Below are 57005 nucleotides of genomic sequence, written 5' to 3'. Positions count from 1 at the left end.
GCGGAGCACACTTTAAGCACCCCTACTTGGGCGTGTGGCACGAGCACGACTTCGGAGCCCAGCCCATGTGTATGCACTGCACCAACAGTTGTGAAGCATTCATGCTGCTTTATAGCTGGCCAGTCACTGACATGGTCCCCACCTGAGCGCCACTGCTCGAAGGAGTCGGAGAGGACTTCCACCTCTAGTTCAACGGATGAACACTAATCATATTCGTACCAGAAATATACAAAAGTAGATTGTTCACACAGACAGGCATTTTGATAGCGGGGAGCCTCAACGAACAAGGCTGCAAATACACCGATGTAACAAGGCCAGGACCTCGCTCCCCACGAAAATGCGGGAGGCCCGCAGTCGAGAAGGTGGGGGAAAAGCGGCCCAGGAGGGCACAGTTCGCATTCCCAATTGCAGCACACCTGTGCCTAGCATTGGCGATTCCCACGAACTGGATAAGAATGACAACGGCATGATAAGACATGAGTATGCAGCTCGTGCTTCATCGAGAAAACCCGGCGCAGGTGTACTTTCCTACCTAACGTTAGAAAAAATCATTGCACACCATTCGTCGTGTTTAAGGCGGCACATATCGTAAATAATCTCAAAACAGGTAGAATCATGCTCCTACCTTCGAATTTCAATAACTACGATGGCGAGCTCCCGAGCGCCGCGCGCACCGCGCCGCCTGGACTCCCCAGCGCCGTTTCTGCGTTGCCCTTCGCGTAAATACAATATTTCTGCTTACCAAGAACTATACAAGATTCACGGGACCAAGGTGAACCATTCGTCGTATTTAAGGCGGCCCACCGAACCGAACCGAACCGAACCAAACCGAACCGAACTGAACCGAACCGAACCGAACCGAACCGAACCGAACCGAACCGAACCGAACCGAACCTTCCCACCCTATATCCCCTTCATCCCAGCGTCCCATTGGCGTCCATGTTCCATGCCATATATAGGTGCCGTATAGTGAGCCTTTATTTAGCCGCCATGTTCACATTTTGCTTTACATTCCCCACCCAGTACAGTTTTCTCCTGCCTGTAAACCATGCTCGTCGACTTTCCCGCGCGGCCTGAACAGGATATATAGTTATACACATGCATGTCACGCTGAACATGCGGGGTAAACCGGTGTTTCCGTCATGCACCGCGATAGTTTCACACATGGAGGTCCCAGCACGAACGTGTGCGAGTGCGACGCATGGGTCACATGCAGTAAACAAAAAGCAGCTGGGATAAGTAGAAACAGCTGATATGGGACAGTGAATTGGTAATTTCTTCTGACGTAAGATGTTGCAGTTGTATTTGGGTGCTTCGAGAAGAAATCTGGTAGGACGATTGCATGCGGAGATCAACTAAGCTTCAAAGTAAAAAGGAGCTAAAGGATAGTTTTCTACGTGAACTTTCTGAGTTATTCTGCTCCTGAATTAGCCCTCAGTCTTTTCTAATAAATGACCCAATTACGTACGTTTATAAGATACTAATACTTTTCTACTAAAATCGTTTATTTTCCCAGCTAAATTACGTCATAGCGTCCCTCATGCACACTAGTACAACAAAACCAAATACTATGGATCTCGTACTTGAAAGCCGATAGGTAGCTTGAGTTTACAGCGCAGCGCCAGTCCCAGTCGCGCTTCCGGGTGGAGCGCCCCGAATAAGGCGGCGTGGGACGGGCGACATATCAACGTGAATAAGGCAAATTGAGGCGGTTTTCCCGTCTGTGAGAGGCGCACTTGCAGTCCTATATGTAACGATAACGCAGCTAGAAAGCTGAAACTGGAGAGTTCGTACATCCCTGACTAAATACAGGGAAAGGTCGGAACGATTTATGTACGGCTTTGTCCGCCTCGGCCTGTCAAAGCTCCCGGCTGTGCGACTTCACACAATCCACCCGTATCCGTGACAGTAAGTAAGCAGAGATTGATGGTCATTTTCCAGGATAATTTAGAGCCTGTACACCTCAGGGGCCTGATTGAGGTGTATTGGTTATGAATTTGTTCAGGATAATTTAGAGCCTCTACACCTCAGAGGCCTGATTGAGATGTGTATTCGGTATGATAAGGAATCATCAAAATTGGAAGGATATCGTGAGAGGGATGTGGTACTAAGAAGCTGGAAAGAGTGGTAAAAAATGAGTGATCAGAAAATCTTAGCTCCTTTTTTGGTGTGCTAAGTTTGTTCCTCATTCCTTTTTAATACCCCTTACTCTTATTCATATTTTTCACTTCTATAAGATTTCATGAAGATAGGGCTCAGAAAAGCACATTATTCAGTGTTATACTCTGGGAGTTGCCTGCATTTAGGTCAAGCTTATATCGGTTTGAATTGAGGTGAAATACACCATCATTAGTGATGAGACACTGGATTGTCCAGATTTGTGTGACCAGATTTGACAGCTTTTTATGGGACAAAGAATTATGAACATACAAATATTCCCTATTTCTAGCGCAGTACCTAACTCAAACTGACACTGCCCAGGAGAGCTTGGTTTGTATTTGCAAATATTATGTTACTTCATAACTAGATTCATTTATTGCTGCACCATGATAACATATTTCCTCATTTGTAGTCATTTATTTGTTTATGTGTGTTCATCTGGTTATTCATGGCATGCTCATATCTGCATACATGCACCATCACCATCTACATATAGCAACATTTCATCAGCAGGTATTATATGTGTTGCATGGAAATCAAGATGTTATGCATATTTATGGTGAATCATTGAGATCTCAGAATATGATTTTTTGTCTATTTTGTTATAGGAGACAAGCAGTCAGGAGCTGCTTAAGTTGATAAGCATCGACGTCATATGCTAGTTGAAGCATGGTGTGCAGCGTGTGGTAGCTGCTGGTATTAAAACATTTTGGTATCAAATTTCATATTTCTTTATTTTGATATATCTGTGGCATAGTTGGTAGTCGGCCATAACAATTCCAGTTAGATCTGTATTCTGAACAAAATCTAAACCACAGATTCTTGGTCCAACAGGATATCAGGGTGATCTGTATTAAACTGTGTCAAAGTCAACCCAGGTCATCCTTTATAAGTGCTCTGAGATTTAGCCTCAACTCTGCTGAGCTGGCATATGGCCAATGTGTGCCACAAACCTTCTGACACCACTCTTGATAGCTCAAAACCTGGAGTAGCCCACTGGAGAGCTGCAGCAGTGCACCACGACCTCACTGAAGGCAAGCAGTCAGCATGTGACATGGCTGCCCAACAGGAGGGGGCAGCGATGGCACTGGTGCAGACGTTGACCTCTGCCAGCCCGATGCCGGCGGTGCCCGCGCCCGCGCCGGCGCCCGCCTGCGCCGCCGCGCCCGCCTCGCCGCCGGCCGCGCAGCAGGACGACGAGCCCGTCATCGACATCGTCATCAACAACGTGGTCTCCAGCTTCAGTGTCAGCTGCCACCTGGACCTGAAGCACATCGCGCTCAACGGACACAACGTGGAGTACCGCCGCGAGAACGGGGTGCGTGTAGCGGGAGCGCGCCGCTGGGCCCGCGGCGGGGCTGAAATGGGCTGTGCCTGTCTCACTGAAAATGCTTGTGGGAGGCAGGCTTTGGCAGATGTACCTTGTGATGTTTCAGTTTCGTTGTGATTTGTGACTGGGTTGTTGTAAGTCTTGACCAACAGGTGGTGGAGTTTTACAGTTGTTCATTGCGTGTGGTGTTCGTTCCTGTTGTGGTATCCGGTTAATCTTTGCCCTTCACTTTCAGCATGATGTCCTTGCCATCGGTTGCATTGGTGTCTTGTTGAATAGTGTTGTCTTGTCTGATTGCATTATGTGTTGTCAATTAGCCCTTTGCTTCCCAAAAGCAGGATGGAAATAAGGGTTATCAATATGACAGCACTTAGGTACTATGTAGGTATAACTATAGTGTATCATGAAAGTTGATCACCCCATTTGTTCACCATTAAGCCCTAATATCATCTAATGATACGAAAATCTGCTTGCCTCCACCCGACGTCCCATCAGTCCACCCCATCTTTCGTCAGTCGACCTCTGCCCCTTGGGTGGCCGACCCCCACCCTCCAACGTGAACAGTACCCTCCGCAGGTGAACTCCATCCCGGTCTTGGCCAGCACCCAGCCTCCCCTTAGAACCCCCTGTGGCCGATAGTACTGAACGCACCTCGGTACCCAACCCGTGCCCCTGGCACTGGTACCCGACCCCTCCGACATCCAAACTCATTGGCAGCCCACCTCGTCAGTGGCCGATCCACTGATCGGAAGCCACTCCCCTCCCCCGCGTTAGCTGAGCCCCCAGGTTGTCGCCCTCCCTCTGACTGGTGTGCCGACCCGCCTGCTCCCAGATGGTGACGATGAAGCTGCGCCGGCCTTACACTACCGCTTCCATGTGGTCGTCCGGCAAGATCACCTGCACCGGCTCGACGTCGGAGGCGGAGGCCAAGGTAGCCGCCCGCCGCGTGGCGCGCTACCTCCAGAAGCAGCTGGACTACCAGGTGCGCTTCCGCAACTTCCGCGTGGTCAACGTGCTGGGCACGTGCACCATGCCCTTCTCGATCAAGATCGCCGACTTTTCGCAGAAGTACCCGCGCATCGCTTGGTGAGTTGACGGCTGGCCGCCGGCTAGGCTGCGGGGGTGTCGCGTGCTGCAGTCGGGCTCGGTTGTCTGCTCGGGGCCCGCAGAGGATCGGTGCTGGTTGATAACAGCTGTCGGCGCGTCTGAAAGTGTCGGCTGTCGTCGCCACAGGCCGGCAGAAGTACCGTGACATCATCTGATAACTATTGGTGACTGATTTCTGCCGACCGGAGCTCCGGGGCGCGCTGCGTTGTTGGGATTGGAGGCTGACGGCACAACGGCGCTGGATGTGCATGGTCCCACCCCATCGGTGATCAGTACATGTTGCCAACGTTCCCAGGTTCAGTCGAGTGGGTGTCGGGGATGTAAATGAAAATGCATGCCGTCAGACCTGTGGGGGCTCCCCTGGGCGGCCACCTCAGGCCATCGCCCGTCACTCAGCTGAACCTTGAACCCTCGCGCATCCCGGCAGCGACTTTGTCCGATGTGTATTGCCTCAGCCTGCTTGACATCCGCGGACGAATGTTGACATCCTTGCGGCCCAGCCGGGGAAATGTGGGAGTACTGCGCTGCGCCGGGCGGTGTCGCTTGTGTCGGCTCGCGGCGTGCCGGTGTTGTCATCCGCTCTCGGACTGTCAGCGGCGCTACTGTCAGTGGCGCCCGGGCGGCCCAGCCGACGGCGGCCGGCGCTGCGCCGGGCGGTGTCGCTTGTGTCGGCTCGCGGCGTGCCGGTGTTGTCATCCGCTCTCGGACTGTCAGCGGCGGTACTGTCAGTGGCGCCGGGGGCGGTCCAGCCGACGGTGGCCGGCTCACCCGTGCAGTGGGTCGACTCATGCATTATATATGACTGGGCGAAGCCTCGTAATGGCCGACTCGTCGCACCATCCATTCTCGGTCTGCTCCCCGGCCAACAAGCGGGGAGAAGTGTCATCAGCGCAGCTGGACGCTTGGCTATGCGCCTGTTGCAGTGGTGCCTGACCACGTTGGTGTGGCTCGGGTCGCTGTGCCAGGGCCGTGGACTTGTAGCGTGATGAATGTTGATTATCAGGCCGGCCGCGCGGCGATATCAACCTGCCGATACACCGGCCATTGATTTTGAGCGTTGTCGTGAAGTCTGCACCGTCGTGTGGCTCCGGATCACTGACGCTTCCGCCGGCTCGGGCGGTGGAGAGCCGGCTGGCAACGGCGGCCGGCCGGCTGGCCCGCGGCCGCAGCCGCCCCCGTCCTGGCGGCGGGCGTGTTCCGCCAGTGTCCCTGGTCCAGGGTTGGTTTCATTAGTGTTCCCGGTTCAGGGTTGGTTTCATCAGTGTTCCCGGCCCAGGGTCGTGTTTCATCAGTGTTCTCGGTCCAGGGTCGTGTTTCACCAGTGTTCCCGGTCCAGTGTCGTGTTTCATCAGTGTCCCCGGTCCAGCGTCGTGTTTCATCTGTGTTCCCGGTCCAGGGTCGTGTTTCGGTGGGGTCCCGGTTCAGGGTCATGTTGCGTACATATCTCTGTAGGGTCCAGGTCGCGTTTCTACTGGTAGACTGGTGAACTGTTTCTGCCGTCGCCGGCCCGGCCATCTTCCCGCTGGTGTACGAGTTCCGCAAGGACAAGTCACCGTAGTTGGCTCGTGGTTCTAGTTCGGGTCGTGTCTCCGGTCCAGGGTCGTGTTTCACCAGTGTCCCCGATCCAGGGTCGTGTTTCGCCAGTGTGCCCGGTCCAGGGTCGTGCTTTATCAGGGTCCCCGGTCCAGGGTCGTGTTTCGCCAGTGTCCCCGGTCCAGGGTCGTGTTTCGCCAGTGTGCCCGGCCTAGGGTCGTGTTTTATCAGGGTCCCCGGTCCAGGGTCGTGTTCCGCCAGTGTTCACGTTCTAGGGCACGTGCCGGGTCTCGTCTGGCGGTGACACCCCTGTGGCGACCGACCGGTGTTGGCTGTGCACCGGGGCATGACCCACCCCCTGATCTGACCTGACTTGACCTGACCTGACCTGTGCGTTTGCGGCAGTTACGAGCCGGAGCTGCACCCTGGCGTGACGTACCGTGTCAACCACCTCAAGGCGACGCTGAAGGTCTTCTCGACGGGCAGCATCACTGTCACAGGTCAGTGGCCGGGCCGACGGCGGCAGACTGGACGCTCCTGAAGCGGTGCAGAGATGCGCAGGTGTTGTGGTCTGGTGGACTGTATCATCTCAATCTGCCACGGGAATTCATCGGGTACCGGTCTCAGGAAGCAGTAGTGCAGTACAGCGGGCTGAGTCGCAATTCGCGCAGCTGGTGTATGAGAAGTGTGTTTGACACGAGCACTCATTTGGCTACGTTCGGACACCCATTTTGTTTCTGTGAACGACATGTTTCTCCGTCCAGTTTGTATTCGCGTATTGCGCACTGAACTGATCGTTGTCTACAAACGTCATTATGATAATGATATGTTTTTTGCTTTTATGACATAACTGTCATTTCAAACGTCTTTATTCATGAAAGTTATTGACTGCTGGGGGGATCATCCCGTTTCCTGACAAACAGCTGGTGCCCGCTCAGTCTCTTGCCTTTACATCCCGCTGCAGCCCGTCGTGAGGCTGTGTGCGTGTCGCTGTAGGCTGATTAGTTTCGTCCTCCAGCGTCTCGTCGCGTGACGGTCGTCATGTGCCGTAACGACGCCCGGCACGTAACCTCCTACCTGCCCCCCCTCCCCACCTGTCGTAGCCCCGCTCCACGTGCGAGCTCCTCGTCCTCTGTCTGCCTCCACCCTTCCACCCCACCCCCACCCCGTATGATGTATCGCCCCAAAGCTACAGCGCCGCCCGTTGGCTCCCTTCTCCCCTCACACACCGGTGACCTCCGTGTGACCCCGGTCGCCGGCGTGCCCGCAGCGCCGTCCGTTAGCTCCCCTCCCCCCGCACACACCGGTGACCTCCGTGTAACCCGGTCGCCGGTGTGCCCGCAGCGCCGTCCGTTAGCTCCCGTCCCCCCGCACACACCGGTGACCTCCGTGTGACCCCGGTCGCCGGCGTGCCCGCGGCGCCGTCCGTTAGCTCCCCTCCCCCCGCACACACCGGTGACCTCCGTGTGACCCGGTCGCCGGTGTGCCCGCAGCGCCGTCCGTTAGCTCCCCTCCCCCCGCACACATCGGTGACCTCCGTGTGACCCCGGTCGCCGACGTGCCCGCAGCGCCGTCCGTGTCGGCCGTGCAGCAGGCGATCGAGCACATCTTTCCGCTGGTGTACGAGTTCCGCAAGGACAAGTCGCCGTCGGACGTGGCGGCGGCTGCGGCGCGCGCCCGCTCGCTGCGCGCCGACTCGGACCTGGACGGCGGCGGCTCCTCCAGCGACGAGGACGACGACTGACCGCCGGCCGGCCGGCCACCTAGCGCTTTCGTCGATCCAAAGAGGCGGCGGCGGACGGCCGGCGCCGCTCGCAGCGGCCCTAGTCAGAGGCGGCCGCCCGCCGCCGCCCGCCGCGCGCGCCCCAGAGGATGGCCCGTGCCAAGGAGCACCGCGCCGACGCCCGGCCGGCCTCCCGGACGAACTCCCGCCGAGCGAGCGCGCCCGCCGCGCCGGCCAGCCACGCGCCGGTCAGCGGCTCGCCGTCCGGCGGCGCGCTCAGTTTTTTACTTTGTGATAGGGAGAGTGCCCGGCCGGCGCCGCCGGAGTGAATGGCGGATATTGCGGCGCAGTGCGCCACAGGGTCAGTAGCGGCGCCCGCGCAGAGGCGCGGAGCTGCGCGTTGAACGTGCGTGGGCCGCAGCCGCGCTCACAGGCGTCATACTTACGTAATGCTGGCGCGCGCGCCCGGCGCGGGGGGCGGCTGCGTGACGGCCGTGAAAGGTCGCTGTCGGAGTCGCCTCGCGTTACCGTGATTGCCTGGAGGACACCGTCCCCGCTTCCTGCCGTCCACGTTGCGTACGGAGCGGCTGTGAGGTGGAGGCCGTGCCTTGTTAGCGGGCCGGGCTCCAATCCAGCGTGCGCGAGACACGTCGATGATTCCAGCCCCTTGCCGTCCACCGCCTCGCCCCTTCCCGCTCTCCGCAGCTCCGCTGATGACCTTTGTCGTGCCGAATCCGTTCCTGTCGAGGACGATACCTCCCGGACGGTACGGATAGCCTCCCGGACGATCCGGCCAGCCTCCCGGACGATCCGGCCCTGCCCTAACGGAGGCCGTGCGCCTCCCCTGGTCCACCCGCGTTGTGCGGCTCAGCCCCCTGCCTCGTCCTGACCTCATAGTCCAGCGTGCTGACCCGAGTGCCTCCGAGTGAGCCCGCCGAGAGTCCCGCCGCGTGGCGCGGGCGACTGTTGAAGCGCGTCGGACCGCCCGCCGGCACCGTCTCCGGCTGATGCTTCCAGTAGCGTGTACATATCGACTGCGCCGACAGTTTTGTTGCATTTGGCGGGGCCGGTGGCGCCTGTTTCTGTTGTGCGCACTGCGCGCACGCTTCCGCCGCCTGTGTTACGGCTGTGTCGGCCGACTGTTTCGTGGTTTGTTGATCTCCCTCACTGTTCTGTGCGCGCCTGGGCGTCCGTCAAATTCCGCTGCCGTGCTCTACGTGATCGTCGGCCGTCGCTGTCTCGAATCGGACATCGTCCTCCTGCCTGGCTTCTGCCCCGGCCTCGGCTTTCTCCTGTCGCTCTCTAACCGCATGCACCTCGTTGACGCAAGGGAGGTCAGTGCTGTGTTGAAATATTAAGCTAATGTTTTGTACCAAGAAGCCAGTGTTTGGTCCTAGCTCACATGTATGGAACTCACCAGTGCGTTGTTCGTAAGACACGGTAATATTGCTGGCAATACACTGTACACGTTACCAATCTAACTCGCGTGTGTTTCGTGGTGCAGAACAATCGGGGCACGCGGCTCAGCGTGACGGCAAATGGTGTTTAGCGCACTGGTGCTCCCGGATAGAAGACAGCGCCAGCCAGTCCGGATTGCCCGAGCGGTTTATTCCCGCATGGCGTCGGCTGCCACATGCCGCGATGAGGCAAAGTAGAGTTTGCGTGGATCTGCGTTACATGGCGCCGTGCTTCCCTTGGAGACCACGGGCGGTTAGCGTGTGGTTTCTGAGCTCCCTTTCCCAACCATCCGAGCTGGCCAGTCTCTCGCGTGGAGGACACCGCGGAGGCGCAGCCGCCGCTCACCCGACCTGCGCCGTCTGTCCTCCGCCTCCGTGCTCGCGCGGGGTGGGCTCACGGGACTCGTGCGGCGTCCAGCGCGCCGACGGTGGCTCCACCGCCGCGCCACACGCGAGCCCTGAGGCCGCGGCAGCGCGGGGTGACCGCCGGCCGGTGATCAGCACGCGTCCACCCCACCGCGGTCACACGCGCCGCAGCTGCAGAGAGCCGAGGAGTCACGTGACGCCGTGAGCCGGGCGACAGCACGCCGAAAGGCACAGTGGACTGACGCTCCACGATCGCAGTTTTGTATTGGTTCTCCATACACACAGTACAAAGACAACACGCCGCAGGGCCTGCTCTTGCCCTCCACTTCCGTCTTCCCGCCTTCGCCCCCTCTCCCGATCACTTTGAACCTGGTCACCGCCCGCCACGTTTTCCCCTGCCGCCAGCCTTGTGGCCTCCCCTGCCGCCTCCCCTAGCACCGCCTCTGCCGCCTCCCGTACCGCTTCCCATACCACCTCCCCTGCCGCCCCCTCTGCCGCCTCCTCTGCCGCCTCCCCTCTTGCCTCCCCGCTGCCCGGCGCCTTCGCCGCCGCCCCGCCCGCCCGCGGCGCCCCTGCCGGCGCCGCCGGGGGCGCCGCCGCGGCCTCCCCTGCCGCGTCCCCGGCCGCGGCCGCCGCCCCGTTTCTCCGCTGCTCGCTCCCGGAGGCTCTCCGTCGCCCTGTGACAGAGGGCGGGGTCAGGAGACGCTCACGCTCTGCCCCTGCCTCGGGGCGGGTCGGGACAGCCGGACCACACGCGACAGCGGCCTCTGGAAGGCAGGCGCGGGTGCCCGCGTTCACACCGCCGTCCGCTGCGCTGGTGATGACGACCGGGGTGGGTCACGGCGGAGTCTCGGCATGCAAACTCAGCTAGATTATGTATGCGCATGGCTAAGCACGACAACGGATCCTGTAGCTGATAGCTGCGGAGAATAATGCCGTTGCCAGGTCGCCTAAGGACGGCTGCTAAATGGCACCAGTACGCGGTCAAATATTCGACAAAGCTTCAACGTTGACGCTTAAATACAAATTTGATGCTTAACACATTGATATTAGTGGTACGTAAACTGTCAAGAACATAGGTACGACGTCTTGAATAGGAAGCACGGTGGCGTTTAGCACATAACTGGCAAGCTGAGTATATTATGTAATAATGGAAACTTGAGACACGCAAATGTTTGGTTGGGGTTTGCCCGGCTCGAGCTACAAGTCTATTTTCCTCGATTTTTTCCAAAGTCATTATCATCCCATCCAAGAGATTTTCGCGGAGTTCTTGCACTGGGCTCCCTATCAATACGGGGCAGACAAAAAGACTAAAAAATAAAAGCGACTTACCCGACAAGAGTCTCCCCATCCCACCGTCAAATATTCCTAACATGAGATTTGCTGTAAAATTTTTGACACCTTTGTAATGAATCGCGTGAGACTTTGCAACATGACTTTGTACGACTTTGTAGAGATTGGCTACAAAAACTTAACAACTTTGTTTCTTTCGAACGAAATATGCTGTTCATATTGCTACGATTGAATGCATCCGCTACCGACTACGGCTCGGGCGTCAGGGACGAATATGAATGCTGTCAGCGACGCCAAAGTGGAAAGCCTCACCCTACCGCAGGTCAGCGATCTGACAAGACCTTTTAAACTGCCGTTCTGTGATTAGATTATGGCCTAATACACCGATCATGGAGGTCACGCTTAAGCTTGAAAGCGCCTGACTGTTTATCCCCTTAACCGACGTTTTAGACTTGAAATCTGAATTAAAATGAACCGTTTGTGCTATACCATGGTGCACCTCCCGGCGTCTGTACAGCCGACACTCGATCCTGCGCATTAATGACGTCACGTTTCCTTCACTGACGTCACGTTTCCTTCACGACGAAACCAACGATCAACTGCACGGATCCACCGCCGCCGTGGCCGCAACAGCGCTCACCTGTGCCGGTAGCCCTTGACCGCTCTCTGGCTGGTGTCGGTCAGCTCCGCCGTCAGGTTCAGACCCTTCTTGCCACCCTTCGCCTTCTTCTTCTTCACTGTAAGACGGGCGTGTCAAACAGCTTGGAACGCCATTCTCATGCGGCTTACTCTCAGGGGTTTGTTTTTATACCGTCAACCTCCGAATACCCATTACCGCTGGGGTTCAAAACAGGTGCAAGTCGGTGTCTTACTCGGGCGTCGCACTTCTGGCCAAATGCACGCTGTCTGCCTTTGAACCGCGCTTCCAGAGCGAACACCGATCTCACATCAACGTGATCGTAAACAGGGTACGATGACGGAGAAGATCATATGGCGTATTTCGGCCGCGCATGGTCGCGCAGCACCCAGGACGTTGTGTCATCGCTGTCGCCGTCACATGCGGCGGCCCGACCCGGCACTGCACCGCCACTGGCCGGTCCGGTGCACCGACACCTTCACGACATCTTGACGAGTCGACGACAGTGACCGGTCGCATACCGACACCGATATCAGGGTCACTAGCCTTCAGATGCTGGCCAGGTCACTGCCGCTAGGGGGCTGACCTCAGCCGCGGTTCGCCGACCCCAACCGGGGGCCACTGAACGTACCGCCGCGGGTCACTGACCTGGTACGGGGGTGGCGCCCGGACCGCCGGCGCGTCGGGACGCCCTCTTGGCCGCCTTGGCCTGCAGCAGGTACCGCTTCTGCAGTTCCTTCTCCACGCGCTGCTCGGCCGTCACCTCCTTCCTCTTTTTCTTCTTCTTGGCCTTGGCAGAGCCTTCGTCGCCGACTTCCAATTTGGCGGCCTCTGTGGCGAACAAAACACAGGTGAGAACAATTCCGCGCAGCTATCTGACGCAGTCGCTTAGCAACGCGTCAGCATACGCCGATGAGTCGAAAATCCTGAGCAACAGGCCACAGCAGTGCCGGGACCGGAAGAAGTGCGTTGCGTTGTGCGCAGTCGACGTGCTAGCTTTCCAAGTGTGCTTTACTAGTCAGGTTCTTACCTGCATACCTGCATACTCCCAAGGACATTGAAAACTCCTGCTTATCTGCAAACGCACAGCACGACGTGCCGACATCCACCGCGCACCTAACCAAACTATCAACACTGCGCTCCCGATAACGGAGCCGCGTCATGATCTACACACGCTCGTATGGAGCCATCAGAGCTCACGCCCGCAACCAGAGCCCAAGCCCGCAGCGTCCAGCGCACGCCGTCCCCCCCCCCCCCCCCATCGCAGCGCACGGCCGACGACACCTTCTACACAACATCAGTCACCTCCCTCCCCCCCCCCTGCCGTGACCCGACCCGACCCCGCCGGTTGCACGCGCGCGCGCGGCGGGCGGCGTGACCCACGCTTGGCCTTGGCGCGCTGCTGCTGCGACTGGAACCAGGTGCGCGGCCGCTCCTGCTGCGTGGTCAGCTGGCGCTCGGCCTTGGTCAGCTGAGCCTCGCTGTTGCGCAGCTCGCGCTCCTCGCGCTCGAGCCGGAACACCTCGTCCACCTGCGCCTCGAGCCGCTCGATCCGCAGCCGGTACCGGTCCGCTACCGCTGCCGGGCGGGCAGGGCAGTACTGGTCAGGGGAAACACTTACGGGTAAGGGGAACTCACAGGTCACAGGCGCTCACGGGTCAGGGGAGTTCACGGGTCAGAGAGACCCACGGGGTCAGGGGCGCTCACGGGTCAGGGAGCTTTAGGGTCAGGGGAACTCACGAGTCAGGGGAGCTCACGGGTCAGGGGCACTCACGGGTCGGGGGAACTCATGGTTTAGGGGAACTCATGGGTCAAAGGGACTCACGGGTCAGGGGAACGCACGGGTCAGGGCAACTCACAGGTCAGGGGCGCTCACGGGTCAGAGAGCGTTAGGGTCAGGGGAGCTCACGGGTCAGGGGAGTTCACGGGTCAGAGAGACCCACGGGGTCAGGGGCGCTCACGGGTCAGGGAGCTTTAGGGTCAGGGGAACTCACGGGTCAGGGGAGCTCACGGGTCAGGGGCACTCACGGGTCAGGGGAACTCATGGTTTAGGGGAACTCATGGGTCAAAGGGACTCACGGGTCAGGGGAACGCACGGGTCAGGGCAACTCACAGGTCAGGGGCGCTCACGGGTCAGAGAGCGTTAGGGTCAGGGGAGCTCACGGGTCAGGGGAGCTCACGGGTCAGGGGAGCTCACGGGTCAGGGGCGCTCAAGGGTCAGGGGCGCTCACGGGTCAGGGAAACTCACGGGTCAAGGGAGCTCACGGGTCAGGGGAACTCACGGGTCAGGGGAGCTCACGGGTCAGGGGCACTCACGGGTCAGAGGGACCCACGGGTCAGGGGAACGTATGGGTCAGGGGAACGCACAGGTCAGGGGAACTCACGGGTCAGGGACACTCACGGGTTAGGGAACGCACGGGTCAGGGGAAACACACATCACTCGGGGTTCACCACGGGATGAGCCGGTGTACGCGCATACGCCTCTGTGTCAGCGAAAGCGTGACCTCCGAAGTCACAGGCACACCACGAGCAAACACAAATAACTTTTCGCCGCGTAAATAGGAGCGGCACAACTACCAAGTATGCCCGCACATCCTACCCCCCCCCCCCCCTCCCCTCCATCACCACCCACACACATACCTCCTCCTGCCAACCAAGTTCCCAAGCATCCGCTACCAACGCTGACAGCTGCCCACGGACGTCCTCTCCGAAATGCAGCCGCTAGTGACAAAGACTCTCCAGAACGAACTTCAAACCATTTTCTGGATAAGGAAACAACTGCGATGAAAAAAGAAACACTCCCCGTATAGGTGTGGATTGCAAGGAATTGACCAAAAATGGATACCGCCCTCCCCCAACTCTGGCAGGAGTTCCATCGCGTCTGTATTTGAATGATCCTATCAGTAACGAAAGTAAAATATTCAATTGAATTGGATAAAGACAAGCTGTAGCATACTTAAGTACTACAGCAGGTCACACGCCTCATTGAACGAGGAAACTCTGACCACGCCACCCACAATGAGCGCGTCCAGCCCATCGGAGGGCCTCAAATGGGTGCGTGCGTCATCCACAATGAGCACGTCCGGCCCATCGGTGGGCCTCAAATGGGTGCGTGCGTGCCTGTTGGTATCTGATGGTCGAATTTTCCTGGCAAGCACAAGGTAATTTGCAAATGAACTAAATCAAATGGCTGAACAACGTCGAGCGAAAAAAACATTGCCGTTAAGAAGCACGCATCAAAACGTATACCGACCGCACAATTGTTGCATGGTAGTGTACTGCCAACATCAGGGTGTCTTACGGCGCCCAAGCGTACAAACGGCACCAAAAAAGTGGCCCGTCCTGTCGTGCTCGGTATCCTAGACTACGAATTACTCGCACAACAGCGGCTGCTCGGCGTGGCAGGTGACCGCTTCTCGATCCGGCGGCACCTCCAACGTAAAGTCGAGATCCTGCAGCAGTAGTCCAGTGGGTCGGTGCTCGGGTGGTCTCGATCCCCACGGCCCCCGCTCGTGACCGTCAAAACGGTCGCCCAAGTGGAGCCGGCGGATGCCGCTGGCTGTCGTGATCGTGCGAGCGGTCTTTGACACACTGGCGCCGCGGACAGGTTCACGTCCTCTCATCGGCGCGATCAGGTTAACCAACGAGGACGCACGCCCTCTGTTGCATCACCCGGCGCTGTGCGCTCCAGTGCAAACGCGTCCCAATCCAGCAGAAAAAAACACTGCAGCCGCGGTCGCCGAGCTTGAGGCATGCCAGGCGCCAGCACACGCCACAGAGTCGCGTCGGCTTCCAGCTCGCTGGGCCGGCGCCTGGACGACAGCCTCCGGCTGGTGTCGCGCGTCTCTGTGGTGTATCTGTCAGTGCCGAGGCGGCGGCGGAGACCGGCTGGCCGGCGCCGCCCCCACGTCGGTCGGGCCCGATCGATGCGGGGTCGGCCGCAGCAGCCGGGCCTGGGTCACGTGAGGCAGGCCGCCGTTGGGGCTCGAGGTCCACGAACCTACGAACCTATGAAAAAAGGTCTTGGACTCGGTGGCGTCCGCGACACAGTCAGGGAAGGCGAGCTCACGCCCCGTCGACGCCACAGCTGGTCAATCCTTAGGACCCGCAGTCGGTGGAGCCGGACTCTCGACGACCGGAGGCGCGCGGGCCGCACTGACGGCCTGTCCACCCGACCAACAGCCTGTCAGCCCGGCACCGGCGCTCCCGATCACGCAGCCGCTAGAGCCGGACTCACCGCAGGCCCGGCTCGGCTCACGGCCAGCTGACTGAGCCCACGGCCAGCCGAGCTGAGCCCACGGCCAACTGAGTTGAGCCCACAGCCGACTGAGCCCACGGCCAGCTGAGCTGAGCCCACGGTCAGCTGAGCTGAGCCCACGGCCAGCTGAGCTGAGCCACAGTCAGCTGAGCTGAGCCCACGGCCAGCTGAGCTGAGCCACGGTCAGCTGAGCTGAGCCCACAGCCAGCTGACTAAGCCCACGGCCGCCCGAGCCCGGTCCAAGGTCAGCCCAGCCCGCCGGGTGTCCAGGACTCTCCAGCCGCGTTCGATCGCAGGTGGGTGGTGCCGGACCACGCCCAAACGAGCTACGCCAACCCCTAACAACGTCCTTTTGAATGCATTGCATTGGTGACTGTTGATGTGACACCATAGTGTCAGGACTCCTAAAAGCACGGCCATTTTTTCTAAGAGAGCAATCATTCGACCTTATCTCAAGCGCGCAATCTTAATCTTGGAATAGCGTGCGGCCATCACGCCCAGCAACAGACGCCAGGCGCTAAGCCCCTACCCACAGCTGGAGGTCCTCGGGACGCGAGCTGGGTTACAACCGAAGCGGGAGGGGACGAGCCTGGCAGCACAGAACACGCCGGGCGGCGCTGCCGACCCTCTGTACCGACCCAGGTCAAATCAGGTCGGACAACCGCGCCGGCGGCGTCGACCGTGACGCGCCAGAGCCGCCGCGGCGTCGACACGCCAGAGAGCGGCGCGCGATGATCAGAGGGCGTACATCCTCCGCGGGAGGTGGGCGGAGTTGTATTCACTGCGCGCGGCAAAGCTGGGCTACGCCGGCCGGTCGCAAACCGTTGAACGCTGGACTGACAGGAGCGGTGTATCGAGAACCGCGCGTGCACCTGCACGACGCAGCACTCCGGAGGAAGACAGCCGGCATTCGCCGATCTGCTTGCAATTCAGTCTGCCGCAATGGGTACGATGTGCGACGCACGCAGCAATGAGTATATGCATACGAGATAATAACCGTGCATTCGCCTAGATGAGAAGGCGAGAGTACGCGAGCCACCAACTCAGATGCAAATGGCACAGTCACAGTCAGCATGATAATAGCTCGTGCGCAATCCGCGACAAGGAATACGAGACAGCCAAGCGTTTGGTCATTGTCAGACGGCTCTGTGCTTCCGATAAGGAGAAGCTGATGTCGATAAATCACTTAGCACACAGCCCTGGGTCGCCACAGATGAAAGCTATTTCTCAGGCACAACCCTTCAGTTAGAATTGGACCACCTCCCCATCTATCTTGAACCCACCACAGCTCGCCGCCCCGCGATGGCCGCACTCCAGCCGTCCGGCCGAGATGACAGCGGCAGGCAGCGCCTCCTCGGACGCCATCAGTGCCGGAGCGCCGCCGTCACCGGAGCCCGTCCGCTCGCAGCGTCGCGTGCTGCGGCACCCCTCGCCGGGTCCCAGCCTCGGCTAACGTGTCGCCTGCTCTTGACCGGGTGGCGAATACATACCGATAGTGAGTCACAACCTTGCACCCGCATCGACGGACGGCCAGGCTTGGACTGACACTTCACGACGCATTTCCGAGGCGGCCTTCGTGGCGGCGTGACGGGCACCGTCGTTGCGCGGCGCAGGACCGCGCCACAGCTGTCTGCTGAGACCCGCGTCTTGCGAGCACCGCCACTCTTCGCACTTCCCCCGCCCGCGCCGCAATCGTCCTTATGTCCACGCCCCGCTGAGCCCCCGCAAACCACACGCCAACAGTCCGCACCGCGAACGTCTGGACCGGCGCGCCTCAAATCTCATCAGCGGGCTCGCCGGTCGCCGGACGGAGGCCCTGCTCGGTGAGAGGCAGCGCCGTCTCCTCGCCGCCGCCGGCGTCAGTGCTTCTGCTCATCCTGCGCAGCAGGCCCCGAAGCGAGCTGAGCGACCAGCCGGACCGCGCGCGCGGCGGCGGCGGCGGCGACGGCGGCGCTTCTTCGCGCTGCCGCGCGTCGTCCATCATGGCCGCGTTGATGGCCGCCCAGTACCAGACGGCCTGGCCGAGCGTCACCTGCAGCGTCGAGGCGCGCTCCGCCGGCGTCGTGCCGTTGCCCGTCGCCGCCGCGCCGTTCGCCGCCGTCACCGCGCCGCTGCCCGCCGCGTCCTCCGCTGCCTTGCGCCGGCGGCGCGACTTGTTCGGCGGCGGCAGTGGCGGCGGCCCGAAGTCGGCGTAGAGGAACGCTACGACGAAGAACCAGTACCAGTAAAGCGGCAGCAGCCCGATGTTGATGAGCACGCCCGGCAGGGGCAACCGCACCCGGCGCGTTATGGCCAGCGCCACCGCGCCCAGCACGGCCGCAGAGACGGCGGCGAACAGCGTGCCGTACCAGATTAGCCAGGGCAGCAGCAGGCGGCGCCGGTGGTGGCCGACGCCGTACACCAGCAGCGCGTTGACCAGCAGGCCGGTGGCCAGCGCGGCCGTCGCGAACGCCAGCAGCGGCAGCCGGTGCCGCCGGTACAGGCGCAGGAGTGAGCCGGGCGGCGTCGGCGGCGCCACGACCCCCGGCACCGGGCTCAGCAGCTGCACCCAGCCGTTGATGATGGGGAAGACGAGCACCAGGTTCACGAGGAAGAAGAGCACGCCCAGGCCGCGCACGCCGGGCCGCAGCTCGAAGAACATGAAGCAGCAGCGCTTCATGGTCACCCAGTGACGTCAGCGGTGACGTCAGCGGTGACGTCAGCAGCGGGTCGTCGCGGCGTCGGTACCGATATGGTCAGCGTCGGTCACACCCACCCACTCGGCGATGTGGGTCCCAGCTGGCACAACCTGCTACAGCGCAGCCCAAACACCTCAGAACGACGGCCTTTTGGGCTCGGTGGCCTTAAAAGCCGCGTTCTATGACGTCACAAGCACTACCCTCCGTTTCATTAACGTCCAAGTCACACACGTCGCGCGCGTGATCAGGATTCCAGGCCTTTAGCCGCGACAAACACGGCGCGTGGCGCAAAACCCAACGGCAGCGAACGCTTAGCGATTCCGCGGAATTCGCCGCCAGCGCCCCGGGGCGTGCTCAAAGCCGGCAGAGATATCCTGACCAGCTCACTAGTAGAGCGCGTCGCAGATCCCGCGGTCACTGACAGCTCGTCATGTTCTGCACCCGACGCCGTCCGCCGTCACGTGGTCCGGACCGCTTGCCGTGCCGGGAGTTCCGGGTCGGGGTCAGCTGTACGGCGTCAGGTACCGCCCGCGGACACTTCGGTCAAGGTCACGCCTCGCTGGGGCCCGCCTGCGAGACAGCACAGGGACTGCCGACACTGGTGCTCGCCGGTGGTGGTGATCACATTTCAGATGCACCCGTCTTGAAGTCGATACGTCGACTGCCGACACTACCGGCCACTGCTGTCGGTGCTGAAGGCTCACGACTCACGACAGCCCGCCGTGAGGGCGACGCGTCCGCTGTCGGCGCCGGCCTCCGCTGTCGGTGCTGAAGGCTCACGACTCACGATAGCCCGCCGTGAGTGCGACGCGTCGGCTGTCGGCGCTGGCCACCGCTGTCGTTCGCCTGTGCTCGCTGTCGACTCGCTTGTGCTCGCTGGACGGGAGCTCCCGTCTTGCCGGGGCCTGTCTCGGAGACCGTACGTCGGCCGTCCGCACCCGGCCACCGGCGTCGACGCCGACCGACGCAGCTCGCCCGGGCTCCCTCGGCGGCCCACTGTCCGCCGCTCCCGACCCTCCGCAGACCACCGCAGCGGCGTCCGCCCCGGCGCGCGCGGCGACACGCGACTGCGGTCGTGTCGGCCGGCGCGGCGGTCAGTGCCGGCCGAGCGGGGCGCCGGTCGCGTGAACACTGACGGCCGGCCGGCGGTGGCGGCGACGGGGGTGGCAGCGCCGGCCGGCCGCACGGCTCGGACCGGGACCGATACCATCAGCGAGCCGCCGCCACGGCCAGTGGCAGCCTGACATGGCCCTGACAGCGGGACGCGCCCGGGTGGCGCTCGCCACGCGGAAGGAAGTGACACTGATGAGGTACCCAGGGTAGCGACGGAAAATGACACGGTTTGCTGGGGTTTTTGAGCATGCCCACTGCTTGGGTCGCATGGCATCCTCGGAAAATGCATCATATTCTGTGAATGTCCGATATGTCGCGCAAATGTACATATATAACCAGTGCATGTCTATAAGTATATGCGTACATATTATCAGTAAACCCAAGACCAGCCCAGAGATTCCGTGCAAGACCATAGGCATGTTTCAAGAGTATCACAACCAGCCACGGAGAGGCTTCCTGCGGCCAAACATGAGCGTTGTCTCAGACAACGCCAGCCCACATGTATATCGCGCGAACACGACACTCTCGGACTGCGCGGCATCTCACTCGACACAACCGGGTGCAATCAAAAGCACTCAGCGAATAACTCAGAAACATATATCTTAACGAAACGCGACAAGATAGAAAGCTGTGGGCGACGGCGCATCGCACAGCACTTTTGTTCTGGTCGTCCTTGAGGGCGATTACTGTCAGGACCCGTTTCTCGCGGCAAAAATATAATTTAAGGCGTTTTCGTTAAAAGTACGCGTGCACGGAGTATAACCGACGCCCTTTCGCCGGCTTATCTATGACTTAAGATAAGGATGACAATCAAAACCATTCCTGTTCTCGCCCCGAGCTGGCCCTAACCACACACAAGACGTGACTTAAGAACGATTCAAGCTGCTTTTTCTGAGAGAAACTGCTTGCAGGTGCTCGAGGGTGGTGCTAAAGCCGCCAGTGACGCGGCGCCGCAAAATAATATCGGCTTTTACACTTGCGGGACGTGTTATATCGCCGGTCTCGGGGCCCCTATTGGTGAGGTTTTGCCGGCCGTGGAAGATGACATGCCCAGGGGGGTAGCCATCAATGCCCACAGTCGAACACGCCGGCTGTCTCGGTCAGAAATCCAGGAGAAGGCGCCCAATCTGCCACAGCGTTGCTTAGCATGTGCTCTGAACGATGGCTATCACCAACGCCCACGCACCGACACGGCTGTCTTTTTACCGCATTGACCGAACCGTCCCAACAGGTCACGTACAGGATGTGAATGGTGCATCCTTGCTAGTACAGAACCGCTCCACTCCCTATCCCACCCAGAGCGTTCGCGTTCGTATCGCGTCCCACAGCATACCGCGGCGTGGATGCAATGTCGGGCGGCCTTCCTCGCGCGCCACAAGCGCTCACGACACACACCACGAGTTGTCTTGTCACACCTCGGTATGGACAGCAGACTGGGCGCGCGGAACCCACCGCGCACCGTCCCACCTTCCGAACACCGCCGCTCCAGCCGGCGACGCCGGCTCCCACAGTGGGCGGAGACGGTAGTCAGACGCCAGCGGTCTGATCCCGCTCTGTTCAGGTGCTCTGCTGACCCGACGGACGGGTCTACTGGCCCCACAGACGGGTTTACAGGCCCACAGACGGGTCTACTGGTCCAACAGACAGGCCTACTGGCCCCACAGACGGGTCTACTGGCCCCACAGACGTGTCTACTGGTCCAACGGACGGGACTACTGGTCACATAGACGAGCATACTGGTCTCACAGGCTCAGGATCACGGACTCAGATAGGCTCAGCTCATCTCAGTTCGGAAAGCTCAGATCAGCTCGTGAAGCTCAGATCGGCTCGGGAAGCTCATATCAGCTTGGAAAGCTCAGTTCGGGAAGCTCAGATCAGCTCAGGAAACTCGGCTCAGCTCGAAAACCTCAGATCAGCTCGAAAATCTCGGCTCGGTAAGCTTAGCTCCGGAGGCTCAGCTCCAGAAGCTCCGATCAGCTCGGGAAGCTCAGTTACGACATACACAGCCCTGGAAACTCAACTACATCCAACATAACCCTGACGCTCTTCTCCGCCCATCAAAGCCGTGGAAGCTTAACTACGTCCAACAGAACCCTGACGCTCTTCTCCGCCCATCAAAGCCGTGGAAGCTTAACTACGTCCAACAGAACCCTGACGCTCTTCTCCGCCCATCAAAGCCGTGGAAGCTTCACTACGTCCAACAGAATCCTGACGCTCCTCTCCGCACATCAAAGCCGTGAAAGCTTAACTACGTTCGGCAGAGCCGCGGAGCTCAAAAAAGAGAAGGCGGTGCGGCATGGCTCGCAGCAGCATTGTCAGCATGACGCCACCAGCTGCAGACCAGTGCCGCGTCCCTGTGTGGAGCTTTGTTTCTCCTGGGATGTTCCAAACAATGCTTGCTCCCTTTATGAGATTCAGCCTCAGCCCACTGCGGGAGACAAACCAGTTAACGTCTGGTTTTATGTCGGTTTGAGTAGGAAAATACTACCTAATGGCAATATTTTTAGTGTTACGTCTGGCCTCAGCCCTGAGTTTTTATGCGCCCCCAGTTTCCGTAAATTCCGCCGCACTCCGCTCCGGACCCCGGCACGTCTCGCCAATGGGCCGATCGCCGTCACGCGGTCCCTGGGAGGCGGGTGTCGCGCCAGAGCCGGCGTGTCTGGCGGACCCGACAGGGGTCACTCGCCAGGTCAGACGGGGTCACTCGACGGGTCAGACGGAGTCACTAGACAGGTCAGACGGGGGTCACTTGCCAGGTCAGACAGGGTCACTCGACAGGTCAGACGGGGGTCACTAGACAGGTCAGACGGGGTCACTCGATGGGTCAGACGGGGTCACTTGCCAGGTCAGACAGGGTCATTTTCCAGGTCAGACGGGGGTCACTCGGCGCCCGGGCAGTACGCCGGCGGCGCGATCGGCGGCCGGCGGCAGGCAGCGATCAATCGATACTGTGTTTATGGTGGCGTGATGTCACATACCGCCGGACCCAGAAGGCTTGTTTATAAGTGGAATGGTTGCATCTGGCGTGAGGCCGGATGAGATGAAACTAGAAATGATGCGAAGCTATGTTTGAAACATGACCGCAAGAAACGTTATAAGACGCGGTCTTCCAGTCATCACGTTCTCACGATTTGAGGATGTGGTTCAAAAACGAGTACATTAAAAGCTCTTCCCGCGTACGGCAAACGGTGTGCGCCCAGTTGTGCGTGACGTCACAAAGTGCTCATTGTACTTTAAACATACAGAACCATGGTGCGAAAACAGGCCGAAGACAATACAGCATCTGTGCGGAAGTATTAATTGTAGTTCAGAGTTGCAAACCACACTTGAAAAACTATCCCCTCCAGCCTCATCTCAAAAGTGGTATGTTCGCGACCGGTGTTGATGGTGACATGATCGATGAATCAAACGCCAGAGTATGACTTTCCCTTTTTGGACCCGTCCAGACTCACTCCGGCTCCGTGGACATCTGTAGCGCGTGCAGCGCTGCTGATCCGGCTCTCTACAGCTTTCCTCTCCCAGCGAGCGGGCACCAAACCGTCCCACCTCACGACACCCCGGCCACGGCAGCGCACCCCCGATGCCCGAGGCGCAGCACCGACGTCGACAGTGCTGACGTCGTGGCAGGGCCCGCCGGCGGCCGGCGGGTAGCCCGCGCTCGACCCGCACGCCGTCGCAGACCCGACCGGTCGTCGGTCGACGCGAGAGCCTGCCACTACCGCACAGAGATCAGCGGTGAAGCACCGGGACGGTGCGGCTGGTGTACCGGCGGCAGCACAATCGAGCGCAAAGCCGTGAGCTGATCGTGACCGTGGCCGCCTGGTCACCGTGGGCAAGCTCGGAGTGGTGCTTTTTTAACGGTCGCCGGATAGGTGACAGGGAGTGGTTCCGTCCTCACTCGCGGATACAGAGTCAACTGTTAACAGTGGCTGCGTGGCGTCCATACTGTAGTATGCAACACGAAGCTAGTGGAAATGGCGGCACATCATGGGCGGCCGAGAGTTAGCCGCAACTGTGACGTGAAATACGTGCTCACGTGAAGGGAGCCACACAAGAGGGGGGCAGTAAAAGGCCCAACACCCGACACTTTCAGCCCAATGACTGCTGTGTTCGTCATTCACGTTTGTTGACCAAAGGCGGTGGTCTCGTTTCGGTGGCATCCAAGCGTGCAAGAGCTGACTGTAAAAGCACCAGCTGACGGTAAAAGCACCGCCACGGCTGCAAGCTCAGCTCGAACGAGCCCCAACAGCCTGCAACGGCCAGCAATACACCCTGCCGCAATCAGCCGCAAACATCGCGCCGTATCTCCTTCCCGCGAGGAGCCGTGCCCCGTTACCGCGTAGCCCGGCGGCGGCAAGGCGTCTGGCCGCACAACTCACTCGGAGCACACCAGCGAGCGAGCCGGCGCCAGCGAGCGAGCCGGCGCCGCCGTCTCACTAGAGCGGCGGTCGCTACCGACAACTCACTCGGAGCACACCAGCGAGCGAGCCGGCGCCGCCGTCTCACTAGAGCGGCGGCTGCTCCCGATAGCTTACTCGGAGCACACCAGCGAGTGGGCCGGTGTCGCCGTCTCACCAGAACGGTGGCCGCTCCCGACAGCTCACTCGGAGCACACCAGCCAGTGAGCCGACGCCGCCGTCTCACCAGAGCGGCGGCTGCTCCCGACAGCTCACTCGGGGCACACCAGCGAGCGAGCCGGCGCCGCCGTCTCACTAGGGCGGCGATCGCTCCCGACAACTCACTCGGAGCACACCAGCGAGCGAGCCGGCGCCGCCGTCTCACCAGAACGGCGGCCGCTGCCGACGCGACTCGCGGGGAGCTCAGGAGGCCAGGTCATCGCTCACCCGTCCACCGTGAGCTTTGATGGCCGGTGGGGCGATGGGTGGAGTGGGGCGGACACATGTTATAACGCGGACGTGACAGCAGGCCTCCACCGGAATTTGAGTTCGCACTGCGGGCTTGTGGAACAACTAACATTTGGACCACATATGGCATCGTGGCTTGGTGGTCACACGTTATGAATCGAGGTGGCCGCAGCTTTTCTGAACCCGCGAAGTGGTGTAAGCGGAGGACTCTTGCGGTCGTTCAGCACGCGAAGCTGACCACCGGTCAGCCACAGCCTTCACCAAAGCGGCCAGCCGACCGGTTCGGGCAGCAGCCGGCGACGACAGCTGTGAGGCTGTCGGTTGTCGCGTCTGCACTCACCCGCCCGGCTGAAGGCGGAACTATGCGCAGACACGCCCATCTTGCCGGCGCCGACATGACTATGCGGCTATTGTGAAGTCTGTAGGTGCAGACCGTTTGCCCGTGAACGTGCATTTGATTGAGGCGTAGCCAGCAACGGAGAGAAGCTACCCAACGAAGCAGGACCAATCCCCCGACGCGACCCCCCTCGTGTTAATCAGTCGCATGCATCTCTGAGGCGGCTTCCACGAATGAATTCCGAGTCGCGTGCCGCGTTCTCGGGCGTCCCTCGCGACTCTTAATGACGCAACAGTGATCGTTCTGGGTCCAGTGGAGGCGAGTTCGGAGAACTGTCTCAGATAATACATCCAAATGCGCTATGACGTCACGGGCGACTCTGAGACCAGCTTAAGTGTCCCATTTCAGCGGAATGTGCCCACGTCATGAGCGTGGGCCACGCGCCTAGTGGCGATCCTCCACGGAGCGAGCCCATACCGAACAGCGGCATCGTCCGCTTTAAAGCCGTTACTCTGGACTTAATACACATTTTTCAACTCTGCCTGACGGCACTCCATCACATGAACCACTTCATGAGAGGCCGTCATGGTCATTTCAGTACAGCAAGAGCGGGCGTCGGACCACGCTAGAGGATTTTCGCCAGCTCGGAGTCCCGCAATTTTATGTGTGAAACATTTCAGGGGAACAGGGGCACAAGACAAAATGCAGCCTGAATATGAAACCTCAGGCACAAGGTACAGTCAAAAAAGAACATAAAACCAGAAATACGCTCATCACCGATTAAAAAATACATGTATCGGCAATGGCGAATGGAAAAAGGCCGCATAAAATACAGAGGCAAGACAGTGTAATGTGGAAGGGACGTTCTTCCCCCCAGAGCCGAAACTGCAGGGATCGCACCGGCTCCGCAGCACCCCAAGGGACCGAGGCAGCCGACATCGGACCGGCACCCTCAGCGTTCCAAAATTCATCCGGTTGGGTGTGCAGGCGGCAAATATAAATCCATTCCACCGGTCTACTGACTTCCCGGCGGCCTCCACACGCACAGATGAGCGGCTGCCAAGCCGGTGCCCTTCGACCACAAAAACCCGAAAAATCATCATCATCTGGCCTGCCCATTTCACTCCCCAAGCCCGAGGCGACTAGAGGCTGAGTTGAGCGCAGTCCAGCCCGTCGCTGATTGATCGATGACGAGCGAGTGGATGCGCAAACTAGCCAACCCCGGACCGGGGACACTATCGTATGAAAAAGAAAACCGACACCCCGCCGCCACTCAACTGGCCGAGCATCGCCACACCGGCGCCGCGCTCGCTCCCTCCCCAGCGCCGCCAGCGCCGCCCCTCGTCTCACCCTGCGGCACGGTGCGTATTTCGACAGGCCTCAGGCTGCGCCGGCTGATCTCGCGGATCATGGCGCGCTCCGTCTCGCCCGCCATGGAGACGGAGCGGCCGGCGCGGCCGGCGCGCGCCGTCCGGCCCACTCGGTGCACGTACTGCTGCGACGTGGCCGGCATCGTGAAGTTGATCACCTGGGGGCGGCGGCGCGGCGCGTCACCCGGCGTGAGGAGGCTGCGGCGGGCGACGGCTCGCGTGCATGAGGTGGAGTTGGTGACTCCGGCTCGCTCACAACGTGCGTCAAGGCAGCGTGCGCAAGGATCGGATCGTGATGAGTTTAGACTCGTCGCCTGGTATAAGTAGGCCTTTTTAGGTTTGATGGAATGTTTCGCAGAACTGGCTTACATTGCAGGGCCCGTGGGTTGCATTCCTTGATGAGCGAAGCTAGCTGCAAAGATCCCGACCACACCATATGAGAGCTATTTCAGTTGAACGAACCATTTTCGCCGGGGGGGGGGGGGGTAGCATGCACGCAAAGCTGCACCACAGCCGCGCGCACCAGCTTGGCCCCTTTATCACCGGCCGCCAGCAAAACGTCGAGGATGAGCCACAAAATCCGACGCCATTTCTGGCATGCTCACCCACAAAGCTGACCGTGATCAGATGCCGAACAAGCTGTCACCTGAGTGACAAAGACGCTCCATGTGTTCAAATCAATCTCGAGACCAGGAGTCCGGCAACAAAAATAGAATGACAGGCCGCCAAACGCACTGACCAGCCAGATGTCCGTAACACGAGACGCGCCGGCCGGCACATATCGGAGCTAACGGTGACCGCTGGCGCCGCGGCACCATGGCGCGTCTCACCGTCTTCACGTCGGGGATGTCGAGCCCGCGCGCGGCCACGTCCGTCGCCAGCAGCACGTCGATCTCCTGCTCCCGGAAGCGGCGCAGCGACTCGAGCCGCTGCGCCTGGCTCAGGTCCCCGTGCAGCTCCCCCACCTGGCACGCGGGGCACCGGTGTAACTTTTGCGTGAGGGCGCTGGCGGCGTGGAGCGTCAGCGTGCGTCTACAGGGCGCAGCAGCACCGTAAAGGCACGAAGTAGACATTTGCTGCCGGCGAAATCCATGCAGATAGAGCTGCTACAGCATCGGATGCCTGTCGCGCTGTCTCGCCATGGAAATATGAGCCCGCAGCGCGCGGCGGCCCTGAGCCAGCTTCATGAACGGATTCACCGGAGGCAGATTGAGGGTGGTCCAACCTGAAGCTAGCTCACTTAACTCGCTTTCAGTTGAATAAGTAAACACCACTCGATCATCGTAACCTCGCTGTGCTGGCAGATTTTGATTGGTTTGCTGATTTAGTTCACAACAACTGATCTCGGCTGGTTAAATGAAACTGACCGCCGCGCTGGTCCGACCTTTCACACGGTCAGCCCATCTACCCCCCCCCCCCCCCCGCCCCGTCCAGTCCTGATCCGGGCGCTCACCCCGACTCTTGCTGACCCCGACCCCGGTCCTGACCCGGTCCCTGACCCTGACCGGTCCGGTGCGCTCACCCGAACGCCGAGCAGACCGAGCACGATGTGAAGTCGGTGCGTCTGCCGCTTGGTCTGCACGAACACCATGACTCGGTCGTGGAAGGTGCGCAACAGCAGGCCGGCCAGCAGGGCTTCGCGGTCCCCCTGGCGGCCGGGGCGTATCCTGCCGGCAGCCGGCTGGGTCAGGCGCCGGGGGGGAGGGGGGGCAGCCGAGAGCCGATATTAATATTGGTGTCCTGCATATCATTATCGGTATCGGTCACATGCATCTCCTGCCAATGTTTCATAATCGCGACTGCAGCCACTCAATTTTGTGTCAATAGCATTCGTACTAACATAAGCATGAGCGCGTCACCTGCAGCCTACGAGTGCTCGGCTTCTTATTGTCACAGCATAAATGGAATCGCCCCATCACACAGCGTTGCTTTCGGGCCCAACAAGAATAAAAACAAGCTACTAAACACCACCACTGCTCGCAGCCATACCGCAAGCAGCAGAAGCTCCTCACCAAGGTGCAGAACACGACAACAGAGGGAGCACGCGCCACTCACCGGACAAACTCCTGCTTTAGGTTGGCCGCCACGTCCGTGTTCTCGTTGACGAACACCTTGACGGGGTCCTTGAGCGAGACGGCCGCCAGCTGCTTCACGTCGTCAGTCATGGTGGCAGAGAAGAGCATGGTCTGGCGCGTGGCCGCGCACTGCTTGATGATCTCTCCCATCTGCTCGGCGAAGTACTCGTCCAGCATCCTGCAGCAGACACGGAAATCGCGGTGCTTTCATCAGTGGGTGATAACGTTATTAGTGGGTGGTGGTACTGTTAGCGATGGTATCGGTGGGTGGTAGTAATATCAAAGATCGGAAGCATGACCAGCAATGGTGTTGTTAGTAGGTAGGAGTATCATCAGCGGTAGTGTTATGGTGAGGGTTCGTTACTATCTTGCGTCCGGCGGAGACTGGGAGGAGCAGTGTTGGAACGTGGACTGTCACAATGGCGCATACAGCAATAAAGGGGGTGGGGGATGTGACACTGTGGTGCCCTTACCAGCCAGCATGTTGTCCGGGGTTACAGAGTAATAGATCACTGTTCTCTGACTCTGTTCCAACAGGTCAGAGCACACGGCGTGCGCGGAGCACGCTGTTACGCGCCACAGTCGCCATCGCACCGCATTTGTCGCTGTCAGCTGGCGGTAAATGTCAGGTGCGAAGCTCACATCCGAACCGTGTAAGCCCTTCAGAACACACAGAACGTGCCGTGTTCAAGCCTCCAGTCACCACACGGGCCAAGTCGGCTCAACTCAGCACCTGGCCCCCGCACGTAGCGATTACCATACCCAGTCACGGTAGTACCGCATCGCACCATGCCCTGAGGTGACGCATCCGATCCTATTCAAACTGCAGAGCCAAAGCGCCACGCACCTGTCGGCCTCGTCCAGCACCAGGACCTCGACCGTGTCGAGGCAGAAGCTCTGCGTGTTCTGCAGGTGATCAATCAGCCGCCCGGGCGTGGCGATCACTATGTCCGGGTGCTGCCTCAGCTGCGCCTCCTGAGACGGGGCGCAAGGGCGTCAGGCCGCCTCGAGGTCAGACGGGGTGCAGAGGAGCGTCAGGCCCACTTGAGGTCAGGCGGGGTACAGAGGGGCGTCAGGCCGCCTTGAGGTCAGACGGGGCACAGAGGAGCGTCAGGCCCACTCGAGGTCAGGCAGGGCACAGAGGGGCGTCAGGCCCACTCGAGGTCAGGCAGGGCACAGAGGAGCGTCAGGCCGCCTCCAGGTCAGACAGGGCACAGAGGAGCGTCAGGCTGCCTAAATGTCAGACAGGGTACAGAGGGGCGTCAGGCCGCCTCGAGGTCAGACAGGGCACAGAGGAGCGTCAGGCTGCCTAAATGTCAGACAGGGTACAGAGGGGCGTCAGGTCGCCTCGAGGTCAGACAGGGCACAGAGGGGCGTCAGACCGCCCCGAGGTCAGACAGGGTGCAGAGGGGTGTCAGGCCGCCTCCAGGTCAGACAGGTCACAGACGGGCGTCAGACCGCCCCGAGGTCAGACAGGGTACAGAGGGGCGTCAGACCGCCCCGAGGTCAGACAGGGTACAGAGGGGTGTCAGGCCGCCTCCAGGTCAGACAGGTCACAGATGGGCGTCAGACTGCCCCGAGGTCAGACAGGGCACAGAGGGGCGTCAGACCGCCTAAATGTCAGACAGGGTGCAGAGGAGCGTCAGGCCGCCTCCAGGTCAGACAAGGCACAGACGGGCGTCAGGCCGCCTCGAAGTCAGACAGGGCACAGACGGGTGTCAGGCCGCCTCGAGGTCAGACAGGGCACAGAGGGGCATCAGGCTGCCTCAATGTCAGGCAGGGTACAGAGGAGCGTCAGGCCCACTCGAGGTCAGACAGGGTACAGAGGGGCGTCAGGCCGCCTCGAGGTCAGATAGGTCACAGAGGGGCGTCAGACCGCCTCAATGTCAGACAGGGTACAGAGGGGCGTCAGGCCGCCTCGAGGTCAGACAGGACATAGGAGGATGTCAGGCTGCCTCGGACCAGGCACGGCATGCAAGCTCCCGACCGTGGCGGACGCGTGACAGGGCATCGCTGAGAAGACACTACATGCATCCCAAAACAGTAGTCTGGTCATTTATGGGCAAAAATTAACTGCGCAATCATTGGTTATTTTCAGCGCCTCGGGGATAACTGTGAAGTCCAGAAAATAAATGATACCAAAGAAAAAATCCACCGTTAAAAATTTGCACAAGGGATATACATGCACGGTATAAAAAAAACGCAAAACACCTCACCGTAACCTCTCCTTTAGTTTTGTTCAAGAGCTCCAAGCACCGACAGACCTCGACCTCCAGCCTGTTATGAGCAATCAACCTTCAGTTTGATATCCATGCCACCACGTAACCGGCAGCTGGCCTCGGCCTGATAATTGACCACCGCTCTAACCACCCCTGCTCCCGGTCCCTGGCCTCCACCTGAAGTAGCTGCATGCCTCAGTTACTGACCACGGCCCCCGCCACTGACCTGGACCTTGATGTCCATACCGCCGGCGGCCAGCGCCACCTGCATGGTCGGCACGAACTGGGACAGCTGGCGCGTCACCTGGTACACCTGGACGCCCAGCTCGCGAGTGGGCACCAGCACCAGCACGCGGGTCACTGGGATCTGCCGGCGGGGGGGCGGCGTCAGGGTGGGGAAGGACCTGGTACACCTGGACGCTCAGCTCGCGCGTGGGCACCAGCACCAGCACGCGCGTCACCGGTATCTGCCGGCGGGGGGGGGGGGGCGGCGTCAGGACGGGCCGGGAGGATACGACGGCGGGCCGGTCCCACTGCTGTCCAGCGGCGGAGACGCCGCGGCAACGCCGCGCTGTTTGCTCCAGGGCGACATTCTGGCATGCGTGGTGCGTGGCAGACGACCGGGTGTCACGAACGAGGGGTGAGGGGTGAGCCGCAGTCAAGGCTGACGCTCTGCAGTGAGAGGCGGCGCGGCAGCACACATTCTCTAGACCGGAGCTGTGAGTCCGCGTGAGAACAACTCAAGGCGCGACAGATGTGCGTATGACTCATGGGAGCCTAATGTGTGGTCAGCAACCAATAAATACCTTAGCAACCATGAATATAGTGTACGACTTAAGACAGCACTGAAAAACCACCAGCTTCACATGCTCTTGGACCCTACAAAATGTATAACATGTGAATAGACACTTCAATTTAAACAAAGAAATAAAAGTAGATCATAATTATGCCTGCCTGATCTCTTGCAGCTGGGTACCAAGTCACCCAAGTTTACACCAAAGACTGTGCTGATTCCTGTTTAACATGGCATGACCAGTTTTGGTTTGACAACTGACTCCAACATGGGGCCTGGGCCGACCCACCTGTGCAGTTTGGCAAACGCGTCATTCTAGTGTGAGGCACCATCCAAAGTCCTGGGCTAACATGGTGTGTTTAACCATGACTTTCACAAGTATATGGCAAGTATCATACCTCACAAGTATCATGCCTCAAGCATCTGGCCTGACCTGGCCTGTTTGAGCTGCAACACCAACTCTCCCAGTGTGGGCGGCACGAGGTCCGACACGTCTGGGTTCGAACACGACCTGCTCTAGGACGGCCAGCGTAAGGTCCGTTCCACAGTGGCCAGCGACCAGCTAGAACTTGAAAAGTCTGTTCGACAGAGTTTGACGAGTCGTGATCAGTTTGAATTTGACCAGGAGTCCATACAGCACGGGGGGCATACAACTCAACCCGGCCACTTCCCGAACATCATTCAGAGCCTGACCTGTTTGGGCTTGAACACCAGCCGCTCCAGTATGGGCAGCATGAAGGCGGCCGTCTTGCCGGTGCCGGTGGCGGCACAGCCGCAGATGTCGCGTCCCAGCAGCGCCACTGGGATGGTGGCCGCCTGGATGGGCGTCGGGTGCACGTACTCCAGCGCCGTCACCGCCTGGGGGTGCCGCGTGAGGTCAGCACCAGGCGGCAGCGGGACCCGCAGGGGAATAACCCCGGTGGAAGCCCGCACGCGCCCGTGTACGTGTCGAGGTCTGTTAGTGCGACACAGGGCGTTGTAGCGAGTCGCATCGCACGTCGCACGCAAGCGCAGCATGTCGTGTTGCTCCAGTCTCCTGGCCGCGATCCACAGTGTCCTACCGCGACCGTCGTGACCGTCTCTCCTTCTCTTCGTTTCCGTATTTCGCCGCAGGCCACGACCCACAGGACAAATACCACAGAACTTCGCAGCACAACAGGACCGCGGCGAGCGACACGGGCGCTCCCTCCGTTCGTCGCAGCCACCGGCCGTCTCCCAGAGAGGCGCGGCCGGGGTCACCCCGACCGCCCCGACCGTGCCCTGAGCGACTCTGGCCGCACCTTGAGCAGCGGCCGCGACAGGTTCATCTCGTGGAAGGTGCTGACGGCGCCGAGCGTGTCACCGGTGACCTCGCTGAAGAAGCGGGCCGCCTCGGCGGCCTCGGCGGCCAGCTCCGTCTGTCGCCGGCCGAGCTTCTTCTCCTTGCGCCGCCGCTCGGCCTCCTTGACGCGGATGTTGTCTGTGGGGGGGGGGAGGGGGGGGGAGGGGGGGGGGGGGGTCAGGTGGGGTGAGTTTGGCAGGGGCAGGGGGTGCAACTAGAGGAGGCAACTATGTGATGTGTGATTGCTGCAAATACAAGAATTTATGGGATGATGGAAAACTCACAAAAAGATGTTTAACAACCAATTATACATATCACTAGTGCAAATGAAAAACTTCACTTGTTTACTTGTAAATTATCAATGCACTATTAAAAAGCATGGAGAGTTGAACCACAAGTCAACTTGTAAAACTGAAACACACATGGCAGCATGCTGATGAAATGACTAAAAGGAAGGAAAATAGTAATTTGTGGCACCTCCAAGCTCTTCCACATTATCCTCTTCTGAAGCAGATTCTTCTCCATCATCATCTGCATTTGTGTTGGCAGCTGAGTCACTTTCACCTTCTTCCATAGCTTCATCTTGATTCAATGATTCCTGAACACAAACCAGGAGGACTGTGACATTGTGCAAAATGCAGTCTATGATATTTTCAACTTGCCTTGACATGTGCATCCATTGACCTGCTCCTTTAAACAATTATGGATATAATTTCCTTATCTCTAGCAGTGTTTATATAGGTAAAGTAAGAGGAACATTTTCATGGATGTTATCCCCTTTGCCAGCACAAGCAAAACAGGATTATTTCAAACATATTGATACTGATACTTACCTCATGCTTACCCTTGTCAAGAACTTGGGCTATTTTCTGGTCTGTGTTGGAGAGACGTTTCTTTTTAAGGTACTTTTGAATGTCCTGCCATGGGTCCAGATTATACTCTTCAAAGGTCTCTCCAAACTCGAAGTCTTCCGCAAAGTATGGGTCATGCTGGGCATCCTGAAATTATGGTCACATACACATTCCTAACTAAAATGCATTATATCCATGCAATAAAACATGCACCATTTCTATCCACATCAAACCCTGAACAGGTGGTGTCTCATCCAAAACATCACAGTGCTATGCATGTGCATATCTAATACAAATGATGGCAGTCAAAGCATGGACAGGAAATATCATTGCAACACCAAGATCATAAACCTGCTTGTTATACAACAAATGATTTATAGATATTTGCAAATAATTCCATCCATCCACTCATTCAAAACACAAACTTCAATTAATCAGAAGTGCCAAACATTTGAATGACTGCAACAAGTTTCAAACATGTCCACCACCCGTTTTACATACCTTGTCATCTCCTGAGCTAGAAACTGAAACATTATCAAGTTCATCATCAGAATCTATGGTTCTCACAAAATCCATGATCTGTTTTTGAACACCGACAGGTCAAAGTCCCACTTCGAGAAGCTTTGCAGGTGCCACGTGTGTAGGAAACGGTTCCCTGGCGCAACTACGAGCTCCAAAACCACATTGCACCAAGAATACGCTGTGAAAAACGACTGGTAACCAATACTTGCACTGACGGATCAATGGCAACCACACGTCCCTATCGAAATCGGAACACTGCAGCGAAGCTCCCCACCGCTTCTCCTCTTCACGTGTTTCCCTGCGTAATTGCGTTCAGATATGGCGCAGTCACTACAATAAGACTGCGGATGATGAAGGAAGAGACCGCTCATTGCCTATTATAGATTCGGCATGTTTAAATGAAGCAAATGGGCTGTAATCTACAAAAACAGCATTGTTTAAACATCTATAGGACTGAAATGGTTGCATGCTTCCACAGAATAATAGTTACTGGTCTTTTATTTAAAAGATTATGCAAGTCGTATGCCCTTCCAAACAAGAAAAGGATAAATATTATTGAGGTTATCTTTGCTTTTCCCACAGCTACCTTGTCCTCAACAGATACCCCCAGAAGAGTTTTATATCTACATCTCAGTAGTTATAGAGCTAAAGGTGCTTTATCTTGGATGTTGGGGCTTAATGTTGCTGGGCCCGCCAGCCTAGAATAGCATCCCGCTGTCCTGGTCTGTGATGTTGTAGGACAATATTATGTTTTAAGAGTATCAATTTAATTGTTTCAGATGCCCTTTAGTACAAGTTGTATCTTAAGAGCTAACTAAAACTTACCATAAAGTTTCTACCGCTTCGTCGCCGATATTTTGGTTTTCTGACGTCACTATTAGATTACCCAGGCTCCGGCATAGCCAAAGGCTCTCATCATACAACGTTGATTATTGGTGCTGTTGTGTGGCGCGGGGCGCCGGAGTCTGCGGCATAGATTGCCATTTAATCATTTTTGTCAATGATGGCATTATCTTAAGCCTCTGTGACTTCTACGGGACGGAATGACCAGTCATTACAATGTGCCCAACTGGTAATAAAATTGTTCTTTACATTTGAGACTGGGCCTGGGGATAGATTCACTGATTTACTCGTCGTCCAAGTTCCATGTCGGAGGCTTTTAGTCGACTTGATGTGTCAGAAAGGCATTGGCCCAAAGATAATTGTGCATTATGTAGAGCTTTATTCAGTCTCTTCTTGTCATCAGCACTCTAATCACCTGAAACTTTGAGTGTTCCCCTTCCACTCTCTGTCCCCTGACCCTCTCCTGTAGGGTCACAGTATCACAGTCACCTGAAAGGACAGCCAATACATGATAGAACATGTATATAATAGGTTTCTTGTGACGAAGGATGCCACTTTGAAACCGTTGGTGCATATTTCCAGTAACCTTCTGATTTTTCAGGGCTGGGAAGGCCCCAGTTGGTCTTCACCTGGATGTGCTGAAAGGAGACAAGCTAGCCCAGAAGCTGATGGTGGATGAGAAGCGCTGCTACCTGTTTGGCCGGAACCCTCAGCTCAATGATTTCTGCATTGACCATGCCAGCTGCTCACGGGTCCATGCTGCCATGGTCTGGCACAAGCACCTAGATCGTGCCTTTCTTGTTGATCTAGGCAGCAGTGAGTATCTCCTGAAGTAAAATGGGGCAGTGATGTGCCAAAGGGGTTAGACTTCTGGACCATGGCTCCTCTTCCCTTCATGGAGTTTGCAGGGACTTCAGTGTCTTTGGGTTATTCAGGATACAGGACTTTCAGAAATAAATGTGGACCCCTGAGGCATCAAAATAGCATCCCCACCCCCAAGTCCCAGAAACTAAAGCATGGTCCCTTAGTTATGAAAAGGAGCAGGGAAGCAACAAGGTCCTGAGTTCCTTCTGACTCAATTTACCCTTGCTGTTTAATATCTGGGCTTTGCCACCAAATCTTGGCATGATTTGTATGGGGATTGTTAAGATTCCCTGACACCATAGTGCAAGGTTAAATTTTGGTGGTTGTTCATAGTTCATCCTGAGGATGTTCAGCTTTTTTGTGTTGTTTTTGTTTTACCTTCAGCCATGTGAGCATAGCAGACTTGGATAGTTGTGTGATATATTTAGGTAACAGGAAAGGCCGGACTATTTTTGAAGTGGAACTGCAACTGCAGTGAAGAAAATTGCTGCAAGCAAACAATGGTTTTAGCTTCTATGTTTGGGTGGTGTGAGTCGGGTGTTCTTACACTGACAAGTATTGATCTATGCGCCATATGACCATTGTAGTCAGTGTGCCCCAAAGCCCAAGTCATCATCAGATATCAGTCTACAATATACCAGGGAGCCCATGCTCAATGATATTATCAAGTAATCATTGCAATGTCTGCTTTTGTCAATACCAGTTATTTAAAATCACACAGAGTCATCAGATGCTGAAGCCAGCCATGGAAGCTTAAGGCCAAACTCGAAGCTATGGGCACAAAAGGCAGGTTCAAAGCTGAAGCCAGCTTCAAAGCCAGCTTCAAAGCCAGCTCCATGCCCATGAGCATCATGGACCCCAGAGGTTGCATGGACATCTATCAGATACCCATCATTTGTTTCTTGTTGATGTCAGTGATCCTCCTATGATGTGCCAGACACTGTACATGTTACCTCTCTGCTATCTATTGCTTTGTTGTGTTTTCTCACCCTCCCCATGTTTGACACCCCTGCGCCGTCTCCAGCCCATGGCACCTACATCGGCTCGATGCGCATTGAGTCCAACAAGCCGACGCAGCTTCCGATCGACTCCGCGTTCCACTTCGGCGCGTCGACACGCGTGTACATGCTGCGCGAGCGACCGCAGCAGGCCAGCAAGCCGGTGATGGAGGAGCTGGAGCTGGCCGGAGACGAGACGGACGGCGCGCTGCTCGGCCTGCCCGAGACCGAGACTGAGCTGGACGTGAGTGGACGTGCGAGACCGTGACAGATCTGGATGTGAGTGGACGTGCGAGACCGAGACAGAGCTGGATGTGAGTGGACGTGCGAGACCGAGACAGAGCTGGACGTGATTCCAGCCTCGGGACCGAGACCGAGCAGAGTTTGTTGAAGGGACGGACACGGAACTGGACGTGAGTCGGGTTCAGCTCGCGTGGGGAGAGCTGGACGCGTGGACTGGTGGTGGCACGGATACGGGGCTGGGTGTAAGGGTATGGTGGCTGTGCTTACATGGAGATGGATAGGTGGTGGTATCCATACAGAACTGGAAACGAATGTAGTGGTATGGTCAAAACGGGACGACGTGAGTTAACTTGCGGGACAGGCAAATCTGGTCATGAGTTGGGAGGCAGCCCGATCTAGACATGATTCATTGGTGGTACGGAGACAGCTCAGGTGTCGTTTAGTGGCGAGTTTCGGCCGAGACGTACTTCGTCTCGGTGCTGGCAAAGCTGACCGCCAGTTCAGTGACGATTCCGTGGTGTTGTGAGCGTGAGTCGGATCGACGTGGCGGCTGTACTTCAGCGTAGTGGCGGGACCGAGACGGGGTTGGGCGCGGCTGAACTGATGGGTTGGATGCTGGGCTGGACATTCAGTCATGAGATGCATAGCTCTAGCTGGGGTTGGGTGGTGGGGAGACGCGATACACCATTGGGCCGGGATTACATGGAGGTGCAGTTGTGTCATGCAATGAGATGAATGTTGATATTGGTCTGTCAATCTGGAAGCAGTTTAACAGGCTTGTAATATGTGGTAGTTTTGCATCCATACCCAAATTCTGTAAAATCATTGGGGCTGCCTTGGGTAATTAAATTTGTCCCTGACTTCCCATGTCGTCTGCCAAACTCTCACACTGCCACTTGCGTGATTGTGCTCCTGCTCTATACCTGACTTCCCTGGGCATGTTCGTCATATTGTCCCTGCCATCCATCTCTGCCCCTGCTTTCTGCCTGACTCCGCCCGTGTCGTCTGCGTGCCCCGCTCCTGCCATCTGTTTGGCCTCGCTCCTGCCATCTGCCTGACTCCACACCTGCCGTCTGCCTGACGCCGCCGCTGCCGCCGTCAGAACCTCACCGAGTTCAACACGGCGCACAACCGGCGCGTGACGATGTTGGGCATCGCTGATGACGACTTCAAGCCGACCATGCGCCGGCGCAACAAGCGCAGCGTCTCCTTCAACGAGGACGAGGAGGTGATCAACCCGGAGGACGTGGACCCGTCTGTGGGCCGCTTCAGGAACCTCGTCTCCACCACCGTCATACCGGTGAAGGTGAGCAGCTGGAGAGGGGTAGCTGAAGGGGATGGGACGCCATATATGCTGTGCATATATACGCGGGTGTGGGTGTGGGTGTGGGTGTGGGTGTGGGTGGGTGTGGGTGTGGGTGTGGGTGTGGGTGTGGGTGGGTGTGTGTGTGCGTGCGTGCATGCGTGCGTGTGTGTGTGTGATGAATTTATACGCTTATATCTGCGTCCGTTTTATGTCCGTATATATCCATATATTTGTGTCATAACCGTCTTTGGAGCGTGTGCGCAAACGTAGCTGATAATTTCATCGATATAATTGCGGTATAACTGCATTCAGATTGTGGATGACGAAACCATTCGTCCCCGGAGACGCTTTCTTGGTCTTGTACTGCTTTTCAGGAAAACGCTCGCCATTGACCGATGGCAACGTTAGTAAACTTTGTTGCCGAACTGCGGTGGAAATTCAAGTTTCATCGTAAGCTCTGAGAGCGAATTGTTTCTGCTGAATGCATTTCCTAGCCAAAACACCCGCTCCTGGTCACAAGTTAGCGGCGGCAGTGCCGCTGAAATGTCCAGCCGACTGAGATATGTCCATCTTAATAATTTCGAAACGCAGCTGTTCGACTCGTCCAGCGTCGCGGGGTTCTTCTTAACAATTGCGTAACTGATTATCAGCGTTTGCAGACATGTAGAGGCTGGGAAGGCATAGAGCCCCTAACTCGTCGCTTCCTCAAGCGTGGCGTTTTCGCTAATTGTGCCCAGGCCCGTGCAGTTTTTTGTCATCTATGTGCTGTGATGATGGCTCGCCGGCCCATTTATTACACTTCTGGCGCTTGCCGACTGTAGTGTCACGCGTCCGTGTCGTCGCCGGTGTTCCTTGTCCGTGTCCTAACCTCCGTCCCTTCCGCAGCGGGCTCGCATGGAGGGCGGCGCGGCGGCGCCGTCGGCTCCGGCGCGACACCAGCGCCGTCTGTCGGACGGCGGCGGCGGCGCCTCGCTGTACGGCGACCTGCCGCCGGCCGAGCAGGGCGCCACGTCGCCGCCGGCCGCGGCGCACGCCACTTTCAGTTTCAGCCTCGGCAGCAAGCTCGGCATCGGTGTCAACCCCGCTCCCGAGGTCGAGGAGCGCGTGGAGCCTGAGGTCAGCAGCGGGTCAGGGATGAGGGGAGCTAGTGTTACTGGGCTTGTGCCACATGGTCGTGCCGTTGGAGCGCGCGCAGTTGCAAAAGATCGGTCTCGTTAGGGACGGGGGACCGAAACGAGCCTGGGGACTTGGGGGGTTGGCACTGCAGGGTCCAACAGCATGGGCCCTCTGCCTACAGGCAGGGTTTGTAGGTAACAAATGACTAAGCAGTCTTCGCAGTTCCGTGCATAGTTTCGGACTACATGCTGTCTGTATTCAGTACCAGGACCGCTAAAGGCTGGAATCACGTGCTGCGACGTGAAGGCTTCTACCGTCCTCAAAGAGCTTTGGGTTCCTGTTCGGTCGTGGTGCGCACTGCTTGTCCGACGCCAGCACCGCCACGGCCGTCTTCGGGCCGCGGCTGACGCTCCGCGCCCCTGCCGCAGGTGCCTGTGGCTGCTGCCGCCGGCGCCACCATGGTCGGGCCCGTGGACAACCCGGCCGCCCACGAGCCGCGCAAGAAGAAGTACGCCAAGGAGATGTGGCCCGGCAAGAAGTCGGCGCCGGCGCTGCTGGTGTGAGCGGCGATGTCGGCGGCTGCCCGCGCAGGTGCCGCCCAGTGCTGGTGTCTCGCGCCGCGCCGGGGACGGGAACGCCCGTGTGACCCTGCTCCTGCTCGACCCGGCGGAGGCCGGCGGTCGAGCGCCGTGACGCTGCCGCGCCCCGACTCTACCGCCGCGCTGCGGCGCAGTGTCCGGTGAAGCACCGCGTGGCCGGGCGGGCGAGCGCCGAGCGGTCGGACGGGAGACTGACGGCAGCGCGGCGGTGTGGCGGCCGCCAGCCTGCTGCGGGCGCCGCCGGGCACCGTCGCGTCGGCACTCGCTGCCGCGGCGCTGCGGCGCAGACAGCCGGTCCCGGTGTGGCCGAACGAGAGGCGGGCTCCGCCACCTGCGAGCCGGGTACCCGTGCGGCGCCTGGGGAGTCCCGGCTTTGCCGTTCCCCGGGTCCCGACCGGACTGGACGGCGACGCTGTGCCGCTCCCTTGTCTGTGAGCGGGGTGCGCGGAGCCGGTCGAGGCGTCGCGACCACTGCCGATATCAGGGCGTGTGGTGGCTGTCAGCGTCGGTTGTCGGACGGGCCCCGCTGGAGGTCCGGTCGGACGTCTCTGAAGAACCGGACTGGTGGACGCTGTGACGTCATCACTGTGGGCGCGTCCGCCCGTCTTTTGACCGAGGCGACGCGCCAGAGCGGCGTAATCTCGCGATGGGGCATGTCAGGAATGTTGGGCGCGGCACGCGCACAACTACCGCGAGCGAGTCGACCGCGCGCGCCGAACCATGAGTGCCGGCGCTGGTCGAGTGCGAGAGAGGAGACCGAGCTGTCTGGTGGCATTGTGCGCTGCAGTATGACTGAGAATGGGAGAGATGCTGTGCTGCGGGTGTGTGAGGCTCGCATTCACACTGACGGGATTTGGCAGCCTTCACCGTCGCATTTGGTAACCTGTCGCTGGTTAGTCTGAGACTGAACGAGGCTTGCGTTTTTGCCGGATGATCCCCCCCCCCTCTTCCCTGGTTAGGAGGAAGAGGGATCCTTGGGTATATGCTCCCCCCCCCCGGATTATCGGTATAAACTTGTGTGTGCACTCTTTCTTTCTCGCTCACTCTGAGGGCTTTTGCATGCACGTTTCTACGCATTGGTTCTTTCTGAGGCTGATATCGCTATCTCAGACAGCTGGTAGTAACTAGCCTTAATAGCATGTTCATTGTCAGTGCTAGTCATTCTACGCAAATTTAACTCTTCCGCTAGAAAATAGCTGGGGGTGCGTTGTATGATGAGCGTGGTGTGAGAGTCGGTGTTTTCTTTCAGTGGGTTGTGTGATGTTTTTACCGCGTGGAGGCGGTGCGGCCGGCTTGCTGCGTTAGGAGAGTGCTGTTTCCGTGCCTGTGCCACGAGCTAACGTGACGGCGACTGCAAACTGCAAACGGCCGCTCTGTCGTTTCACCATGCGTTCAATATACAACGCCGGCTTCCGTACAGGTGTATGGGCTGTGTATGCCTGTAAGGCAGTGTGCTATTGTGGATGAGCATGATACATGATGGATGCCAAAGTTATCGGCTCGAAGGAGCGGTCCCAATGAGTGAATGGGCCACGAAGCTTCAATGAAAAACGGTTAGGCATCCCGTAGTTCCATCTATTGGCAGCATAATGAACCACAGCTTCCCACCGCTGCCGCTTGCCGGCGTGTGGCGTCTCGCGCCACCCGTACCGCGTAGGCACCGGTGCGGCACGGGCCGTCAGCTGTCGCTCTCGGGTCTACCGGCGCGTGACGCCTCAGTAGTTACCCGGTTTACATGGGCAGCCGAGGATAATTCGAATTAAGATCGGAACGGATCATGCGACGTTAACCCTCTCGGCGAGGGGCGTTTACATGGGCGAAACCGGCTTTACGTCGGATTAACGGTCGATAGTTCGATCCCGCTTAGTTCGAATCAAGGAACGGATTATGGGCGAAAACTGCGCTTTTGAGGCGAACTGAACAAAACAAGAAGAAAAAAGCCGGTACTCTGCGTATGGATGGCGAATGTCACGAGCCATGGTGGGCGCGAGACAGCTTTGAGGGCGAGGAGGAAGATGGACTCCGTTGGAAAAATGATCTGTGCGGGACTCTTAGGCTTTATAGCTACAGCACAAGCCATAGCACTTGAAACACAAGAGTTGCGCAGTCAGCACTGCCACATCTGTCACATAAGCTGTGTTATATGCAAATTTTTACTAGCGGGAAACTTTGGCTAGCAGGAAATCAGTATTTTCTTGTACTGGCCAACGACACTCACAAACTTACCACACTCATATCAGTATGCCACCCAGCATCATGTCATCTACTTTGCGCAGCCCAAGAAACACATTACCTACTCCCACACTAATGCATTTATGAGCAGCCTGCAACAGTGAGCTAAGCTACAGAAATGACTCATGAATGCTACATAGTTAGTGGCAAAAATTGTGTAACTATGTTGTCTTTCCCCATCCAATGCATCATCAGTACCTGAGGGCAGCATTGCCATTTAGACTTGGCATGGACTGGCAGGTCAGAATGCAGCTATTTGCTTTCTTGACATACTAGGGTTGAAATACTGCTTTGATATCCTTGCAGTCAACAGCATTGGCTGATATGGACTGATGGCTAGGTGGCACAAACAGCTGTGTTCGCACAGTCCAAAGATCATAACATGTGAACCAGCCCCAGAGCTGTCATGACAAACGCAATCTGGGCTCAAAATTCATAACAAATGATTAATTATAACAACAGCTCAATTATCCACCTCATGGTTTGCAAAGATACATGTCACAAAAAAGCACCAAGGTAACATATTTACTCACCAGTACAAAAACAGGTACTGATGTGCACCACAGATGTTCTCTGCACCTCATGTGGTATTATGTTAGGTTTACTTAGTTTATGCACTGTTTTCTTCCACATGAAATGCACAAACCTGGATTTGACAGAGTACTGATGACAGCTATTTTCATCCAGTGCTCACATTTGCTTTCTTGACATTTTGGAACCATCACTGGGCAATTTTGGCCCCATCATTAAAAATAGTTCACATTCTGCTCTGACTGCAATGATCTATTGCCTATATTTGTTGATCCTTTGCATCATGCAGGAATTATTGAGTTACCTATCTCACACACACTAAACCGACAAGCAACAAACAGCCTAATCGCATCAAAAACAAATATTCCAGCCCCCGCTTCCTCGCCATTTGGTCTACCAGTGTGATGTAGCTTCATATTTCCTTGACGAGCCAGTCACCAATATCCAGCACATCCCTCCTGCCAATAGGTGGTCAACCAAATGTTCGAGTCACAGGAGGAATGTCTGCAAAATCAATCCTGGGGCATTTATGTATTCACTTAATGCAAGAAACTATTGGTACTCCCTGCAAGAATTGTTGAACAGTTCAAGTACCTACCTCATGGCCTGCAGACACCCATCACAAAAAAGCACCAACGTGACATATTTAATCATCAGTACAAAAACAGGTGATGATATGCAACACAGACGTGTTCTCCATGCAGCATGTGCCATCACGTTAGGTGTTAGTTTATGCACTGTTTTCCTGCACATGGAACACACAAACTTGGATTTAGCAGAGTAATGATGACAAATATTTTCATCCAGTGTTCACATTTGCTTTCTTGCTGTTCTGACCCCATCATTGGGCAATTTCGGTCCTACCATTAAAAAAGTTCACATTCCGAGCTGACTGCAATGATCTATATTTGTTCATCCGTCATATCATGCAGCAATTTTTAAGCTACCTTTCTCACACAAATTTAACTGACAAGCAACCAGCATCCTAATTTAAGGAACATCTGCAAAAGCACTCCTGGGGCCTTTAGGTATTAACTTAATGAAAGAAACTTGGAGGCATTCTCTGCAAGAATTTTGAGCAGTCCAAAAATTAAAGTGAGAACAAGTCAAAGCTATATAAAATGACCATATTACCTCCATTTGGCTTTTGGAAGCATGGAGCCTGCCCCAGATGTAAATTAATCTAACCTTTAGACGGAAAGATAACACCAAGCACCGCCGACGCCTGCTGTCTGCATAGATCACGCGCCTAGCAAGGCTAAATTACGTGAGGATTTCTGTGCTGCTAGCCATTCAAGGCCCTCAATAATAAGGGTAGTTTTAGCAGCATGGTGTCAACTTCACCTTCTTTCTCTTTTCCTTTACCATCTTGGACTTGGACCGTCTCGAGCAATAGCTAAAAACCCGTGGAAAAGCGGCAACACCGAACGAAGCTGAAATGGCCATGAACAGAACTGCGTGCGCCAGGCATTTTTCTTTTTTTTTGTTTAGACAGCTGACGGCCGATAATTCGGACGAAATCCCTTCCTGAACGGATGATCCTCTCACGGGAAGGGATTTCCTCCGGCGCACGATTCGAATCAGCGGAACGGCGCGTGAGTGTATACATGGGCCGGATAGTTCGGATCGAGGACGGGTCCCGGCTCAATTCGAATCACAGCTGCCCATGTAAACAGGGTAAGTGTCGCGCCTGAAGACGCCTCAGCCGCCTCGGAGGGAGGGGGACGCCCGATGGCCAGATGGGCCGGCGCCGCGGGCGGACGGCGCGGTCCGTGCCAGCCGTGACAAGCTCTGAGCGGCCGTGACTAACGTCGGCTGTTGGTACATACGGCTGGTTTCGTCATGCCATGAGCCGCGCTGCTGCGGTTTTATGCAGCCGGGTAAACCGCTGACGCATGGTGCTAGTACACCATTGTGGAGCCATAAATGCTACCCCATAAAATAATTGGAAACGGTATAGCAAACGTGTTAGTCCGTTGGCCTGTGGTTAAGGTGATTAACACACCACAGCGCACCTCTGACAAGTTTCTCATCTGAATTATCTGCAGCTACACTTTATTTATGATTGGGAAGCAAATTTTATCTCGAAAGCAGCCGTGAAGGTAGCACGAAACGTGAAGGGCTGCCACCCACATTTTTTACGCTTGCTGCAGATCATGTGTCCAGACCGTGATCTCGGGTCCTTCCGCGACCCTCTGGTGCTCACCCACTCTGCCTACTGTCTGCTGTGTATTGACCGTAACCTCGCCTGCGTTGAAAGGCCACTAACCCGACCCAGCCGCGTTGTCGGTTGGTCGGGTCAGTTCAGGACGACCCCGCCCCTTCAGCCGGCCGTGCCAGGTCAGTTCGTGCGCGGCCAGGCACCGGTAGAAAGTGCCGGCTGTCCCCTGTCGAAAGCGCCGCCGGTCGGCCTCCACCACCGGGCTTACATCAGCCGATGCACGGCCGTCGATTAGCGCTCGGCCCTGCACGGCCCGGCCAGGAGGGAGGCTTGACGACACCTCCTGTCGCGGAGTGTCCTCACCGCACCCCCCGCCGGCTGGCTGAAGGACCGTCCGCTCGCCTGCGGTGTCTCCAGCCGAGGCGGGACGGTCAGCTGAAGCAGCTGGTCGTGGATCTTCCGTCTGAGTAGCACAGCGAGTGGGATGGTAGTTGCTGGTCATCTTTTCTGATGAACGTTAGGGTCAGACAGCAACGCTGATGTGGAAAGACGCGCTAAAGGTCAGTGTTTACCTTTCACAGGAGGTAAGGGGGTCGTGTCTCCCACGCTTCCGCTCGTGTACCCACATCTTAATGTTGAAATATGCCGGTCGATACGTCAGAGCCTCCCTCCTCGCACCTACCGTATGTCACGTGCGTGCATGGAAAGGTGGACATCGATAAGACAGTAGCCGTAGCCTTGTTGCTCGGAGAAAAACCCAGAGGAATGGAGATACAGATTCATTTTTCCTGGTTTTTCTGTGAGGAATAAGGTTATTACTGCTGTGTTATCGATGTGCAAGTTCCTCGCAAATGCACTTAACTTACGGAAGCGGAACATCACGAACTTCATGAAACATGAGTGATACAACGAAACCAGACCGCTAGGTAAGAAAAGTGGTGTCTTGGTATGTTTCAAGCAGTTTCTCCCTACCGGCTCGATTCGTGTCCGACCTTCAGCGGCGTCTCTGGTATTGCGTTGTGACAGACAGTGTCTTAGTGAGACAGCGTCTCTTACGCCCTGGCTCCGCACCCTGCGCAACACAGTAGCCGTACGTGCTCGACCGCCCCTCCCCCCCCCCCCCCCTCTCAGACGGCCAGGCTGCTCCCACCGATTTGAAGGTCGTCGCCGGTTACCTCACACCCATTGTCCGCGGCGACTCCCCAAGCCGCCGCCGCCCGTCGGAGCCGGCGTCGTGAGGCAGGTCCAATGGGACGTTACTCGGCACGGTGGCAAAACATTGTAACCAACTGCAGGTGCCCAACAGCGGCGTGTTTGCTCGGTTTTATGTGCAGGGTGAGCCCGGTTTTCTGGGGTCGAGAGGATGGTTATTACGGTAGAGTTGGCCGCGTCACCGCGTGCGGGCTCTGTGGGTCAGTGGGACCGGTGTCGCCGGCTGGGAGTGCTGTTCACCCTGACCCAGGTAGCCCGCGGCGACAAAAAGCAGCACCCCGACCTCGTTCCCCGCTCGGCACGTGACGACCTGGCCCGGTACTCACCGTCTCCCTGCCGAAGCAGGTGACTGAACCAGTGGCAAACAAACGACCTTAACTAGTGTAAGACCGTGTGGGACATCACAAGTGGTTAAAGCTTCTAAGCGATGCAATTTGCCGGCACAGTCACCAAAAAATAATGAGGTATGTGTTCGTAAACACTGTCCAACGTTCTGACACAGAACGTACACCAACTCCCCCGCGGCGTCGCGTCCGGCTTTAAAAGAATGAGCAAACAAAACCATAATATTACATTTGCCAGTGCACGCCTTAATATCGCGCTCCAGAACTACAAACTTAAAACGATGAAGCACTCGTGGAAGGCTGTGTTGTAAACGCGCATGGCAGACGGCACAACGGACATCACAAACGGTCACGTGATCAGGCGGCGAGACGACCACTGAGCGGCCCGAGCGCTCGTCACAAACGGTCACGTGATCAGGCAGCGAGACGACCACTGAGCGGCCCGAGCGCTCGTCACAAACGGTCACGTGATCAGGCGGCGAGACGACCACTGAGCGGCTCGAGCGCTCGTCACAGAAGCCCGTCCGTTATCAACTACTCATCAGAGATTGTGATCAGTACACCCTAAATGCGTAGACGAATACTCAAAGTTTCCATCGCTGTGAGCCAAGAGCGGCATTCGAAGATGACCCAGCAATGCCCGTCTACCCCAAATAAGGACTAAGGACTACTCGAGTGGCGACGTCCTGGGACCAGCCGTGTTATCGGAGGCAACATTCCATAGTACAATACATTATAATACCTTCACGACGCGTCATCTAATTTCGTAGCTGAAAGCCCTTTAGTTTCTAGTTTCTATTGGAACAAAAAGTGTCGAAGCATGTGGTGCGTAGAGCTATGATTATTAGTGTGGCAGAGGCGACTTTGTACTGCGTTTTGTCTGTTTTTATCTTTGTTTCTTTCAAATTTGCACGAGCTCAACTCTCAACTCGAGCTCATCGAACACAACATGAGGGCAAGGGTGAGTAGCAATGGCGTTCTAGGGATCGTAGTCACTCAGCTGCTGTCGCAAGATCGGCCCGTTTGATTGGACATTTCACGTAGATGGGTTTGCACACACAAAAGCTTATCACTGCTGTACACTTCAGTGGCGTAGCTGAGGAAACGCATCCCCGTCCCCCCCCCCCCCCCCCCCTCCCGCTGTTGGACGGTGCTGGACCATGCCCCCGCGCCTTCTGAAGGATCTCTAACTTGAAAACGTCATCCGAATCCAAAAACAGGGCCCCTATAGCGACAACGAGCGGACGCTTGGCTTACATGGCCCCCAGTGAGCTGATTTGGCCCTCTACTGACCGAAATCCTGGCTACGCCACACACTGGTACAATTATTGCAATGGAAATGCACGCGAGCACGGCGAACAGCACCAGCACATGCATCATATACGCTCGTGTTGTGCCGGTAAGTCGACATCATCCACGAAGTTGTCTCACAACCTGACACACAAGGCGGCACTAAATCATTCAGTCTGGCAGCATATTCCAGTCGGTCCTATACTGAAACTTGGCATGTCCTGCGGTGTCCCGCGCAGCGAGCCACCAGCGTGCGGACGATCAGCTGCTATCGCTCACAGCTCGGCCTAGTTCATCGGCGTTGCTCGCTCCTCTTATACCGCCGGCACCACGAGCTGCCATGTCCCAATCCTGGCCGGTTGTTAGAACATCGCTCAGCGGCAGCGGTGCCCATGTCCTTTAGTGTGGACTGGGCAAGACTGTCTGAAGCAGCAGTCCGTCACTGGCAGCGACACTAGCGGCCGTTCGGCGGCATAGCCTGTGTCCGACCTGCCGGCGACCACGGCGTCTAGCCGCCAGCGTCGCTGCGGCTCGGCCACAACCGGCGTCACCAACACCAGACCACAGCCAGCACCAGGGCCGGCACCAGCACCGGCATCGGCCCCAGCACCAGCGCCGGCACCAGCGCCGGCAGCAGTCGCTAAGCCTCAGCACCGGCGCCGGCTACCGGCGTTGGTAGTGGCCGTGGTGGGCGGCGCCAGTGCCCAGCGCCTCCAGCAGGTACTCGGAGTGGTAGCCGTGCTGGCCGATGAAGCGGGCCTGGTCGCGGTACGGCCGGTCGGGCGACAGCGGGTAGCGCCGCGGCTTGTACAGGAACTTGGAGCCGATCAGGGTGTGGATGCTGAGCGGCTTGGAGGGGTCAGGCGGCGCGCCCAGGTGCACCTGTGCCGCGGCAGCGGCCGCCAGGCACAGCAGACACACCTGCGGCGGAGAAGGGGGTCAGACACGCAGACACGGACGTCAGACACGGCAGACACACCTGCGGCGGAGAAGGGGGTCAGGTATGGGAGACACGGCCGTCAGGCACAACAGACACACCCGTGGTGGAGAAGGGGGTCAGACACGCAGACACGGACGTCAGACGCAGCAGACACACCTGCGGTGGAGATGGGGGTCAGACACGGTAGGCATGGGTGTCAGACACGGTAGATACGCTTGTGGTGGAGAAGGGGGTCAGATGTGGCAGGCACGGCCGTCAGGCATAACAGACACACCTGTGGCGGAGATGGGATCAGACACGGCAGACACAGCCGCCAGACACGGCAGGCACACGTGCGGCGAAGATGGGGTCAGATATGGCAGACACGGTCGTCAGACATGGGCATTAGGCAAGAGCGCCAGACGCGGTAGGCCCGGCAGACACGCCTGCAGTAAGCACAGAGATTTAGCCATGACAGACGCGGCTGACACGGGGGTTGCGCTGGTACGCACGTTCAAGGACCTCCGGCACAATTTTCGGCACACCTGGGCACATATTGTGAGCACAAGGCGATCCAGTCGGATGGCACAGCGGCCTGACACAGCGGTCGCCCCGCTAAGACTCTCGTATTGGCCGCTCCGACTCCGTGCCGCGCCGCTAAGACTCTCGTATTGGCCGCTCCGACTCCGTGCCGCGCCGCTCTCAACTACGCCCTTACCAAACACTGCCGGCTCGCTACCGATCGCACACGGCGACGACAATGTCGTGGAGATAACGCAATTTAATGGCGCTGCCAACCTACGCTTGACCTACAAGGCCAAGCGCACCACTGTTCCCACGCCAAAATCGGATGTCACAATGCGAGCCGAATGACTGAACGCGCACGAGCACCCTCGTAAACCGGTGGACTGTCCGAACCCAACAACAAATCCACTGCCGAGAACAAAGCCACGGCCTCCGTGCAAGTGGTGATATGTTTCTGTTCGCTTTTGCTGTCACCCACGTGTGCGCATGCGTGGCGTTGAAGGTCTTCTGAGTTGTACGCTGCGGGACACGTCTGCGGCTTGCGTTTGTACTCGACTGCCTGACGCGCGTTACTGGTGGGGTCTCTTCAGGCAAGGCGACGGAAGCAAGACGTTCCACCCTTCAAGTCTCCGAACGGTGATAGAAAAGCATACCATGTATCTGAGAAGCATCTTCTCTGAGGCCAGAGCCCGGACCTCAAGCCTGATTGCATCGTTCGCACCAGCGTGCGGTAGTCTCCAGCTGGCCAAGGGGTCGCTACTGAAATCCCCCCCCCCCCGACCCTCTCCAGGGGCAATCAACTCCACCCACTGACAGAAAAGCCCTAAGCCTCTTCAATCCGAGGCGGGGCGCGACGCACCTTACTGAGGGGATACGGTCGGCGGGGATGGGCCTACCCTCCCGCCAGAGGGTCAGCCACCCCCGCTGGGGTCATCACCCCGAGCGACGACCGAAGTGACGCATTCTTTGCTCAAGGTCGCCGCGCCTCGGCCGCCGGGACAGAGCGCAGGTAAACAAATTACCGCCCCACCCCCTCCCCCCCTCCATTCTTCCTCCCTCCCACACACACCACACCACACACATATACACTGTCTCCGGCGCCCGGCGGAGGCCGCCGCCAGGTATGCGTGCGTCCGCGCGCGCCACTCTCGCGCCGGCTGCGTCGTGACCGTCGCGCACGCCGCTGCTTGCCACACTGAACGCGCCGCGCCGTTGCACAACGCGGCGCGATAGCGGTCTCGGCCAGCGACGAGGCCGTATCGACGCCATCTCGGCCGGAGCGACGCGTCGGGACCGCCGCGACCCGGTTTGACAAAGAGGATGGTGTTGCTGGGAGGCTGGCCGAGAGAATTCGAAATGAGGCGCCGGCCGGGGAAGGCGGCTTTTGCACAGGCGTGCGGCATGGCGCGTGGAGGCGGGTGCCGCTTGTTATTCCTCGGCCAGCACGGCTTCTATGAATGGGGTTTTTTGCTGACGCTTTGCGTTAATATGAATGGTTAGTTGCGAAACCACTCGCCTTGCGCCACAGTGCGCCGCAGAAGGCCCTGTGTGCGAGACAGCGGCAAACCCCTTTGGCCATCTTCACGAGGCACACCGATAAGAGGACGAAAACCACCAGAACAAGGCTCGGATTGCCGCCGACAGCTCGCCGCCGCCCTGCTGAACAGCTCAGTCACGCTCGGGGGCCGCCGGCGCTGAATGGCCCACACTTCACGCCACGAGTCCGCCGGCCTTGTTCCGACGAGCTGCTCGCCACAGCAAGGTCGCTTCGCAACAGCAGGGGCGGCGTGACATTGCGAAAAGCGGCTGTTCCGTTTTCGCACGGTCGCGCGACGGCGCGGCCGGAGCCCGCGAGTGAAAGTGTCTGTGCTCAACAGATGAGCACCCGCGCGCCTGCGCTGGCCGAGGCCGAATCAGCGTACACGGGTGCCGACCGTGCCTCGTCGCCTGCTCGTCATAACAGTGGTCCCGGCGGCGGCGGCGGCGGCGGCGGCGGCGGCGGCGGCGCCGAGGGGATGGAGCGTTAATAACGCGCCCCTCCGGCGGCGGGGAGAACCGCGGGAAGGTCGGGTCAATTACCGCCGCAGCGTGACGGCAGCCAGACCGCTGGGAACGGCCGGCTCCCCGTGACATGCGCCGCGTCCTCGCTCTCGTCGAGCGGTGCGGTGCGGGGGCGCGAGACACGAGACGATCGCGGCGGTGGGCCGCCAGCCGGAACTCCGTCATTGTCTCAGCGGTGACCTTGACCTGGGAGTGCCACGCATGGGAAAATGGGGAGGACCTTCAGGCATCAGGCTTTACCACAGAAAGCTAACTGAACAAAGCCACGAGCCTCGGTCCACCGGGAATGTTTCAAACGTTGGAACCAGAGGTCTGCGTTATCAGAGGTCATCACGCCAGAGGTTACCACGCCTACAGAGGCGTGATGATTTTGTAACTGATTGACGGACCGAGCCCAGCCCCGAAAACTGAATCTCATTCTTAATTTGTCTTTCTCAGCGGATTTAGCCCACTTCATTTTGGTGAATGACATGTTTGTTTAATTTTTGGAGCATTTAGTGGTGTTTTAATTGAGTGTTGCCGCCGCCAGAGCCAGCAAATAATTCCTAGATAAGGTAGACTTTGCGAGATATTCCACAGCTTCCAAAAACTGCAACATACAAGAAAATAAGTATCGCCAGGGGTACAAAAGAAGCAACGAGGAACCCGGCCCTCCTCCCCCAAACGAACTCATTTTGACATTTCCGTACAGTGACCAGCAGCGCCACCTGACCAGAGAGCGTCGTCCTGGCACTAGGAAGCCAGGCCGTAGCACTGTAACGGCAGGAATAAGATCCCTTCCCCATCCTGTCTGGGGCAGAGGCCGGGGGCAAAGCCATCCACCGAGCTGGAGCTGCACCACTGGGAAGTGATGGTAATGCTGATGATTTGGGTTTTCGGGTGCGTCGAATGCAAGAGCTCATGCAGCGTCCCAATGGGAAGTTGAGTTCAGGGTACAGGGAACAAGCGCCGTCCAGCACGTAATCCAAGGTGTAATCGTGCCATCACATCCGTCGCGCTACAAGGGAGAGGCAATGTAACCAAATCGCATGGCACAAGATAATCACCGGAAAGCAAGAGGTGGGTGCGGACTCCCAGCACGATGGGCTATGCAGTGCACATCACAGTCACGAAACGAACCGGACCATGCACTCATTAAGCTTAGCATGCCCCATCTCACTCTCGCCGCTAACGCTGAGAGCGAGAGGGAGAGACTGAACGAGAGAAATGCAGAAGCAACGCTCAACAGCCGCGGAAGTTCGCAGCTGAATCTCGGTCAGCTGAAACCAAACAGGCCGCGGCGGCGGCGACGGCGATGACGGCGCAGTATCAGCCGCCGTGACCACAGCCGACCGCTCTGCGCCGGCGCGGCGCGCGCGGCGCCCTCCGCACGGGACCGTTCTCCGGTGAGCACGCTCTCCGGTGAGCGTGCTCACACAGCGGAGGAGCGGCATGAGGTAACGCTGGGTCAACACGGCCGCGTTCGGCCAGCGCCGGCGCTGAGGCGGTGGCCGCGTCGCAGCTTGCGCGCCGGCCTCACCCCCAGCCGCCGGCCCTCGCCCCCCCCCCCTCCCCCCCCCCCCCCGCCGCCGCGGTGGCGGCTGCGCTTGGGTAAGCGTTTGGTAACCATCGGATGCAGGACTGATTCGAGCGCGCGGTCTGCACGGGAACACCGTTTGGCAATCAGGTCACCCTGCCGCCGGCGCCGGCGCAATCACTGAACGCACTGGCCGTATGCGCTGGGCGGCGGTCGGCACTTGCTATATGTGAAGCAAGTCTGGCAACGTCTGTGTGCGGGTCTCCTTGCAGCTGGGACTAGCGCCAGACAGCAAATAGCGATGACGTCATGAGGTTGGTAACCGGGCGCTTGGGACACCGGGCTGGCGTTGCGAATGCTTCATTCGTTATTCATGGGCCATTATTGCATGGGGCACAGCTCGAAAGGGCGTTCTCGCCCCTGCGGTCACCTTTGTCAGCGAAGCCAACAATGCAACCTCACTGTTGCAGTCATCTCCCTCTGCAACAGTCTACAGCGAGCAGAAGCTCGTGATGTATGTACATTCATAAGCTGCTGTTTCCGTCCTTGGCACGTCTGACCGGGTGGGGAACAGAACTTGAAGGTGCTGCCGCCTTCTCCGGAGAGAATGCTGCCGAACGTCACCAGCACGGCCAGACCATGGGGCCAGGAGGTAACGCAATAGAAATTACCTCTAGGTTACCGCTAGAGATGACACGACCTCAGCTTCCAAGCCAAGACACCCTTTATTATGTGAGAAACCATGCTCCAGATATGAGAACAATTACTTCGAACTACAGCATATGTTAGTTGTTTCTAACGTGGCTATCTCCTGGGTAAGAAGGCAAAAAATTTCAGGTAAATCTTTGCCAAAGCCATTGCAAACCATATATCTCCCAAAACGGCATCATCCCTCTAGCATAATAAAATATTTCAATCATACATCATCTCTATAGCGGTGCTGCCCCGTGGCTTCATGACCTGCCCGCGCGCTCCTCGATGGCTGAACCGGGCAGCATGCTCCCCCGAGACGGTGGCCACATCACCGGCCCTCGTTCCCTCACCTCGCGCGGCTCCGCCTCGTTAGCGGCCGAGCACGCGCGAGCAGGGCGGCCCTGAATCAGTTTCAACACCGAGGGCAGCCCGCTGGGAGTTCACGACGGGCGGCGGCGCGTGCGAGCGTGCATCGTGAGCGAGCGTTTTCTCCCGGCTGGGGACCCCGCGAGCCGGGAACAAACAACCGCTCGCCGGCGCTGTGGCGCCACCCACTACGAGAGATCGGTGGGCGCGGCGTGGAGGTGGGTGTGGGGGATGCCAGCAGCGCGCGGGCGGACGACATGAGAACAGAAGGCTCTTCGCAGCTTGGAAGGGGGGGTTAACCACGCGCCGCACCCAGCAAGCTGTCAGGGACGACTCAGTCCGCTGGCAGCTGCCGGCGGAGGGCAGACCGTAGGGCAGACCGTAGGGCAGACCGTAGGGCAGACCGTAGGGCAGACCGTAGGGCAGACCGTAGGGCAGACCGTAGCGCGGTCAGCCGTCGGTTGCGCACTACCCGTCAAAAGCGAGAGAACGCGCGCGGTAGAAAAGCCTTCAGCGTATCGAGTGCAGCTGCACGTTGTTTGAGCTGAAACGACAGACAATCAGAGCCAACCGTCGCGCCCGAACCCACACTGGCCAATCACCACGCGTCTTCCAAGCTGGGATTCCACGCCCGGTGCCGACGGTAGCGTGCTCGCTCCGCAGCGCGGGGTCGGCGCGGTTGACTGTGATCTCACCAGTCTGAGGTCCATGGCTGACGGCTGTGAGAGCCGCTGGCGGGCGTCCACCGGTCCGGCAGGTAGCCCGCGGCACCAGTGAGGTCCGAGGCAGACGATCGGCGAGCTCCGCGCACCACTGTGGGCACAGGCAACGGAGCGGCGTCTGTTGCACGGCCGCGGGGTGCGAGCAAAGGTGGAGTGTATATGCGATCGGGCATTGGCAGTTCGTGGGGCGTGCTGCCCGGATGCAGGGCTTTGCTTAAAGGATTACGCATGAGCGGAACTTCCGTTAGGAGCCTTCACTGTTTGGGTAAATCTATCGTACAGTACGGAATACTGAGTGAGGACTGAGCAGAATGGGGAACGAGCTCGCCTGAGTGGAAATTTGGGGAGCATTTTGGCATAGGTGTTTGTGTGGATGTGAGTACGGGTAAGAGCTTCGGACATACCGACCTTATTTGACACATCTGTGGACGCCCTGACCTTTAAATGTTTGCTTGACCTCCACAAAGTCTGGCTAAAACCACTAAAAATGTCTCCCCCAAAATCACAAAGACAGCAGAAGCAGATACATTTTTGTTTGAAAATGTTCTAGGGCGGTGTACTCCAATAAACTTCCCTCGTGATATAATGCATCGTGCATTGCCGTCCTTAACAGGTGTTTGGGGTCATTGACTAGACGTCCAAGAAGATACCTCCTCTGGCTGTATTTACTGACATCTTCTGACATGACATGGCAATGACTGACATGACATGTTTCAGAGAACGCTTGTCCACTTTCTGGCGTACTGAACGACCGACCGATGGTGCCGCTGTTAGCTTCGTTTTCCGATTGGCGCCATTAACGCCGCATGTGACTAGGCGTAACAAATTACTAACCCCTCACTACAAGAGGTGTAGTGTGTTACTTGCCACTAACAAGGAGAGGCGGAGCAAGTTGCTGACCTCTCACCACGAGAGGTGTAATAAGTATCAACCTCTAGTCACGAGAGGCACGAAAAGTTACTGACCTCTCACCACGAGAGATGTAACAAATTATTGGCCTCTCGCCACGAAAGGTGTAATAAGTTACTAACCTCTAGCCACGACAGGCATAACAAGTTACTGACCTCTCACCACGAGAGGTGTAAAAAGCTACCCGGCTCTCGCCACGGGAGGTGTAACAAGTTTTAACACAAGAGGCATAACATCTACTATACACCGCCGTAGACCTTTCAGCGGCTCATCATTTACAGTCCCTATAATATTGCTGGGGTTAGACGGTACGCAAACAGAAAGCATGACTCCAGGCAACTTAGAACTATTAGGATGTCCTTTACGACGAAAAAGCAAGGTGAAAAGGTAATCTACTGTCATAGCTAAAGAGACACTGCTACAATATTTAAGCAACTGAGCTTATCCTATTTGGGAGCCCGTACGAATAGAATTTATATTTGAACTGTCATATCCCGCTTCCACGGGTTCCATGTGTAGAGGTCATGTGAAGTGAAGCTTTTGCCCATAAATCTGCAAATGGCAATTCTTGCTTATCGGTGGTCTTCGCCATTTTCGTGGCTAACGGTTTTGGACTTTGCAACCAAAGTGTGGTGGGCATTGCAAATACTTTGGAACGGTACTGGCTGCATAGCGTCAGGTGACACGCCTCTGTAATTTCCGTGGTCAAAATCCACTGGATCGCGTGTCGCATTCAGGACCAGGGTCAAACAGCGCATCACCGGCTGTCTCCAGGTTGATTTCTGGCCGTGATCCAGGTCGATTCGTGGCCTGTGATACAGGTCGATTCGTGGTATGCGTCCGGTATTCCGGCTTGTGGCGCGTAGAGCTGTGCGTTACCAACTTCGGTTTTACATCTTTACATGCCCCGGCTGCAGAAATACAACATTAGTCATTGAAAAGGCACTGAACGGGCGGATTCAAGCACTCGCAAGGTAGTGCGGGATGGTTTGGAGCACATCAGCCGAGAGCTTTGCCGACGAGATTATCCCTTTTCTTGACAACTTAATGAGCTGGTCTGATGCCGCTGCTACGCCCGGTCGTTGAGCTGGACTTAGTTTTAAACCGTGTTTTTCAGCTTCTTTCGGTTTGAGAAGCTTCCGCTTAAATTGTGAATCGAACGTGGGCGGGGTGAAATTTTGGTCATCTTTTGGTCCGTGCTGCAGGAAAACATCGCCTAATCAAATATCTTGCACGTGAACGCCCGTCGGACAGCACAGCATTTCACTAAAAGTTTTAAGTGTAGAAAAAAACTTGATGGCGCTTCAATCAGCGTACGCAGAAACATACTCCTGTCAAAGCCATGACAAGCTGGGCCGGGCTGGGCCGTACGTGGCGTACCGTTGGAGCCAGACATTTCCAGTTAGTTGGCGCTAGTACCCTCGGTCTGCGGCTTCGAACGTAACGTTCATAAAACGTGTGGGTCGATCTAACCTATCGTGTCATTTATTTACGGTAAATCTCCCTGTCGGCAGGCGCCCGTTCGCCCAACGCCCGTGGGCCTGACT

At 57.7% G+C, this 57005-nt stretch overlaps 3 protein-coding genes across 3 annotated transcripts; 2 read left to right on the top strand and 1 right to left on the bottom strand.

Annotated features, from left to right (window-relative positions):
* Positions 1-1630: 1630 nt before the first annotated feature.
* Positions 1631-8629, top strand: LOC119105314 (TATA box-binding protein-like 1). Its single transcript, XM_037228781.1, has 6 exons — positions 1631-1908; positions 3230-3478; positions 4323-4576; positions 6536-6630; positions 7699-7854; positions 8559-8629. Exons 2-6 carry the CDS (start codon positions 3242-3244, stop codon positions 8627-8629), a joined length of 813 nt encoding a protein of 270 aa, XP_037084676.1. The 5' UTR covers positions 1631-1908; positions 3230-3241.
* A 1203-nt stretch (positions 8630-9832) lies between these two features.
* On the bottom strand, positions 9833-34272 carry Rs1 (Dead-box helicase Rs1). The gene is made up of 16 exons (XM_037228780.1): positions 33988-34272; positions 33469-33633; positions 33113-33233; positions 32595-32773; positions 32008-32172; positions 30748-30888; positions 29150-29277; positions 28283-28480; positions 27750-27894; positions 27058-27192; positions 26208-26385; positions 12990-13184; positions 12255-12437; positions 11610-11706; positions 10275-10353; positions 9833-9847 (listed from the first exon to the last, which is right to left on the bottom strand). Exons 1-16 carry the CDS (start codon positions 34060-34062, stop codon positions 9833-9835), a joined length of 2199 nt encoding a protein of 732 aa, XP_037084675.1. The 5' UTR covers positions 34063-34272.
* A 676-nt stretch (positions 34273-34948) lies between these two features.
* NiPp1 (nuclear inhibitor of protein phosphatase 1) lies at positions 34949-40112 on the top strand. The gene is made up of 6 exons (XM_037229477.1): positions 34949-35080; positions 35453-35667; positions 36740-36957; positions 38059-38262; positions 39148-39378; positions 39807-40112. The coding sequence occupies exons 1-6, from the start codon at positions 35052-35054 to the stop codon at positions 39939-39941; spliced, it is 1032 nt and encodes a 343-aa protein (XP_037085372.1). The 5' UTR covers positions 34949-35051; the 3' UTR covers positions 39942-40112.
* Positions 40113-57005: the final 16893 nt, after the last annotated feature.

Source organism: Pollicipes pollicipes, unplaced genomic scaffold, assembly GCF_011947565.3.
Source record: "Pollicipes pollicipes isolate AB1234 unplaced genomic scaffold, Ppol_2.1 Scaffold_6138;HRSCAF=7277_pilon_pilon_pilon, whole genome shotgun sequence".
In the NCBI taxonomy this organism is placed as follows: domain Eukaryota; kingdom Metazoa; phylum Arthropoda; class Thecostraca; order Pollicipedomorpha; family Pollicipedidae; genus Pollicipes; species Pollicipes pollicipes.
Note: the sequence above shows the minus strand (reverse complement) of the source record. Positions and strands in the feature narration are given on the sequence as shown.

Coding starts and splice junctions, on each gene's coding strand:
- LOC119105314 (XM_037228781.1), top strand. CDS start 3,242: ATGGCACTGGTGCAGACGTTGACCTCTGCCAGCCCGATGCCGGCGGTG. Junction 3,479..4,322: donor AGTACCGCCGCGAGAACGGG/GTGCGTGTAGCG, acceptor GCCTGCTCCCAG/ATGGTGACGATGAAGCTGCG. Junction 6,631..7,698: donor GGGCAGCATCACTGTCACAG/GTCAGTGGCCGG, acceptor ACGTGCCCGCAG/CGCCGTCCGTGTCGGCCGTG.
- NiPp1 (XM_037229477.1), top strand. CDS start 35,052: ATGACCAGTCATTACAATGTGCCCAACTG. Junction 35,668..36,739: donor TCTTGTTGATCTAGGCAGCA/GTGAGTATCTCC, acceptor CGCCGTCTCCAG/CCCATGGCACCTACATCGGC. Junction 38,263..39,147: donor CCACCGTCATACCGGTGAAG/GTGAGCAGCTGG, acceptor TCCCTTCCGCAG/CGGGCTCGCATGGAGGGCGG.
- Rs1 (XM_037228780.1), bottom strand. CDS start 34,062: ATGGATTTTGTGAGAACCATAGATTCTGATGATGAACTTGATAATGTT. Junction 32,173..32,594: donor TGTCGCGGCCGCTGCTCAAG/GTGCGGCCAGAG, acceptor CGGCACCCCCAG/GCGGTGACGGCGCTGGAGTA. Junction 27,895..28,282: donor CTAAAGCAGGAGTTTGTCCG/GTGAGTGGCGCG, acceptor GGCTGCCGGCAG/GATACGCCCCGGCCGCCAGG.